Source organism: Impatiens glandulifera, chromosome 1 (assembly GCF_907164915.1).
Source record: "Impatiens glandulifera chromosome 1, dImpGla2.1, whole genome shotgun sequence".
In the NCBI taxonomy this organism is placed as follows: Eukaryota; Viridiplantae; Streptophyta; class Magnoliopsida; order Ericales; family Balsaminaceae; genus Impatiens; species Impatiens glandulifera.
Window position 1 is genome coordinate 52,888,385 of NC_061862.1, and position 72,089 is coordinate 52,960,473.

The 72,089-nt window shown below is 32.6% G+C and overlaps 3 protein-coding genes and 1 pseudogene across 3 annotated transcripts; 1 reads left to right on the forward strand and 3 right to left on the reverse strand.

Moving 5' to 3' along the window:
* Positions 1 to 11,353: 11,353 nt before the first annotated feature.
* Positions 11,354 to 13,502, reverse strand: LOC124934628 (trihelix transcription factor ASIL1-like). The gene is made up of 2 exons (XM_047475154.1): positions 12,403 to 13,502; positions 11,354 to 11,605 (listed from the first exon to the last, which is right to left on the reverse strand). The coding sequence occupies exons 1-2, from the start codon at positions 13,256 to 13,258 to the stop codon at positions 11,592 to 11,594; spliced, it is 870 nt and encodes a 289-aa protein (XP_047331110.1). The 5' UTR covers positions 13,259 to 13,502; the 3' UTR covers positions 11,354 to 11,591.
* Positions 13,503 to 46,748: 33,246 nt separating this feature from the next.
* On the reverse strand, positions 46,749 to 47,563 carry LOC124921970. The gene has a single exon (XM_047462678.1). It carries the CDS (start codon positions 47,472 to 47,474, stop codon positions 46,983 to 46,985), a length of 492 nt encoding a protein of 163 aa, XP_047318634.1. The 5' UTR covers positions 47,475 to 47,563; the 3' UTR covers positions 46,749 to 46,982.
* Positions 47,564 to 53,744: 6,181 nt separating this feature from the next.
* LOC124934691 (probable serine/threonine-protein kinase SIS8) lies at positions 53,745 to 66,348 on the reverse strand. The gene is made up of 18 exons (XM_047475213.1): positions 66,208 to 66,348; positions 65,603 to 65,768; positions 65,409 to 65,530; positions 64,763 to 64,966; positions 63,871 to 64,059; positions 63,521 to 63,780; positions 63,254 to 63,376; positions 62,999 to 63,088; positions 62,792 to 62,887; positions 61,911 to 61,991; positions 61,430 to 61,547; positions 56,805 to 57,105; positions 56,016 to 56,139; positions 55,847 to 55,866; positions 55,258 to 55,414; positions 54,621 to 54,909; positions 54,110 to 54,182; positions 53,745 to 54,017 (listed from the first exon to the last, which is right to left on the reverse strand). Exons 2-18 carry the CDS (start codon positions 65,631 to 65,633, stop codon positions 53,932 to 53,934), a joined length of 2,364 nt encoding a protein of 787 aa, XP_047331169.1. The 5' UTR covers positions 65,634 to 65,768; positions 66,208 to 66,348; the 3' UTR covers positions 53,745 to 53,931.
* A 4,473-nt stretch (positions 66,349 to 70,821) lies between these two features.
* The window catches only part of LOC124927983, a 1,861-nt pseudogene continuing 593 nt past the window's right edge, over positions 70,822 to 72,089 (forward strand).

Consider the following 72,089-nt stretch of genomic DNA (forward strand, 5'->3'; position numbering starts at 1 on the left):
GAGGAGTAGAGAATGAGAATAATTGCAGAGCAATTGATAGGAAGAAGAGATTGAATTAGAAGAAGAGATTAGAAGAGATGCAGAATGAGAATAGGAAGAGTTAATCAGGATTACCTGAAGAGTAAATTCATCAGTCGTGATTTCTATTCCAGTTCAGCAAGTATTTAAGACAGAATCATTCACCCCTTTACATGACTCTCTAACTTCCTTTGCCAGCTGGCAAGGCCAGCTGTTACTACTCTTCTGTTATAACTAATGCAGTTACTCAACTGCTACAAGAACTTTCATATGCTGTGTAACAGCTTATTCCAGACTAAAACCCTGCTGTGTGAATACAGCTTATTAACAACGAAATTACCGAAATTACCGAACCTGCCGACTTATTAAGGGTTAGAAAACCTAACCCTAAAATCCTCTCGTAACATTAGCCTCCACATCAACACTTGTTCGCCCACGAACAAGTTGATTGAAAGAAGCTGTGTCTCCCACCGTCAACACAAATTGAGGATACTTTGTCATCAACCATGACTCTTCCTCCTAGCTAGCATCATCATCTGAAGCGTTAGACCACCTGATCAGGAATTGTCCCATACTGACTCCATCCTTCCAAACAATTCTCTCATCTAGAATTCCCACTGGTTCCACAAGGCTGTCCTCTTGTAAGATAGGAATATGAGGATTGGCTACTGCATTTCCCCTCGTAACATTAGCCTCCCCTTCAATATTTGTTCGACCACGAACAACACAATTAAAAGAAGAAGCCAACTTATTTCCAACAAACCAAAGTTTTGGAAATTCATGTTCCAACCAAGATTCATTCTCCCAAGTATCTGGTGGCTCTTCAAACCACACAAATTGTTTCAAAATATCTCCCAATTGTAAGGCATAAGAACAATTGCAAAACTCTGCATCTGGTGGTTCTTCAAACCATAATAAGTATTTGCATCTCATCCATATTTTATGCCATAAAAATTTCTGAAAGCAAGATCCAACATCTTGAGATTTCTCGAACCACAAAATCTGGACGCAATTTGGACTTGGCGCTAAGTATGCTTGAGAAATGGGATCAAACGACAACATCCTATCTTCAAGGCCCAAAACATCTTCAAATATTTCTTTAAATTTTACTTCTCCCAAGTCAACCCGATAATGATCTTCTTTTCCAACGTAGGTTGTCTTCGCATTCTCTTTGTCATCGTACACTTGTGAGACTTGCAAATAAATAATCGAAGAACTTGAATTATCGTAGATTTCTTCATCGAGACTGAGATTGTCGTGTTTGATATCATTAGTATTTGAAGTCTCCATTTCTTTTCCATAACAAAAGTCTTCAACAGGAGGTGCGTCTTCCACTTTAGAACAATCATCATTAAAAGAGGTTTCGTCTTTGTTTATAGCCGAATATGTCAATGGGGAAGGCATCGATTGTGAATGTGTCAATGTGAAATGTGTCGATTGTCCAACATCTTCTACAGGTTGCTTGTCATCTTCCAGTAACTCATCGGATTCGACTATCAATTTTTGACGATCATTTTCCCCCTTTTGCCTTGTCATTTCTTCATCGGCCTTTTGTTTCTGTCTTTTAATTTCATCAGCGATCCTCCATGATTTTAACAAGTCGGTTATTTGTTGACACTGTTCCGCGATTACCTTCCACGGTTCTGGTTACACTTTCTTTTGTATATGTCGTGGATCGTCCCTGACACATGACCCAAACTCACGTCGCAATAGTTGTTTTAGCTCTCTCCACGTCAATCCTCTCCTGAGAGTTTTCATGACCACGTGTTCCCTAAGCAATCGTAGTGCCTTTTCCCTCATGTGACTTGTCGCAAGATGAACCTCGTCTTCTTCAAGTGTGTCGTTAACCCGAAAAAATCTTTCTGCCTCATAAATCCAGTCTTCAACATCTTCGACATTTTCTCCAAAGAATTTTGGAAAATTCATTTTGACAACTCACTGCACTTTATTCATTCATACGCCTGACTATGTTTATGATTTTCATTCAACTATCCGTCGATACGTGTTTCCACCATATTGCCAAGAATGTCGCTCTGATACCAATGTTATTATGAAAATTATACGTATACAATATGTAATTTAGGGTTGAAAATACCTTAGTAACTGCCGATAAGATGAGAGATTAGAGGAGTAGAGAATGAGAATAATTGCAGAGCAATTGATAGGAAGAAGAGATTGAATTAGAAGAAGAGATTAGAAGAGATGCAGAATGAGAATAGGAAGAGTTAATCAGGATTACTTGAAGAGTAAATTCATCAGTCGTGATTTCTATTCCAGTTCAGCAAGTATTTAAGACAGAATCATTCACCCCTTTACATGACTCTCTAACTTCCTTTGCCAACTGGCAAGGCCAGCTGTTACTACTCTTCTGTTATAACTAATTCAGTTACTCAACTGCTACAAGAACTTTCATATGCTGTGTAACAGCTTATTCCAGACTAAAACCCTGCTGTGTGAATACAGCTTATTAACAACGAAATTACCGAACCTGCCGACTTATTAAGGGTTAGAAAACCTAACCCTAAAATCCTCTCGTAACATCTTGTCCCCAACCCTTTACTAATAAATGCAATAGGATGTCCCTGTTGTATTAAAACTACCCCTATCCATGTTTTACTTGCATCTATATCATCGAAAAATTCTTCCTCGAAATTTGGTAACTTGAGTACTAGTGGACTCATCATTACTCCTTTAACCTCATTAAAGGCCTTTGCCACTGTCTCATTCGATTCAAACTTGCATTTTTTTAATAGAATTGTCAATGGGACCACAATGGATCCATAATTTTTATGAACCTTCTATAATTACTTGTGAGTCCCAAAAACTCATCAATTATTTCAGATTACTCGGTTGTGACCACGATTCAATTGCTGTGATTTTAGACATGTCCACAACCACCCCTTCTTGTGAAATCACGTGGCCCAAGTAGTCAATCTTCCGACAAGAAAAAGTACATTTTGAATACTTCAAAACTAACCATTGTTGTCTTAATAATTTAAAAACTAACTTTAAATGCTCCACATGTTAGTTCAAATTCCTATTGTAGATTAAAATATCATCATAGAAGACTAAGAAAAACTACCTTAGGCGAGTTTTTAAAATTTCATTCATTATCGTTTGAAATATCGAAGGGGCGAGTTTTATATGGTTCTCCATATCCGTCTCAGGTAAAGAAGCCATAAATGAAAATAGTTATGTATCACTGTCTTCTTGACTTTTGATACTCAACATAGCCACATTTTCTCCTTTTCAAATTGTAGTTCCTAAGGTTTTTCCCTCCAGCATTTTCACTTCCTTGATAGTATGACCTTGTAATTTTACCATTCTTCCTAATTGTTGGAATGACATTACCAATCCATTAAAGTCCCAGTTTAAGTTACCCAAAGTAGATAGCCGTTTGATTCCCAAAATGATATCATATTTTGGTATGGACATCAATATTGCATTAACAACAAAATCTACACCATGGGAAGACTACTTTAGACCCCGACATTCACTACTACTTATTAATTGATATTCGTTCGCAACTGTCACAATTAACGGTCGTGTAGAAGATTTAACAAACTGAGTCCCAAGAATTGCCCTGGGATTCACAAAATTATGTGTGCTGCCTGAATCCACCAACACATATATCTTGTTCTTATCCACACTACATTTGATATTCATTGTCTCAAATGTGGCAGTTCCTTCTAGGCTCACTGCCAGTACTTCTACTGCTATTTCTTCTGCCACCATTCCATCGATATCATCTATTTGACTTTCATCTTCCATCAATTCAATACTCATAACCACAGGCCCTAACTTACATCTAAGGCTCATATTCCCACTTTTCTTCACAATAGAAACATTGAAATTTCTTTCTTCTCTCATCTAGAATATTTTGGTTGATATTAAACTGATTAGTAATACTGGTTTTGAAATGTTCCATTATTAGAAACACTAGTAGAAGTACTCGCACCTAATTGATTAAAGCCTCATGAGTAGTTGCTTCTGCTGCCAAATGCAGGTTGCTTAGGACTAGGAAATAGTGGACTCCCTTTATATGTTTCTAGGTAGCATTTCATACCAACAAATCTCACACTACCTCTTACAATTTAATATTTATCATCTTTTGCAGTTTAACCATTTCCATAGCCTCCGATAATATCCGATTTTTAAATTCTGATTGGATTTGTCATCTTCTCTTTTAACCCGTGTAAATAGCCTTTAATTGAGTATTTCTCCGTAATATGTGGTAACATGTAAATTAAATCCAAGTATTTCTCACCGAATTTCTTAACCGATGTTGACTGCTTATGATCTTTCCATTCATTTAACGGATCATCAAATTCACTCGGGCCAAACTCTTTTAGTAAGAATGCCTTTATAACTTCTGCTAGGTCATAACTCTTCCTAGTAGCCTGTGTTGTAGATGTAAACTGAACCAACATCGAGCTTACCTCTTTAAGTATGCACAAGCATATTTTAGTTTTGATTCTTCCAACTTGTGATCCACCTGAAAGAACATCTCCACTATATATATTCAGTCGTCTACCTCTTCACCACTAAATTTTGGGAAATTAATTTTTTGAAAGTCTCGTCGGTAGTTGATATATATAATCACGTTGTTCCATTTTTCATGATTTTTACCCTGATATTTTCTTTCCTCACCACGTCTAATTCACAGGAAAGAACATATCCACTTCATATATCTAGTCCTCTATCTTTTCAACATTAAATTTCGGAAAATTCATTTTTTGAAAGTCTTGTCAGTGGTTGATACAAATAATCACGATGTTCCCTTTCTTCAGGATATTCACCCCGATATCTTCTTTCCTCACCACGTCAGGTTGGTGTTCACCTCTTTAGTCTCCACCATTTTCACCTCTCAGTTCCTGATTATTGCTATTGAATGCTGGAGTTAGTCGTCTAAGTGCATCATTCATGGAAGTCATCATCGCCTCTATCCGATCGAAACGATCTTCTTGCATCGTAAGCCTTCATCCTACGCCTGACTATGTCTACGAATCTCATTCAATTGCGTTTGATACATATAATCACATTGATCCCTTTTTTTAGGATGTTCACCCCGATATCTTCTTTCCTCACCACGTTTGTGATCATGTTGGCATTCACCTCCTTAGTTTCCTCTAATTTTGCCTCTCAATTCTTGATTATTGCAACCGGATGATGGAGTTAGTCGTTTAAATGCATCGTTCATTGAAGTCATTCCCTCCATCTAATCAAAGCTCTCCTCCAATTTTACCTTTCAATTCTTGATTATTGCAACCAGATGATGGAGTTAGTCGTCTAAATGCATCTTTCATTGAAGTCATCATCGCCTCCTTCCATTCGCGTTTCCACCATAATGCCAAGAAAGTTTTCATGATTCCAATGTAACAGCTCCTAGGAGAATCGCACCTTAAAAGCTAACTAATAAGTTGGGAGTTGCTGGTTATTTTAAAGTAGAAAAGAGATGAAAGGAAAAATTGATTATTTTATTACACTGAAATCATTTAAATACTACTAAATGACTAGATAGTGGAACTAAAAAGTAGGGAAATACATGGACATGATCTACTTGAAACTCTCTTAGAAATCACCCACTAAACCACTAACTAAAACTAAATTACTAAAAATAAGGGAAAATAATAGAATTTAAGAAAAATTCAACACTCCTCCTTGCTTGAGTTGTTGTAGATGCCAAGTTTCTCCCTTAGGAACTCGAACTTGTTCCTCAGTAAGGCCTTGGTGAATATGTCATCTAACTGAAGTTCAGTCTTGCAGTACTTCAACTTAACAAACCCCTCTTTTTGCACTTCCTTAAGAAAGAACAATTTTATGTTGAAATGTTTGGTCTTCTCATGAAAAACATGATTATTTGAGATAGAAATTGCAGTTTGGTTGTCAACAAACACCTCTGTACAATCTTCTTGTCTCAAGTTCAGATCAATTAGCACTTTCCTCAGCCATAAAACTTGATTTGCAGCAGCAGTAGCAACAATGAACTCTACTTCTACTGTGGATTGTGCAATTATCTCTTGCTTCTTACAACACCATGAGAATACTCCTAAACTAAAACTAAAAGAATAACCCGAAGTACTTCTCATATCATCAATAGATCCAGCCCAATCACTATATAAATAACTCTACAAAGAATACTTCAGATCTGTATTGAACTTAATGCCAAAGTCTGGTGTTCCTCTAACATATCTAAGAACCCTCTTAGCTGCTCTAAAATGAGTTTCAGTTGCAGAGTTAGTAAATCTTCACAAAAGACTTACAACATGCAATATATCAGGTCTGGTTGCTGTCAAGTAAATGAGATAGCCAACCAACCTTCTATAGAGAGCCTCATCAACTTTATCAATTTTATCATTCTTGTTCAATTTCTCCTTATGACACATAGGAGTAGACATACTTTTGCAATCCTCCATTTTGAACTTCTTTAAAATCTCATTGGCATACTTTTTCTGGTAATGAAGATCTCATCAATTATCTACATAATTTCCATCCCAAGGAAATATGTCACCTCTCCTAAATCTGTCATCTCAAAGAACTTTGCATATCCCTTTTAAACTCTTCAAAAAGCTTAACATTACTTCCTGTTAGTAATAGGTCTTCAACATATAAATAGATGACAACAAAATTGATTTCATCACCTTTAACATAAAAAGTTTCTTCACTTAGGCTTTTTTCTGAAGCCCAACTCCATCAAATACTTATCAATTCTACTGTATCAGGCCCTTGGAGCCTATTTCAGTCCATACAAGGCTTTCTTGAGCAAGTAGACTTCATCTTCATGCCCTTTCACAACAAACCCTTCAGGTTGCTCAGCATAAATCTCCTCTTCAAGAACTCCATTCAAAAATACAGATTTAATATTTAGCTGATACACTTTCCAGCCCTTTTGAGCAGCCAAAGCAAGTAGCAATCTAATGGTATCTAATCTAGCTACAGGAATAAATGTTTCAGAAAAATTAACACAAAAAATCTGAGCATACCCTTTAACAACAAGCCTTGCTTTGTGTTTGTTAATGGAGCTATTTGCATTCAGTTTGGTTCTGAACACCCACTTCACTCCTATCACCTTTCTGTCCCTTGACCTCTTTACAAGCTTCAAAGTATGATTCTTCTCGATCATAATGATATCTTCTTTCATTGCAGCTCTCCATTTTGGATTCCTTTCAGCTTCCCAATAATCTGTAGGCTCAAGGACTGCAACATTGCAACTCTAGTAGATATCAGAGAGCAATCGTGTGCCCTTCACTGGTTCATCATCCACCTACTCTTCTTCATTCAGTTGAGGATATGGAGTTGGATCTACTTCTGCCCAATTCCAATTGTCATTCTCCATGAAGTGCACATCTCGACTTATCATAATCTTTCTGGTTTGAGGCTGAAAATTTTGATAAGCCTTTGAAACTGTGTTGTACCTCACAAAGATTCCAGTTTCAGCTTTTTTATCTAGCTTATCTCTTTTGATCTGTGGTATATAAGAATAACACAAACACCCAAATACTTTAAGGTTTTTCACAGAAGGCTTTTAACCATACCATGCCTCAAATTGTTCCCTTCCTTCCATAGCCTTAGTTGGTAGCCTATTGAGTAGAAAGACTGTAGTGTTTGCAGCCACTGCCTAGTACTCCTTTGGCAAGTCTTTCTCATGAAGTATACACCTTTCCATCTCCATGATAATGCGATTCTTCCTCTAACTCACTCCATTCTGATGAGGAGTGTATGGGTCTGTCAGTTGGTATTGAATCTCAGCTTCTTCACAGAACTAATTGAATTGTTCTTAGGTGTACTCCTTGTCATTATCAAACCTTAAGGCCTAAATTTTGCAGCCACTTTGAGCTTTTATCCACTATTTGAATCTCAAAAACACACCAGTAACTTCAAACTTGAACTTGAGAAAATAGATTCAACACATCCTTGTATAGTCATCAATGAAAACTATGCAATACTTACTCCCATTCAGTGAAAGTTCTATGAGGCCCAACAAGGTCTGTGTGGATCAATTTTAGCCTCTCAGTTGCTCTCTAGGTTGCTGGCTTGAAATAAAGTCTTGATTGTTTCCCTAATTGACAAGCCTTACATTTTGGCAAGTTAGCTTCTAATTGAGGCAACCCTTTTATAAACTCTTTCTTCTGAAAATTCAGTATTGCATTATGATGGAAATGACCGAGCCTTTTATGCTAAATCTCAGCTTGAGATATTGTATCTGAATAGGCTGATTGCTCCTCCTTTAGTGGATCTAGTTCAAAACTTTTTCCTTTCATGCTGACTTTGAACACATTCACCCTATCTGCATCTTTCATTAGACACTCCTTGCCCTCAAAGATTACCTTTAAATCTCTTTCGAGTAGCTGACCAACACTTAATAAATTTTGATTAATGTTGGGGGAACAAATAACGCATCTTTAATCAACTTAGTATTTGAGGAACTACCTACTGCCACAATCCCTTTTTCCTTGACTGCAATGTACTCTCCATTGCCAATTTTTACTTTGTAGTTGAATGATGTGTCTAGTTCTTTGAAGAGGCCTCGATCAAATGTCATGTGGTTGGTGCAGCCACTGTCCACAAGCCAATTATTACTTGAGCTATTTACTGCAAAACAAGTTGCCACAAAGAGCTGCTCCTCCTGGTCTACAACTTGAGCCACATTTTTTTGTTGAAGGTTCACTTGAGTCACATCCTTCTGCTGTAGATTACTTTTGAAAATTTTCTGGTGATGGCCCTCATATGACACTTCTCACACTGCACAATTGGCCTCCTCCAGTATCTAAAAGGTGCATAACCTTTTCTTCTCACAGTACTTACAAGGAGGAAAGTCTGGTTTAGAACTTTTACTTGTGCTTGGAGAATTTGAACCTGCACTTTCCTTCTTGCTTTTTCAGTTCTTTTTCCATTTTTCACTTTGGCTTGATTACACTTTTATCGGCAATGCTCCTTCTACAAACCCTTCATTCCTCATCAATCTTCTCTGTTCTTGTGCCTGAAAGGTACTCAAGATTTCTGTAAGACTGACTTTTGACAGGTCTTTAGTGTTCTCTAATGGTAGCCTAAAACCTTTCAGGAACAGTTACCAACACCTTTTGAACCAATCTGGAATTAGGAAATCTAGTTCCAAACAATCTTACTTTGTTGACAATTGTGAGTAATCTGTTAGAGTACTCTTTGATGGACTCTAAATCCTTCATCTTCACCATCTCGAATTCCCTAATTAAATTAAGGACTTGCATCCTTTAATCTTTTCATTTCCTTCATACTCTTCTTTGAGAAAATTCCAGACCTTAAATGCTGACTTTATGGTCATTATCTTGATGAAAATCTCAGATGACACAGCAGCAAACAGAGTAGCCCTTTCCTTTGACTTCCTTGTCTTCTTATCCTTGTGATTCTTCATCTGTGCCAGTGTTGGGTTAGCTTTTAATTCTGGCACTACATACTCCTCTTCAACAGCTTCCCAAAGATCATTTGCCTCCAGATGAGTCTCCATTCGAGCAGCCCAGACATGGTAATTGTTACCATTGAACACAGGTGGTGCTAATGATGTAAAGGGTATATTTGAATCCATAGATAAAAGGTAGATGTCGTGGTAGGTATCTCTCACTCACAGGTCCCTCAAGAACATGTTCTGATACCAATTTGTTGGTTATTTTAAAGTAGAAAAGAGATGGAATGAAAACTTGATTATTTTTATTAAATTGAAATCATTTAAATACTACTAAATGAATAGATAGTGGAATTAAAAAGTAGAGAAATACATGGACATGATCTAGAAACTCTCCTAGAAACCACCCAATAAACCACTAACTAAAACTGAATTACTAAAAATAAGGGGAAATAAAATAATTCAAGCAAATTTCAACAGAGCCCAAGAGCTATTAAACCACACATAGGAACCCCATAATTCCAATGTGGGATTCAAGTCTCATTCCTTAACATTTAGAATCGTTACAATCCTCCACGTTTAGTTATCTAACGTCCACGCGAGCAAGGTCCTGACAATTTCCTAGATCCCGCGCTAACCTTCCCGTGCTTAGCCGCCCGATGTTCACAGGCTGAGTTCCCGGCAACTACCAAGGTTCCAGGAAAATCTCCCCCAACCCGGCACAATCGGTTCAACGTAGTGGCCCGCTTAGATACCAATGATATAATGAAAATTATACTTCTACAATGTGTAGTCCATATTAAGGCAGTATCTTAATAACTACAGAATCTGTAGAGAATTTATGTGAGTAGAGAATGAGAACGATTACAGGACCTATAATCGATAGAGAGATTAGAATAAGTTAGGAGAGATTTAGAGTATGAGTAGAAAGAAAATATGAATTAACCTGAAGAGTTTTCAAATGATCAGTAGTCTTTTTCATTCTTGTTCAACTGGTATTTAAGGGCTCCTGCCTTAATTGTCTTTCTCAGAATTAGTTCACCCTTCTATAATAAAATCTAACTACTTTAGCTAGCTGTTTTTGCCCATTCTGTTATAATTGATGCAGTTTAATCAACTGCTACAAAGAACTGTCACCCGCTGTTACACAACTTATTTAAAATCTTAAACCTGATGTTGCACAATTTATTAAAAAGAAATTACAGAACATGTCGACTTCGTTAACAATTCGTCGACTTATTAAGGGTTAGAAGACATAACCCCTAAAATGCTCTCATAACATAAGATTTATCGTCGATATCCTTTCTCGCGTGTAACCAAAAACTGAGCTTTGATCGAAATCTCTTTCATTCGCCTTTGAGAAGTAAAAATAATTGTTTTTTCCTAATTTCTTAAAGAAAAATTAGATAAAGACTCTAAAAAATCAAAGTTAGTCTAGCAATATTAATTTAATCATATTTTCGGTTTCTCAACTCACTTCAAACGAGATGACATAAAAAAAACATTTTCACTTTTTTAATTTTTAACATTATATGGTTAAAAAAATGTTTAAATCTCAACTTTTAGTTATAGTAGGATTATAAAAAAATTTAACCATTTTGTTACACTTGAAGTCCTTCAGAATTTCTTCCATCAACAAGAACTCAAATAAAAATAAAGTAATTGATTAAGTAAACTAATGGTGCCTCTTTGATTTGACTAATAATAATGTACCATTTGTAAATGGTACTTTCTTTTATCGTAAATTTGTAATGGTGGCTAGAACCGATCTAAAATCTGTCACAAATAGATTTTTTATGGTAAATTTCTGATCATTGAAGTGCTCTTCTATGTTGTTTTAATTTCTAACATAAAATTACAAAAGATAGGAGTATTCTTAATATGATTGAAGCTATTAAAAGGGTATGAAAAGCACCACATTAGCAGATTCAAGGAATGTAAGAACCAAGCCATGGATGAATGGTTGCAAATTTCTCTTTCTCAATAAAGGATTCAAACCAGTAACCATAAAGGCTACACCAAAAACAGTTAAATGCTATATAATAGACCATAAATCCATTTAAATACAAAAATTCTAGCAGAAAAAAATAGTTTAAAACAGCTTCATCATCCACTATCCTCCAAAAAAGACCTCAGATCCGGTGGAAATCCAATCCACCTAACCATGATCTTCAAATCCTCCTTCCTGACATTGCTAGCTATAGATATCTGTGTGTGATGAACAATAAAGTAATCTCATTAACAGCTCAATACAGCAATTTAACAAAATAAAAAGATAAGAGATGAAAGGGCTCAAAATGTTTCTTCAGATGGTTCAATTATGAACATCTCATCTGTACATTAAACGAAAGAAAAACATGAATAAGGAATGGCACCGGAAAAATACATTCATGAATCCTTTCTCTGCCTGCCTGAGATTTTCACAAAGAATAGCAAGTTTTGAAGGATGAACGAAATACATTCAAGAATGTTGAACACAAGAATTCTTAGGGAGAGAATAAGGTGAAGAAATAGAATGACCTAATCTAAGCTTCTTAGATGATAATGCAACGAAATCCCGAGATGGGAATCCATTTGGAAACACTTAGTGTAAACAAAACATAGTGAGAAACAAATTCAAGAACTTATTGTTAGTTCATAATCTAAATCCGGATTCAGATCTAGAAACACAGTGTTTCCAAATCGGCTCACATGTTGAACACAAACCCTAGTAATAATGTCTCATAAGAAAGAACAGTCATCACATGAAACTAGCTTCCTAGTGTGTTTTGAAAGGATCTTGACATCAACAAACAGTTATAGAAAGAATAAATCTCTATTCTTGACAAGCTTATTACAGTCTCTTCTTTCTCCACCTATTAACAATCAATTATTTCCCATTGGTTTTAGAAAATTATGCAAATATTTGGAGGCATCCAATTGTTGAACCATAATAATAAACAAAATTCATGTAACCCATGTTATATATATGAAATGAGAAGCATATAAGAAGAAAAAGGCATCACCATTTGAGTTTGATCGTTTGACTTGCTTCATTTTCACAACTTCAACCTGAGTATCCATGAACAGTTGCATCCTTTGAACTTCCAAGTCCTTAGTAAATTGCATTCTCTGTTTCTCTAGTTCAATCATCTGCCTCTGCTTCTCTCTCTCAACCCTTTCATAGATCTCCCCAAAGCTCACTATAGCTCTCGCTAGACTCCTCATCCCTTCAGCCTCCCCATCCCTATCTCCTTCTCCACTCTGCTCACTCGAGCCAAAATCTTGTGATGAAGCCTCATCCTCTGATTCTTCTTCCTCCACCCCATCCACAGCAGCGGCGGCCGCAGCCATAGCAGAGTAGTTTTTACGGAAATACGAATCATCAAGCGGCCTCTTCTGAGGAAGCACCGCGACTTGGTTAATCGGTGTGACCGGTTTCCGATAGGTTAAAGGAATACCCATTGGAGGCGATTTCACCGGTTTAGAACCATGACCCGTCTTATTAGAAACAGCGGATCCGATCAGCGTATCCATTCGAGAATAGAAAGACCAAGAGCTTGTTACGGCACCATTCGATGCAGAAACCCTAGCTTTCTCAACCTTATACTTTTTCTTAAGAGTATCAATCCGATTCTTACACTGAACATCGGTCCTGTAAGATTTCTTGGTGTGACCATGAAGAGAGTTAACGATATCGGAAACCTCCTGCCAATCATTCTGCCTGAGATTACCACGGTTGAGTTCCATGAATCGGCGGCCCCATGCGTCGACGAGGGTCGAAGTAGCTTCCTCGCTCCAGCAATCTTCTCTGAAGGGCACGGTCCGCTGAGACGGAGACGGCTTGAGAAGAAGAGGGGAATCGGTGAATTCTTCGGCCATGTAAAAGGAGACAATAGGGTTTGTGGTGAACAAGGGAATCGGAGATGGGTATTGAAAGGAAAGGAAGATAAGAGAGGAAATAGAAAGAGCGGCGAAGATGCGCCGGTTGTCGACAGACGCGTGAGGAGGGCATGATGCGTGTAAGTACGGTCAGACAGATGAGAGATGGCCGCCGGGACGAGGCGCGTGTATCAAAAACGATCAAGCGAGTGGGGGACGTTGGATTGATGGCTCACGTCTATTTTGGTAGGACCCGACATATTTGCCAATATCCTTAAGTGGCTATTGGCCGATTATTGGATTATTATTATTATTTTGCCTTATTAAATCAAATTAATTGTTTAGAAGAAAAGAAAAATAGATTAATTGAGTTATTTAGAATTTTAATTATTAATTTTATAATAAAATTGGAAAAAATATATATATAATATTTTAGTTAATAAATAATTAATTTTTAAAATAAAGGTCATGGTTATGGGTAATTATATTATTTTTAAAATTAAAATAAAATAATTAATTTAATCAACTATTAAAAAAATATTAGATAATTTGAAAGTTAATTAAATAGTTCTTGTTTTGTTCTTTAAGATATATTTATAATTTATTATATTATTTAAGATTAGGGATGAAAAAATTATCGATATTATAGATATAATGAAAATACTATATCACAATATATTGAAAATATCAATTTAGGTATATCGAAAAAAGCTAAGGTATGGTAAAGATATCCAAAATTATTGATAAGGTAAAATTATGAGATTTTTAAAATTTTGGTATATAAGGAAATAATATTTATAAATTAATATATATAATGCTCATAAGGAAATAAATAGATATGATATTAATTTAATTATAGAAATATTATTTTTAAAAATTAAATCAAAATATAAGTGTGCTGTAATATTATTTAATTTATACAATTTATAAGTATTCTATTTTATAAGATATAAAACTAATTTTATTTCAGTGTTTTTTATTTTTTCAAAATAGATTTAATGGAGTCAAATATGTTATCAAGTTAATCTAAAATACCAAACACTCTATAGATTGAACATTAGTCTAACTTGAAAATTATACTTATGTTTATTTTTTTTTTTGTTAACTCCAATTTTTTTAACTAAATTTAATTCTTAATATTTTAAAGTTTATAAGAATATTAAATTTTTAAAAGAATATTTTATGATAAATATCTTTAGTTTTTAGTTTTGTATAAGCGTTTATATAATAATTAATTTTTTTAAAGTTAATATAATTTTTAGGTATAAAAGGTATAATATCGAAATTAAGGTATACTAAAATCAATGTATACCAAAATTAAGGTAATGTAATGTATGAATTTTTCTATATTGAAACTTTAGATAAGGTATAATGTATGTATACAAAATTAAGGTATAAGTTATTTGAAATATAAATATAATTATAAATTTAAATATTATTTATAAAAAATGAATTATTTAGTTTAAATTATATTTAATTTTTTTAACAAATAAATATATTTTAAATAATTTAATTATTAAAAAAAATATAAAGAGTAATGATATAGGGAGCGACTGATGGAGCGACTCCCCGCGTGGCTGCCACGTTGGATAAAATTTCTAAAAATTGAATCGCGCCATTAAGCCTCTTCGTATTCTCATTACCCACAAAACGATCGTGCACCTATCATCCAAAGATTCAAACCCTAGACATCACGCACCTATTGTCCATAGATTCAAACCTAGTCCCTTCTCGTTGCCTGCGATTTCCGTTTTCAATCTCTGTTCAACGTTCTACGTTCTATTCTACATCAAGTTATGTTCTTCAATCTCAAAATGGTAAGAAATGTCCATTCTTCTAAACTACTTGAGTACATTTATGTGTTTAACTTGTGTGAGCTTTAAAGTTTAAGATTCAGATAAACAAATTGTGGTCTTTGGGGCATCGAAAAATAACGAAGTGAAGAATAGTAAAAACGAAGCAAGAAAGAGTCAGAACGAAGCATGGAAGATTCAGAACGAAGCAAGGAATAGTCAAAACAAAGAGAACGAAGCTAAGAATAGGAAATTCTCTAACAACGTTGAAAGATAACAAACGATTAAAACATTTTGATAGTGACATGAAATGTTAAACACTGGCGGTTAGAAATGTTAGATTGCAAATGTTAGAAATGTTAAAACGTGTTACAATTCAGTTTATAAGATTTTACATTTTAATTTAAAACACGTTACAGTTCAGTTTAAATGGCATTACAGTTCAGTTTATAAGACATTACAGTTAATGTTAAATGACATTACATTTCAGTTTATCAGACATTACATTTTAGTTGAAATTACATTACAGTTTAGTTTTAAAAATATTACAGTTCAGTTTAAAACACATTACAATTCAGTTTTAAAAATATTACGGTTCAATTTATAACACATTAAAGTTCAATTAAAAAAAATATTACAGTTTAGTTTATATAACATTACAGTTCAAACAGCACGATAGGCACATGAGACACGACACAATCGACACGGGCGACACGATTTTCTTTTGCACCGTAAGTTATCAAATCAACGTCGGAATCACCATTGATTAAAGGAAGCGCAATCGGTGTTGGCTTTGACTATTGGATCTTTCTAAGAATAGCTATGAAGATATGAAACTCTGGAAAATAGATATTTGCCAAAGAAGAAAAAGTCTTGAAAATCTTAAGTGTTCTATATTCAACCTTTACAAACAATCCTTATATAGGAGTAATTAACCTAGAACCCTAAATTGCTTATACATACAGGTCCAAGCCCATTAATAATTAAATATACCCTAATGGTATAAAACACAATATAATAATATAATATATTATATTGTATAATATAATAATATATCGATATAATATATTATTATATTATATACACTAACAACAATAAAGGCCTACAACTTTCAATTTTCTGACAATCAATGCTTAAACTCACAATCTCCCCCATAAGCTTGATTTGGTTCGAGATTCTTCACGCTCTCGCATCTCTCGCATCTCTGCAAATTTGACTCTTGCTAGTGCCTTAGTGAGGATGTTTGCACGCTGCTCTCTAGTGCTTGCGAACTCTACAACGATCTGTCGATTCTCGACGCGTTCACGGATAAAATGGAACTGAGTGTCGATGTGTTTGCTACGTCCATGAAATACCGGGTTCTTCATTAATGCTATTGTGGACTTGTTGTCAACATAGAGGGTTATCGGCCTCGACTCGCATCCGAGCACCTCGCTCAACAAGTTTCTTAGCCAAAGTCCTTGGCACGACGCTGCAGTAGCTGCCATAAACTCCGCCTCACATGAAGATAAAACAATAGTTCGTTGCTTCTGAGATTGCCATGTGATCAGATTCCCGTTGAGATAAAACACCATTCCTCTAGTACTTTTTGTCGTCTGTGTTACCAGCTAGGTCGCTGTTAGTAAAACCAACGAGTTCTTCAACTTCTCGTCCTCTTCTTAACTGAATCCCATAATTCGTTGTTTCCTTCACGTAACGAAGAATGTGTTTTACTGCATGTTGGTGTAGAGTGGTAGACTTCTCCATGTATCGACTCGCTATGTCAACTACATAAGAGATATCGGGTCGAGTGTGCGTCAAGTACCTGAGACACTCAATGATACACCTATACTCCTTCGGATCCACTAAGCTTCCTTCTACATCCTTTCCGAGCTACAACTTTGCTTCCATAGGATACTTGCTCGAGTTACAATCCTCCATTACAAACTGTTTCAACACCTTCTTCGCATAAGATTCATGCTTTACCTTAATGCTATCATTCTTTTGGTCCACCTCGATAGCAAAAATTAACCTGACTGTGTAATGTTTCGCCACCGGTGCAAAGTTCTCCTCAAAATCATTGCATTGCTTCTACACATAGCCTTTTTCTACCAATCTCACTTTGTGCTTGAGAATGTTGCTTTCGCTGTCTCTTTTCAACTTGAAAAGCCACTTTAACTCGATGGTCTTGTGACCGGGTGGTAAGTTGGTGAGCTCCCATATCTTATTCTTCTTGATAGACTCGAGCTCTTTGTTCATGGCTTCATTCCACGACTCTTCGACTACCGCCTCGTGATATGTTGTTGGCTCATCAGTGGTGAGGAACAACAATTCATCAAGATCCATCTCTACTAGTGGTGCCTCCGCGTAGACATCTCGTAGGATTCCGAACTCCCTTGAATTTTGTACGACCTTGTTGTTGTCGTTGCACCACTCCCACTTTTTCTCCTCCTCGAACACGACATCTCTGCTCATATAGTTTTTTCCGTAAGCTGGATTAAGAAACTTGTGCGCCTTGCTTCCGTCTTCGAACTTCACATTTCCGGTAATTTTCTCGTCGAGCTCATTGAGCTTCTCTCGATGGCCCTTCATATGGTTGCTTGCTCCATTGTCAAGGTACCACACATCGGTGTGATTACACTCATCGCCACTTGCAAGGAGTTTCTCCATGACTTTCTCTTCACTGAACAACACCACCTTTGGTTCCTCCTTGGACGGTTCTTGCATGAACTCTTAAAGGTTTGTCTTCTCGTCTTCCTCAGCAAACATTAATACTGGCTCCTCGTCATAGAAGCTAGCGAGGTTTGCATCATTTTCTTCGGGCAAAGCTTTCGTCACTACCTCAACAAACATTAATGCTGGCTCCTCATCATAGAATCTAAAGAGGTTTGCCTCACCGTCAGACCTATCGTTAGGGCACTTAGACACGTAGTGCCCATACTTTTGACAAGCGTAATACTTTACCGTGCTCTTGTCTTTGCGGGGCTTGGTATCTTCTTGTCGAGGTGAGCTTTCTGTACAACCTCTCCCTTGACCTTGCCCTTTGCCACGACCTCGGTTATCTCCACCGTTGCTGCTGCGACTCGACGATCTAGAAGAAATATTGGTTTCTCCGTTTTTCTTCATTCGTGACATCCATTCATCATGCGTGAGCAATATGTGCTCCTCATCTTGGTCTTCATAGCCGCGGAGTCTCTCCTCGTGGACTTTGAGACGACCAACGATCTCTTCGACGGTCATATTCTTAAGGTCACCAAATTGCTCGATCGCTGTAACGATCTGCATGTATGTTTGTGGTAAGGCTCTAAAGAACTTCTTGACGACGGAGATCTCCTCTACCTTTTCTCCCAACGAGCGGATACCAGTCACAATGGATGTCAATTTCAAGGCGAAATCATCCACCGATTCCCCATTCTTCATACGAATCGCCTCAAATTGTGTTTTCAAGGTTTGCACTTTTGCCTCCTTGACTCTTTCCACTCCAACATGCATTGTCTTTAGTTTCTCCCACGCTAGCTTGGCGGAATCCTTCTCAGCCACCATGAGAAGGACGTCCTCAGGGAGTGCTTGATAAATGGCGGCGAGAGCCATTCTATCCATCCGTTCGTCGACATCTTCGAGGATCACGGCTTCCCACACTCCTTGTGCTTATAAGTTTACCCGCATCTTCAATGCCCACACCGAGTAGTTACTCTTCGTGAGTAACGGATAGGAGAGCGTCACGTTCCCTTCTCTTCCAATCTTCATTGTCGCCGCATCTCTGGTTGATCTTGTTGACGACATATTCTTCAATCTAGCTCTAATACCAAATGTTGGCTTTGACTATTGGATCTTTCTAAGAACAGCTATGAAGATATGAAACTCTGGAAAATAGATATTTGCTAAAGAAAAAAAGTCTTGAAAATCTTAAGTGTTGTATATTCAACCTTTACAAACAATCCTTATATAGGAGTAATTAACCTAGAACCCTAAATTGCTTATACATACAGGCCCAAGCCCATTAATAATTAAATATACCCTAATGGTATAAAAGACAATATAATAATATAATATATTATATTGTATAATATAATAATATATCAATATAATATATTATTATATTATATACACTAACAACAATAAAGGCCTACAACTTTCAATTTTCTGACAATCAATGCTTAAACTCACAATCAGCACAGACAACACAACACGATTAACACAGACATCACGATAGGCACAAGCGACACAACACGATCGACACTAGCAACACGATATAGTCTTGTGCCGTAAGTCAGCCATTAAGTGTTTCTAATCTAGGGTTTCTTGTACATTTATAAGCGTCACTGGAAATTGCCCTTAATTGTAATTTATCTGTGATAATCTCTTAGGGTTTCTGTAATTACTTGTTCTATTACTCTATTTCTACCATCATGGGGAAGTGGAAGAATAAAAGTAATAAATCTAAAAAGTAAGGGAGTTTGTTTTAGAAGAAATTAAGAATGTTGTAGTAAAAGAGATTAAGAGAATAGTTGATGAAGTTATTCAAGAAAAGAAGGAGGAAAGCAATGTTAAATCAACAGATTATGCAGAAATTTCTTTAGAAAAGAATGCAAGAAAACAGAACAACAAAGATGGAGTATGAAAGGTTTTTTATAATGAAAGAGCCAACCTGTTTAGTCTTAAAAACCAAATTACCAAACTCCTAATGAATGCTAGAAAGGGAGAAATCACAATCAGTAAAGAGAAATCTCAACAAATAACAGTCCAACTAAATATTTATTATCTCTAGGACTAGAATTTGCTAAAGAAAGCAGAATATGAGGAGATGATTAAATGGTCAGTTGATGCAATGAATGAGCTAATGAAGGCTCCAAAATCCAAGACCTACACTATCAGGCGTAATTCAATATGGAAAGTCAACGAGGTATGGAAGAATAAAGCAAAAAAGAAATCTGAAGACCATGTCTACAAAGGAAAAGTTTAATTGGGAGATATCCAAACAAAGGTAGAGGTACTCAACTCTCCTTTTGAATTCAAATTGCCTTCTAGAGTATAGGAGAAATGTATTGAAGACTGAAAATTTGTGTTGGCTGAAAACTTCATTGGGAAAAACAGAGTATCATTCCCAACTATCAAAGAAGCTCTAATTAAATAGTGGAGAGAAAAAGGGCTTGAAAAAGTTACTACAAACATACATGACCTTTACTTCATGTAGTTCAAAAAGGGATCAAATCTAAAAGAAATCTTAAAGAAAGGGCGTAATTACATAGGATCAAATTGCATGAAGCTGGAAAAGTGATTAGAAGAGATGAATCTATAAAACAGACCAAAGGAAACAACCCAGATTTGGTTTAAACTTTGGAACATTCCAGCCCACATGTACAATGCTGAAGCAATTAGTCATTTTGCAGGTACAATTGGGAGACCATTATATATGGACCCAATAACTGAAGGAGGAAAACACTTGTTATTTTCTAGAATTAGTATTGAAGTACATCCTAGGAGTTTCATGCCAATGAAAATGACAGTTGTTGATAAAAAACGAAAACACAATGTCATGGAGATCTCTTATGAATGGAAACCAAAGAGATGTGCTTTCTGTAATACTTTCCTAAACAATAAATGTGATAAAGCTAAAGAAGAAGAGCAGAAAAAAAGAAACATAAAAGAAAAGAAAAAGAAGAAAACAGAGGAGGCTAAACTCAAATATCAAATAATTGTAGAAGAAAACAAGAAGGATTCTTGGAAAAATAAAAACAGTGAAGGAAAGAAAGTAAAAGGAATCGAGGTGAAGAGGAAAAGAAATTTTTTTTTTAATAAGTAGGATCGTGATAGAAATGGAAGATGAACCTCAAGTTGTTGGTGAGGAAACTCAAGAGGAAGACACCCAGAATTTCAAAGCTGAAACAGAGAATTCAAAATCCAATAAAGAAGATTACAAAACCAATGTGGAGTCTGAAGTTGAAGCCAAAGATAAGGAAGACAAAAACACAGAAATTCAAGTTGAAGATAACAAAGGTAAAAGCCCTGAAATTCTCAGAAACAATTATTTCTATCAAATTAGAATGGCTCGTACAAAGAGAGAATTTAAAATGAGAAACAACAATATTAATCATCCTCTTCAATACAATCACCTTTCATCATCAGAAAAAGTGGAAGAGGAAGAGGAATGGGAAGAAGGTCTCTCAATGAAAACTGGTGACATGCAAAAATGTCAGGCTGGGATGGTTAGGTTTGAATGTAGTCTTTTATGTTTGTAATCTCTGTTTTTTTTAGAATGTATGAATTCTACTAATCAATTTTTTAGGGACTTTTGATTGTCATCTTTAATCATAGTTAGGGTTTGTCTAGCTTGATTTCTAACCCTCCCATTTTTTTGGATTTTAATGAAATGGTTCTAACCGTTTTTCCAAAAAAAATATTACAGTTCAATTTATAAGACATTACATTTTAGTTTAAAACACATTACAATTCAGTTTTAAAAATATTAAAGTTCAGTTTAAAATACATTATATTTTTGTTTAAAACACATTACAGTTCAGTTTAAAACACATTACCTTATATTTTATTAAATATTTGTTTGCAGTTTAAAGGTATATAAGAGGAAGAAACTGAAGAAAAATTTGCCTGACAAAATTGAAATGTAACAATGATTGTCTTCTCAAAACTTAATTGTAATGTTCTCAAAACTGAATTGTCATATTCTTTCTTTTACAGTGTGAAGGTATCTAAGATAAAGCTTTCATTACCCCTGTTTCTTCCATTCGTGCAAGAAACCACCTATTCTCCAAATGACATTTACAAAGTCGTTCGATAATTCTTGGATGTTCAAAAAGAGGTTATCAAGGCCATTAGTTTTGACTCCCTCATGTCCTTGGGTATCTCAAAATTCCCTTTCGAACTATGACGTTACCTCTTAAGCAAGTTCTATGTTAGAAGGAGTGTTATAATACCGAGTAACGGAGAGATGCTAAAAATCAATGAAGAAGACATTTAATGCGTACTAAACCTCTTTAGAGGTGATGTTGAAATAATAGAGTCTAAATGACTAAAATATGACGAAGCAGAGTGCCTCCAAATGTTGAGGATTTGGAGGAGAAGATGGATGAGGAATGATAATGGAGGAGCTCCTACAACTCAATTGATGACAAAGAGAATAATAGAAAACACATATTGAGGCTCAAGAAACTCCTTTAATAGAGCCCGAAGAATATCTAACAATGCATGAGCCTTCTTTTGTGGAAATGTCCGACCATCTTGCAAAACTAGTTCCAGCGAAGAAAAGAACTCCACATCCAAGGAAAAAACATTCTACACTACCGGCGAGGTTGAGATCTCCATATATTATAGAAAGGCCAGATGATAAAACTAATATCAATATGGTTGTCACTCAAGAGAAGGATTTGAATGAGACTCTGTACTCAAGCAACCACACAAGCCTAACACATAGGATGTTGCAGGAAATGCAACAAGACAATTTATTAGATGACAATATCATTAATGCTTGGGCAATGAAATTGAACATGAATGCACAAAATCCCTTTTCCAACATACGTCAGGATCTTCTTCTTAACCTTACACAATGTAAGTTATACTCTCTCTTGCAACATAATGCCATATCTTTGTTGTACCTATGGTTTCTAACACATTCTTCATGATTCACAGTCTATCTTCCAATGTGAATACTCTATATATAATGATACACTAAGTAATGATGTAAAGTCATTCGGCATTATGCTTCAACATCTTGATCAAGTAGACCTATTAAGTGTTCTTATAAATACTGTATTTCATGTGCCTAAAACTAAATTGTCATTTATTTCTGTGCATATTTTTTTGTCTCTCTATGTAAATAATCATGTTTACTCAGCCATTTACAACATAAACAAACAAAAAATTGAAATTATTGACAATAGAAAACTCCCGGAGGATATTACGTCTAATGACAAATATGACCAGGTTTTGGAGATACTAAAGAAATTTATTACTTTTGTCACTTCATAAAGTCTCCCATAACTAATTTTCTCTCCACCTACTAACTAAAGGTGTTATCGATGCCATTGAAAGATAATACAAACTACATCGATTGTGGAGTGTATCTCATACGACATATGTAGACCTATATGGGCGAAGACAATAATTGGGAGTTTGGCATCACCTTAAAAAATCGAAGAAAATGCACTAAAAAGCCAACAATCTCAAAAGTCATATTTCTTAATGTAACTCTTTATTAATTAAACTTGAATGACAACACATTAAATACACATCTGTAATGTGAAGTTTATGAACTTAAACTATTATGTTTATTAACCTGAAATGTTATGTTTATTAACCTGAAATGTTATGTTTTATAAACTGAAATGTAATGTCTTATAAATTGAACTGTAATGTTATATATAAACTTAACTATAATGTGTTTTAAACTGAAATATAAAGTTTTTTAAAAATGAACTATAATGTTATTTAAACTGAAATGTAATGTCTTTATAAACTAAATTTTAACGTTTTTTTAAAACTGAACTATAATGTGTTTTAAAATGAAATATAAAGTCTTATAAACTAATATATAAAGTCTTATAAACTGATATGTAATTTCTTAAAAACTGAACTGTAATATCTTATAAACTAAACTATAATATCTTATAAACTGAACTATAATGTGTTTTAAATTGAAATATAACTTTTTTAAAACTAAAATATAATGTTATTTAAACTGAAATGTAATGTTGATAAAATGAACTTTAACCTTTTTTAAAATTGAACTTTAATATGTTTTAAAATGAAATGTTAAGTCTTATAAACTGAAATTAATGTAAAGTCTTATAGACTAAAATGTAAAGTCTTATAAATTGAACTGTAATGTTATATAAACTGAACTATAATATCTTATAAACTGAACTATATTATGTTACGGTCTAAAATCAAGGCCTCGGTCCTAGAATAAATTTCAGCAACCTTTCTCAGCACCCGGTCTCGGTCCTAGTGTGCACATGGGCCATATTTCTGTTTTGTTGTATTATTATTTTGTTTTGATTTCCTTTTCTAATTTACAAACCGAATTCTGTTATTTTCTAGTATTTGTTATAACCGAATATTTTGGGGCAAGACATCACCTATATAAGGTTGGTCTTTCTTCCCCAAGGACCCATGAATGGAATAATGAAGATATGAACTTCGACCCCGTTCGTCTATTATTATTTACTATGGACTGTTTGGTATAGACCAACAATATTTTCTCTTCGCACCCTTGGTTCTTCTATCCCTCCCCCCAAATTCTCTATCAAAACCTTCTGCTGCCCTTTGATTATAGAACTTCCACTGATCTTAGAGATCAAGAACTTGATTCTTTAACCCAAAACACACCTTACGAAACAAGTCGTAACATTCTTGATATCAAAGAAAGACGATCCTCAAATGAAAGAAACTCGGTAGCAAACAAGACATGGATGCTCTTAAGACCCTACTCGAAGGGCTGTCCCAACAATATACCTCCATGCAAGCTGCCCTGCAACAAAACATGACCAAATCGGCTGCTATGCATGCGGCCCTTAAACAGCAGATGGCCGAATTGAGCAATAATATGGACAGAAGGTATGCTGCTGGAAAAAGCTTGACAGCCATTGAAAGAGGTGCGTTAAATAATAGCCAAGATCCCTGCACCCAACCCAATGTTAATGTTTCTTGTTACCTTCCTGCAACCCGGCTCACAAATGCTAATATTCCTGAATTTGATGGGACTGATTTGGAGGGCTGGCTCTTATTTGACGAGCAAGTCTTTAGGGTGAACAAGACAAATGATGCCACAAAGCTAGACATTGTCCTCACTCACTTCTCACGAGAGGCAAGAACGTGGCATGAATCATATTTATATAATCGCAACCAAAATGTAGCATTGACGTGGGATGCATTCAAGAGGGATCTCTTGTTGTGATTCGTTCGCAGACCCTTGTACAGCGTCAAGCCGCTACTGCTGCCCAAACCATGCATTGTTAACACGGTCTGGCCGAGCACAAACTGGGCGACCGATCCCAAGGAAGACCGGCGCTATACTTGCAATGAAAATTGGGAGCCCAATCATAGGTGCAAATCCAGTTTGTTCATGGCCCCGGCTAATCAGCAAGAAGTCCAGGAACTCGTTCAAGAACCCGTCCAAGAATTAGGATTTTATGACCCATCTTTGCTGCTTAAGACAAGGGACGAACGTGTCATTATTTTGCACACTTTCACGGTCCAGTAGGGTACCCCTCGGTCGCGGGTCAACATAATACAAGGAAACCAGCTAGAAAAGGCCTTGGAAAATTATAATGTTGCTGCCACGGTACAAATAAAGAGTAAAAATGAATGCCAAGGTGTTTCTCTTGTTTTGGAAGACGCTCCTGAAAATTTCCAGCACATAATCAAAGGGCTCAACTAGAAACCCAACAACCGACCACCAGCAAGGAAGGTAGTTAGAAAACATGGCTATGTTGTTGCACATGTGTTGCTGGTCTGGATAAAGGACGGGGCTTGGTTATTTGAAGACATTCTAGAGTATGCCCGGAAAAAAATGGCCCTTTTGTTGCACCTGACGTGTTGGGCCGAAGGAAGGACTGATGTGGAGCGGGAAGACCAAAGGCTTCTAAGAAATGCGGTCCTAGACTCCGACACTTGTTGGACTTGCTAAAATCCGACTGAATTCTTTGAAATGTTAAGCATGCGCATTAGAGGCTCGGCAGACTCGGTAGACCACGGTCTTTTTCGTCGAGGGCGACGAAATTTGAAGGGGGAGATAATGTTACGGTCTAAAATCAAGGCCTCGGTCCTAGAATAAATTCCAGCAACCTTTCTCGGCACCCGGTCTCGGTCCTAGTGTGCACATGGGCCAGATTTCTGTTTTGTTGTATTATTAATTTGTTTTTGTTTTCCTTTTCTATTTTACAAACCGAATTCTGTTATTTTCTAGTATTTGTTGTAAACGAATATTCTGGGGCAAGACATCACCTATATAAGGCTGGTCTTTCTTCCCCAAGGACCCATGAATGGAATAATGAAGATATGAACTTCGACCCCGTTCGTCTATTATTATTTACTATGGACTGTTTGGTATAGACCAACAGTATTTTCTTTTCGCACCCTTGGTTCTTCTATCCTTCCCCCCAAATTCTCTATCAAAACCTTCCGTTGCCCTTTGATTATAGAATTTTCACCGGTCTTAGAGATCAAAAACTTGATTCTTGAACCCAAAACACACCTTTTGAAACAAGTCGTAACAAAATAATAATATCTTATAAACTGAACTATATTATTATATAAACTGAACTACAATGTATTTTAAACTGAACTATAACCTTATAAACGGAAATATAGTATTTAAAACATTTTACAAATATCCAAATATATTACAACATGCAATATGTTCATATAATTACTATCTTTATTGAATGGTGTCCCCACAAATATTATGTTTGTGAATTAATTGAGAAGACAAAAGTGATGTGAAGGAAAGTTGAGTCGAGACCGGATCATTTCATTATTATTGTGTTGATATTGAATCATGCACTATTGCGATTGCTGTCAACGAATTTTCCTAATAAAAAATGAAATTTTCCAGAAATTTAGTATTTATAAAACTTTACAAATATCCAAATAACATCACAACGCATAAACTAAGCTTATTTCGACCCTTGCAGCCGATTTGTTCATAACTTTCTCAATGACAAATTGTTTATCTTTTGTTGGTGGTCGACATCGAGCCTTACTCTCATGGGAGAGTAGATTAATTTTTCTGTTGGTACATAAGTTGTTGGTGGAGAAGTTGTTGGTGTAGGATTTGTCATTGTAGAAGTTGATGTTGTCGAATGTGCAATAAATTTTTCCACTTCAGCCAAAATAAAAGTATTATGATCAGATTGTGTTGTAAATTGTTGGAGCTCTTGCATCATTAAATTTAGATAGTTATAATAATTTCTTTTCACTGTCACACACTTAGAATCATAAATGTTACTAATTATTTGATAACATCTTTTCAAATATTTGCGTTAGTGGTCCAATATATAATTCATGGGCACCTTATTCACTTTAATTCTTCTTAAAACTATCAAAATATGCCTACAAAAAAGCCCTCAAAACTCAAACATTTGATATTGACAGTTTACAGAATCCTCCACTAGGGTGAATTGTACCTTGATTGAAATATCTCTCAAATGTTCTCCATCAATTTCCAAAATAGTCTCCACTACTCCGAATATAGTAGTTGTCCCATTGTCTTTAACTATGGAGTTCGAAAAACATCAACCCATTCACTTCATTCTGGAATTTATTTCAGCCCATCAATGCATCAAAAAAAGCATTCATACTTTCACTTTCTGCGATGTTGACATATCTGCCCAAAAGTGACATTTAACATACACATGAATCCATTAAACCGTTCTACATGTAAGGAGTTCAGTCAATAATTATCTTCCAACTGAAACTCCTCTATCATTTTCATCTAATTCTCTTCACACTAATCAAGTGTGATTGAGTTATAGACAATATTCTTCAATGTCCTTTTATACTTTTATACTGAGTGTGAGCACCTAATTTTGCAAGGAGTTTCTTCAGATATGCCAAAGACAATAATGATGATTGGTAATTCAGAAACATGTTTTCAATAACAATGACCATTGATCGATATTGGTTAGTAATTATTGCATTTGGAGCACGTTCGTGCATACATGTCAACTAGGCTTTAAAAAGCCAAATATATGACCCTAAATCCTCACTAGATAGTAAGCCACATCCTAGAAAAATAGATTGTACATGATGATTAACCCCGATAAAAGGAGCAAAATGCATATCATAGTGGTTTGTCAAATATGTTGTGTCAAAGGTGATGATATTTGAGAAGTACACATAAGTAGTCATGCATCTTCCATCATCCCAAAATACATTTCTTATTTGGGATTCATCGTCTTGATCATAAACAGAAACATTTAAACATCTACTTTGAATGCGATAAAAATAATGACAAAGCGCTTCGACATCACCATTTTCTAACCTCAACATCCTAGCTTCTGAAATATAGTTTCTACAACTTCTCTCATCAAAAGTCAAATATCATATCTACAAATGATTGAAAAGTTTTTTCCAAAGTTATTCTAGCTTCTTCGTTTAATTGTAAACTTCTTTTTAAAATTGGATCTAGATACTTGTGAGATCTAAGATGTCTCAATTTTCCCAGGCTCAAAATATAGTTATGCTCATGCCAGACACTATTAATCTCAACTGCACCTTCATTTTTAACAACAACGTTTATCTTAGCCTTACAATTCGTCTTGGTGGAATGTCTAACTTGTAAAATATTTTTCCCTTTGAAGTAAATACACCACTTTTGGCGCATACAATGGAGAACCACTTTTGCTTATTATCTTGACCATTTCTTGCTCCTAACTTACAAATTACAAAACACTTTGTTTGGCATAAGACTTATAATACTCATGAAGCTCATTTATGGAATTAAAAGGCATTCCAATAGTGGGGATATGAAGATTGGGATGGGATGATGATAGTTGATCCATGAAGTTAAAGAATAAGAGACAAAATGTGTTAACAAACATTATAGTTTAGTTTAAATAAAAATACAGTTTAGTTTATAAGACATTAGAGAGACATTATAGTTCAGTTTATCATACATTACATTGTAGTTGAAAACACATTACACTTTAGTTTTAAAAAATGATATTGTTCACATTATAGTTTAGTTATAAAAGACGTTAAAATTCAGTTTAAAACACATTATAGTTCAGTTTTAAAAAACGTTAAAGTTTTCAGTTTAAATAACATTATAATAGTTTAAAACACATTACAATTCAATTTAAATAACATTATAGTTCAATTTATAAGACATTACAATTTAGTTTATAAGACATTATAGTTCAGTTTAAATGACATTATATTTTAGTTTATCAGATATTATATTTTAGTTGAAAACACATTACGGTTCAGTTTTAAAAAACGTTATAGTTAAGTTTTAAAAATATTACAGTTCAGTTTAAAACACATTACATTTTAGTTTTAAAAAACGTTACAGTTCAATTTTACAGTTGGTAATGGTAAGAAAATCAATTTTTGGAATGATTCGTGGCATCCCAACGTAAAAATTGTCAAACTCTTATCGAGATCTTTTCGAGATCTCTAGTAAAAATGAGGCTAAAGTGGCCGACTATTTTCATCTCACATCTAACTAAATTATTTAGAGAATTTATTTAAATAGACGACTTTCCACCGAAGAGGAGGAGATACGAAATCTCCTCATAAATGTTCTTATCAATATTTTGATTGACCTAGAGACCTACGACAAGTTTTTTTTGTCCGACTCTCCCGATTTTAAAATTAACTACATTTATCATGCGTCTCTCCAAAAAACTCCATCCCAATTTCCTTGGAAAGAGGTGTAGAAATAAAAAAAATTCTATTAAAAATCTCATTTTTTGGTTGGTAAGCTATCAATGGAGGAGTCTAGACATCTAACAAACTGGAAAAAAAAAGATTTCATCTCACTAGCAGATGCAACATTTGTTTGAAGAGTGAAAAATTCATTGATCACATTATTCTTCATTGAGATTGCCTAACTTGCCACATACTTCCTCGAATCGCCTTGGTGAGTATGTCAGCCACCTAATTGTGGGATGTAACGTAGAGGGGTGCAATAGAGCCTTGAGAAGAGGTTGAAGAGGGTGTTGTCGATGGGATGAAATGACAGTGAAAAGGCTTTGAATTGCCTAAGTTTCACTTGATATTGATGACATCGAGTGATGTTTGAATCGCCAGAGTGTCGTTGAATGGCAGTGAAAAGGCTTTGAATTGCCAAAGTTTCATTGGAATTTGATGACAGCGAGTGACGTTCGAATCGCCGGAGTGTCGCTGAATGGCAGTGAAAAGACTTTGAATTACCGAAGTTTCACTAGAATTTGATGACAGCGAGTTGGCTTGAAACGCCGAAATATCGCTGGATGGCAGTGAAAAGGCTTTGAATTGCCGAAGTTTCACTAGAATTTGATGATGAATAAAATATTCTCTCGAAAAAAAATAAAAATAATAATAATAATAATTAATAGAGCATTATTAAAAAAATATAATAATAATAATAATGATTAAAGTCCTCCATTAATGACTAAGGTAACCATTGATGGAGGCAGCGAATACTAAATTTGTAGCTCAAGAACAAAATTTTAGTTTTGATATCATGTAGGATTTTGATAGAGGGAAAATAATATTTTATTGATTGTATTTTCTTTAGTATTACATAAGAAGTCTAGTGCTTAAATAGTGAAAATTACATATCAATAAAATAAAAATAAAATCTATAAATAAAATAAAAATCAAATCAATTATAATTGATTTGACAATCAACAGTAAATCTTCAATCAAGTAGCAAATCAATTATTCTCATTGATTTTCTACTGATAGCATTCCATTCTTGAAATTGTTTCCTTCTAAGATAATTCTACATGGACGATTGAAAACTAATTCCCCTCATCATCTGGTGGACAATCTAGAAAGAAAGAAATAGAAGAGTTTTTGAAAAAAAATTATGGATACGAGCGTCTCAAAAAATATATGTTACACGCGTTCGTCTCATTCCATAAAAGAGAGGCTTGTAAGGGATGATAATTTTTCGATCTTATTGGCATTTAAAATTAATATGTTGTTTTCTTATTTATTATTTTGTTATTTCCTTACTTTTTGTAACGTTTGAATATATTTTGCGTTCTTTTTAATAAAAGTTGACATTTTCAAAAAAAAACGTTATAGTTCAGTTTATATAGCATTACAGTTAAAATGACTTTAGTCATTGATGTTGAAATCATTTCAATTTCTTTGTGTAGAAATTATGAGATGAATGAGGGGCGTTAATAGTTTCTTATTAAGAAATCCGATTGGTTAAAATGATTTTATTCATGGATGTTGGAATCATTCTAATTTCTTGTATATAAATTATGAAATGAATTGGGGCATTTAACAATTTCTTATGTAGAAATTTAATTTGCTAAAATGACTTTGTCATTGATATTTTGAAGTATTTAAATTTCTTTTATAGAAGTTTTGTGATTAATCATTAGATGACATATAATAAATGTCATTTGTGTCAAAACTCATTATATTCATGTGTTCAAATGTAAGTCAAAATTATCTTTGCAAAATTATCTTAGTGAAAACGATCCACCCAAATTTGTTTTGAGAATTATTGCTTCACGTGGATTATCGTTCAAAGCACAATAATGTAATTGTTGTGATTAAGACATGAAGTACATTTGTAGTTATATATTGTGTTTCTAAGTGATTGCTTATATATATAACATTCATATTATCTAATAATATGATAACTTGTGTTAATTCATAATAAGTATGATTAACTAGTTATTTGTATACATATGTGGATAATGACTATTATATATCTATTTTATTTTAATAGACAATTCTGAAATTTTTTATAAAATTATGTGTCTTTTAGTCTTAAAAAACTTCTATGGAAAATTAAAAGTTATATCATTAATTAAGAAAATGACGAATTGATGACATTAAGAATTATTTATTTAACCCAACCAAGATAGCTTTGTGGTAAGAGTCGGCTTAATATACCAAAATGCCATGTATTCGATTTCATCTGAAAGCGCTTTAAATTTAAGTGGGGATCCATGACTGTGGGGTATCATGTTAGTTCTCCTTTAATTCTAAAAAATATTGTTTATAATAATTAGTTATTTTGTATTTAATTAAAGATAAATTGTCAATATAATAATTAAATATTGATGTATTTTATAAAGGTATTTTCTTAATGATATATGAAGTAATTATAATATATATATATATATATGACATATCATTTGTTTGATCATGTTTCTAAGTTATTCGATTATATATTTGATATATATTGTTCAATTTCATAATGAAAACTTTTTATTTGATGCTTTTGAAATCTAATAATTACAAGAAAAATGTTGTGTTTGATTTGAAAAATAATGTGGCAAATGTGCAGATATTTCGGTATGAAAATGTGCAATCGAAAATAAATGTTTAAGCGGCTTCGGCCAAAGATGCTTGAAACAATATGATTTCTTTTGTAGAAATCATGTAAAATGATGCATATTTATTTGATTAAATATTATAATTTCTTTTATAGAAATAATGTGATGAAATAAATATTTTAATTGATTAAATATTATAATTTCTTATGTAGAGATTATGTGCAGATTAATTTTTATATGAATAAACATTTTAATCTTTTATATAGAAATTATGTTTCATTCAATTAAATATTTATAATATAGATATCTTTATTCATGATAAGTATAACAAATTAATTTTTTTTTTTTAAATTTTGTGACAATTTCTTGATTAGAGAACCATTAATTTAAATCATATAAATGTGTGTGATTTAAAAAGGTACCAACATGAATGTGAGGCAAATATTTTTATTGATAATAACAAAAAGTATTATTATGTATATTATGATAAATACAATGATAATATATTATTTGAGAAATATGCTATTTAATAAAGATAAAGTTGATCAACTTAATATAACAATAAAATATATTGTTTATATTTTCTTAGTTGATGCTCAATTTAATATTACAAATTTAAGGGTTTGAAAACAAAAGACACGTCTTTTCTTTAACATTATTTTCATACAAATTAACCTAAAGAACAAATATCTTTAAAATAGATTTTTGAAATAAATAAGAAAAATTTTCTTGTAAAGTCTTTGTATGACTTATAACAAATTTTATAATTATGATATGAAAATTTGATCATGCTTTGATTAAAAGTGAATATGACAATTATATATATCATGAAGAAAATAAAAATTATTTTATTTCATGTCTTTTGTACGATATTTTTATCGGTGAAAATTACGATAAAAATAAATAAATTCATTAAAGATGTGAATTATACACTACATGAAATATCATGTTGTCATCAAATGATATATTGATATTATTAAATGAAAGACTTTACGCCTACAAGTGAATTTGTTTACACTTGAAATCAAAAGACGCGTCTTTTCTTTAACATTATTTTCATACAAATTAACCTAAAGAACAAATATCTTTAAAATAGATTTTTGAAATAAATAAGAAAAATTGTCTTGTAAAGTCTTTGTATGACTTATAACAAATTTTATAATTATGATATAAAAATTTGATCATGCTTTCATTAAAAGTGGATGTGACAATTATATATATCATAAAGAAAATAAAAATTATTTTATTACATGTCTTTTGTACGATATTTTTATCGGTGAAAATTACGATAAAAATAAATAAATCCATTAAAGATGTGAATTACACTACATGAAATATCATGTTGTCATCAAATGATATATTGATATTATTAAATGAAAGACTTTACGCCTACAAGTGAATTTGTTTACACTTGAAAGTGCAATCTACGTATGAAAATCTTTTAAGAAAATTATGATTGATAAATTAAACGTTATAATCTATAATTTTGACTTATGTCGAAAAATAAAATATTTTTATGAAAAAAATATGTATTTGTTTACACGAATGCAGAATAGTTCAAAAACATTTTGGCTATTAGTTAGTCAAGTAATTAATATTTTCATAAAAAAATGTTTAAACGGTGAGCATGTACGAATGACTATGCTTTTTATTAGAAGAAGCTACGAGATTATCTAAGAATTTACCAATAGAAATTTCTAATTATTGTGATAGTAATTCGAAATTAGACAAACTTAGAGTCAATGACAAGTCTAGACATACATGTCTTAGAAATAATGTCATTAGACTATACTCTCTAATAGAGTTATCAAATTTGACTATGCAAGTTAAAGATAACATTGTAGATCCACTAACCAAATTATTGAATAGAGAATTAGTTTGAAGTCTTTATAAGACATTAGCTTACTATAAGTTTGTATGAAGGAAAACTCAACCTATGTAGACTAAATATTTCAAGAACTATGTTCAATAGGACAACCTAATTGTACTAACTTGGAAGAATATTATTGTTGAGGATTAATCCTATAATGAAATATTATATATTTTGACGATGTATCCCCTCTTCTAGCCTTGCGGCAATAAGAGATGGATATTAACCCTAAGATCCTAGGTTCGAGACACTTCGAAGAAATTGTACGGCTCAATTATAGACCCTCTCACAGAATAATGCGAGTGTTCCATGGACAAAACAGACACAACCATGAGAGTTTGACATGTATTATGGATAATTTTATGTGAAAGTGTATAATCGTTTACACAAATGACAAAATAGTTCAAGAGCATCGAGTCTATTAATCGGCTAGTAAAGTTATATATACTTTCATAAGGGAAGGTTCAAAGAGTTACGTACACATACCTATCCTATGTAGAATTAACTGTTGAACATTTCACCGGGTTAATCTTTCAATTTTCATAAATGTGGAGAATTGTTAGAATTAAATTAATAAAATGAAATTCACACCAAATTCAAATATTAATTAAGGTAAAATGTAATCCAAATAAAAGTGAATTATTAATTATTTAATTAACATTAATTCATTGAATGAGACTATTAATAAATATTGAATGCATTCCATATTGTTAATTGTCATTGTAACAGTTATGAGTTTATTGCTTCTATCAACTGTTATGATAAGTATTGTTAGTAGCAGTTAAAACTATGTGAAGATGAAAAATGTAGTCGTTGGATGATGGATTAGTGGTCGTTGGATTAAAGAATTGATGGATGATGAGTTTAATTTCCCGCTATATATATCCATTTACTTTAATTTCTATCAACATGTCATCTTATCATTTCTCACTCTAGAATTCAAGAGTTATTTCATTATCTTTGTGAGTGTTATTTGTGAGTATTTTTCGAGTTCTTCACTTGACATTTTTTTCACTGAAACTTGGTGATAGTCTATGTACGTTAGTCAAGTTCTTTGCGTAGTGATTCTAGTGTAGAATCACTACTAGATTCGTTGTACCCTGGGAGACAGGCATCTACGATAAATTTTAGCACAAACGGGAGACGATGTAACTATTTTAAAGGAAATGTGTATAACACATGTCTCGTATCAACATTGTATTCTGGTGATTTTATTTGATTTATTTGTAACATTTTCTCTTATATATTTTCTGTTAATTTAAAGACAAGAATACTAACACGGGTTTGGCCAAATATTTATAAATGAAGATATTAAATTGATTGGTCTAAAAATCTTTGAAGTTGCAAGCTCAGTCCAATTTTCTTCTTTTTATTTTTGAAAAATAACAAGCCAATTCCAATTATAATTTTGAATTGGAATTCAAGATAAACAAACCTAACCTATTAGGTTGTATTATATCAAGACATTAAATATATGGAGACATATGTTTACATAAGTAAATTGATTTAATTATATGCATTGAATTGAAAATGGGGGTGATAATATCAATCCAGCTAATTGGAAAGGCCTAACACATGACATGACTATTGAAACCACCTTTAATCAATAGGGATGGTTAATCAAATCTTCAAGAGAACAAACTTCTTTAAAAGACATGTCCACTAGCTACTTAATGCAAAAAGCTATAAGAGAAGCTGCCTGCATTTTCAGCAATATTTTTTTATTCCATGTTTTAAAGCATATATACAGTGGAGACAGTTATTTGGCCAATTATCTGAAAGAAAAAAAAACAGTTCCTATATAGATCTGTCTCTGTCCTTATGAGGCTAGGAGACGACAAACACATGATTTAGTTCAACCGCCTTAGAACATGGTAAGTAACATCAAACTTCCAATGGATTCATAGAAATAACATATATACCAGAATTAGTAAACCTTGAATTTTTATGTTGGGAAGAGCTCAACCCCTCAATCAAACGAACTATTTTAGACAAGGGGTGGTAAGAGTATTATTACTTACAAGAGAAATCGATTACAAAATGCACTGGTGAAAAAAGGGTCAAAACCGAGAGTTAAAACTCTCGGTTTTGACCCTATAACTTTCGGTGAAGACACCTTACCGAAGGTTTTAGTAACCCTCGCCATCCCTCGGTATTGACACTCTCGGGACTTCCATAAAGAGAAAAACCGAGAGTTATATGAAAACTTTCGTATTTTTCTCTTTTTGAAAAAACCGAGGGTTTTACAAGAACTTTCGGTTTTTCTCTTTTTGGAAAAACCGAGGGTTTTATACAGACCTTTCGGTTTTTCTCTTTTGTGGAAAACCGAGGGTTGTATATAGACCTTTCGGTTTTCTTCTTTTTACAAATAACTTTCGGTTTTTCTCTATGTGGAAAAACCGAGGGTTTTGCAAAGAACTTTCGGTTTTACCCGAAGAGGAAAACCGAGAGTTATATACAAAACTTTCGGTTTTCCTCTTCGATTAAAACCGAAAGTTTTGTAAATAACTCTCGGTTTTCCTCTTCGGGTAAAACCGAGAGTTTTCCACTAACTCTCGGTTTTCTCCTTTTCAAGAAAACCGAAAGTTATATTAAAACTCTCGGATTTTACCCGAAGAGGAAAACCGAAAGTTTTGTAAATAACTCTCGGTTTTCCTCTTTAGGATAAAAACCGAGGGTTTGTCATATAACTCTCGGTTTTCTCTTTGGCTAAAAACCGAGAGTTTTCTAATATCTCTCGTTTTTTCCAAAAAGAGAAAAACCGAGAGATTTCAATATTACTTTCGGTTTTTTCCCCTAAATTTTTAAAAATGTGCGGATTATTTTGCTCGCAACCAAAACCTAACCAAAACCTGTTCAGCCAAACCAATATATTAATGATAAAAGAAATGCAGCATACATTAAACGATCACATTAATTGATCGTGAACATTACAAAATTCGAAACCAAACAAATATTCCGAACAATCTGTTATAAGTTCAACTACTATAATGAAAACATGTTCATAATCGAAACAACCTTAGCTTGTGGGGGGGGGAGGTGGTTGTTGCCTCATATATAATTCGATTCTCTCCATTCTCGCGTTCATCTCTGACTTCTCCCTCTCCATTTTTTCGGTAATCTCTAACTTCTCCCTCTCCATTCTTTCCACAATTTCTTGCTTTTCCAATTGCATTTCATCCATTTTCCGCCTTCTTTCTTCATCTCTCTTCTCCAGTTCCTCCAGCTTGAGCTTCATTATTTGATTCTCTTCTAACAATCGCTCATTGTTTCGCTGTGAACTGTTTCCACTACGACGATCCTCACGAAAGTGTGTGGGTCGGACGCCTGATCCCATTCCGAAGACGACCCCGTGTTTTTGTTGTCCGAACACCCTCTCCGTCAATTCAAAATCAGATATTCCCGGTTCGTTACTAACAACCTCCTCCATCTCAGCCTGCACAATTAAAATAAAATATCATTTCTATAATAAAAAAACTAGGCATATTCAATTCACTTACAATTTTCTCTTGCACGTGTTCGTCCGGGACGGGTGTTGGGTTTTCTTGTGTCGGTTTTGGTGTACGGGTCCTCTTGAATACTTCAATTACAGACGGTGGCCGTCCCATTTCAATCGCCTGTTGAAATAAATGATTTATATAATTAATAACAATCTTTATATTAAGTTATTACAAATAATGTACTTACCAACTCGTCTTCAATTTGTGCAAACGGTCTACTTCCCGTTCGATGTGGGAATTTCAGATTCTTCCGATTCTTCATATTTGTATTACTGTGTCTCTGTATTTGAAATAACAAATGAAGTTAGATTAATTAATATCAACTCTTATTTGAATTATGAAACCGTACCTTAAACGTTTCTGTGAAGAAATGGTTGCGACACACAAACTCCCAATCATCTCGATCGTAGTCCGGTGGAGGATTAGCCAGTACCGCCGCCTCGTCTCCTTTGTGGACGCGGATATAATTCTTGTTCAAATCCGACCGCCATCTATCCCATATCTGATTGGCGTGTCCCAACCCCCTCGTTCGAAAAGAGTCAATGTCACCATTAGTCGCTTCGAACGGATCCTGAAAAAAATAACATCCAAATGTGAAAAATAATTATTTAATGACGTAATGTATAATCAAGTAATAATTATTAACCTTGATAGCAGTCCACAGTGAATCCAATTGGTCTGCACTTAAAGCCTTCCACTTGAGAAGACGGTGTGAGACGGCTGCGGGGCTCCGGATAATCGACCCCACATGTCTAGACCACAGTGTCCTTCCCACGTCTGTACCGCCTGGCCTCCCATCCTTCTCTCTAAACGTTAGAGGGATCCTCGTCCCCGCTAGCCTCTTAGACAGCGCAATATTCTTGTTCTTCCCCCGTCTCTTGCGGGCAGAAGATTCTTCGAAATTATCAAAATCTTAATTAAATATGTCAATCAATTGAAACACTAACTAATTTGTAAACGAAATACCTGTCGATGATGGGTCGGGAGTGGTCCCGTGCTCCTCCTCGTCATCCTGCTCCTCGATAGGCTCCTCAAGACCCTCGTCTTCAGCCTCATCGCTAGGCACGTTATCAGCGAATGTGCTCTCTATATACTCTGCGATGTCATCAATATCGTCTTCAGTCTCGTATGTTCGGGGAGGTGCAGTAGCTATCGGGACCACAGGAATCGGTGGTTGGTCTCTCGAAGACGATCCTCGTTGCTTTAACGACTCGGATTGGGCAAGTAGGTTTTGGTAACTCTTATCCAATTTCTTGGGTGTCTTCCTCATACTCTTCCAAGTTGTTTTAGGACCTTCAGACATTCTTAATTCACACCATTAATAAAAATGAGTGAATACTTGAAATAAAGTAGTAATAAAAATGAATTTAAAGTTAAAAACATAATTAAATCTACCTAATTAATTAATCTATCAATCGGTAATATGTAGTCTTTAAGCAGACGCAGCAACATATCGAACGAAGAATTCGTCCATTGACATACATTTTTTATGTGAAGTAGTTTTAGTAGTGCCGATGATTTCGTTATTCGAGCACCTTCATACAATGGCCGTTTGCAATCATCAAGCAATTTATAAAATCTATGCGCATCTTCGACTGGTTCATCGTTATCCGGGCCGTCAATAACGTTGGGGAACATATCGTTTATAAATTCGTGCATATAACGTTCTTCGTTGACCTCTTCATCAACTGTATTATTCATCTCCGGTCTCGCATCGTTGAATTCCGGCACGGCATCCTCCGACTGATCATCGTCATCATCATCATCATCGAAGTCATCGGCATCTTCATCGACATCTTCATTAACCACTTGAGTAGTACGTCTCTTTTCTCCATGAAAATACCAATACTCATAATGAATATTTATTCCATAAACGATGAGGTGAGTCTTGACTTCGTCTATTTCCATAAACGGCGTGTTCAAGCATTTCACGCAGGGACATTTCACGGTTTGTCGGGATGTATTCCTAACAGCATACTCGAGGAATTTGTCAACACCTTCCTCGTAATCTGGATGATCTTGACGTAAGGTCATCCAGCTTTTATCGGGTACTTCCATATTTCTAATAAAATGGAAAACAACCCGCATTATTAATTACTTACATTTGTCTAAATTAATTAGGCTTACATAATGTTAACATAATTTCTAACTAATCTATCATTATCCAACCAAAATTCAACATACATATCATCTAGAATTATATCATTCATACACCTTTTGAAGCAATCAATTCTAATCCAACATAATTTTATTCATACATAATTCATTGCTTTTAACAATTCTAACCTACAATCAATTCTAATCCAACATAATTTTATTCATACAAAATTCATTGCATTTAACAATTCTAACCTACAATCAATTCTAATTCAATCCCAATCTAATCCAGCATAATCTAACAAACTTAATACCTAATCTAACATAAATCAAATCAAACAAAAATCTAACATGAAAAGCTAACATAATCAAACTAATCTAACATAAACCTAATCGAAAAATCAAACTTAAATCTAACATGAAGAACTAACCTTGCACCAAAAGAGCAACGAAGAAGAGCAGCGGATGTAGATTGACGGGCGGGCAGGGGGCGGCTGAAATTCGTAATCCAAACCTAAAAACAATAAATTACACCCAAATCACAATCAAACCAATCACAATCAAAACAAAATCAAACCAAAACCTAAATGAAACAACATCTAACACAAATCAAACCAACCACAATCAAACCTAAATCAAAATTAAACCCAAATCATACCAACCACAGTCAAACCTAAATCAAAATTAAACCCAAATCATACCAACCACAGTCAAACCTAAATCAAAATTAAACCCAAATCATACCAACCACAATCAAACCTAAATCAAAATTAAACCCAAATCATACCAACCACAATCAAACCTAAATCAAAATTAAACCCAAATCATACCAACCACAATCAAACCTAAATCAAAATTAAACCCAAATCATACCAACCACAATCAAAAATAAACCCAAATCATACTAACAATAACCTAATCTTAAACTTATAACCTAATTTAACAATAATATATACATAATCTAACAATAATCTAACCTAATTGCAAAAATCTAACAATAATCTAACCTAATTTCAATAATCTAACAATAATCTAACATAATCAACCCAAATCTAACAAGAATCTAAAATGAATCTAACCTAATTGCAAAAATCAAACCCTAATCTAACCTAATTTCAATAATCTAACATAATCAACCCAAATCTAACAAGAATCTAACAATAATCTAACATAATTGCAAAATAAATAAAAAACTAACCTTGCAGGGCGGCGGCGGCGGCGGCAGAGGATTTTCTTCACGTTCCGGCGGCGGCAGAGGGCTATTCTTCAAAATAATCGGTGGTCTTCGGCAGGGCGGCGGCGCAACGTCTTCGGCAGGTCGGCGGCGCAAGGTCTTCGGCAGGAGAACGCGCGGCGGCTTGTTCGTCGGGGAGAGACTTGAGTGCGGCGGAGATGAGAGGAGAAGAGGGAAATGAAATCGGGAAAAGAAGAGAAAGAGGCGCCCGTTTTTTAATTTTATGTTATAATTTCCGAGAGTTATATATATAACTCTCGGTTTTACCCTTATTAAAACCCGAGAGTTGTATATATAACTCTCGGTTTTACTCTTATTAAAACCCGAGAGTTATATATACAACTCTCGGTTTTGACCCTTATTAAAACCCGAGAGTTTTATATACAACTCTCGGTTTTCACTTAAAACCCGAGAGTTTTATATACAACTCTCGGTTTTCACCCTTATAATTCCGAAGGTTAAATATTTAACTTTCGGTTTTATCACTTCCAAATTTGTTAAATTCTTTTGTTTCTCACCTACTAATGACCTTTAACAACATTGATTAAACACATTTGTTATCCTTACAATATTGCACAATCCATATGATCAAACATTACACATATTCTTTACATAATCATACATAAACATTCAAATACACTTCTCTATATTAATAAAACACAATCATAAACATTTCAACATAAAACACAATATAAATTTTTAAAATATAACTCACACTAGATTATATTAGTTAGGAGTCTATATTGGAAAGAAAAAATACTCTAATTTAAAAAATTGAAAATATAAAAACCGAAAGTTATATACTTAACCTTCGCAAATACACATAAAAAACGAAAGTTGTATATATAACTTTCGGTCTTCAGAAGTATAAAACCCGAAAGTTATATATACAACTTTCGGTTTAGATGGATAATTCCGAAGGTTAAATATTTAACTTTCGGTTTTATCACTTCCAAATTTGTTAAATTCTTTTGTTTCTCACCTTCTAATGACCTTAAACAACATCGATTTAACACATTTGTTATCCTTACAATATTGTACAATCCATATGATCAAACATTAAACACATTCTTAACATAATCAAACATAAACATTCAAACATATATAAATACACTTCTCTATAATAATCAAACACAATCATAAACATTTCAACATTAAACACAATATTCATTTTTTAAATATAACTCACACTTGATTATATTAGTTAGGAGTTAAGATTAGTGGCTTAAAAACAAAATAATTTAACAAATTAGGAATTGTCAAAACCGAAAGTTATAACATTAACTTTCGTTTTTTATGTGTATTTGCGAAGGATTTACATATAACTCTCGGTCCTGAACATAGTTAAAACCGAAGGTTTATTTGAAAACCTTCGGTTTTACCCTTCCCCATACTTAGAAAAAAATCTGATTTTTTTAATGCTAGGCCAAAACCGAAGGTTTATTTGAAAACCTTCGGTTTTTACCCTTCCCCATACTTAGAAAAAAATCTGATTTTTTTAATGCTAGGCCAAAACCGAAGGTTTATTTATTTGAAAACCTTCGGTTTTTACCCTTCCCCATACTTAGAAAAAAATCTGATTTTTTTAATGCTAGGCCAAAACCGAAGGTTTATTTGAAAACCTTCGGTTTTTACCCTTCCCCATACTTAGAAAAAAATCTGATTTTTTAATGCTAGGCCAAAACCGAAGGTTTATTTGAAAACCTTCGGTTTTACCCTTCCCCATACTTAGAAAAAAATCTGATTTTTTTAATTCTAGGCCAAAACCGAAGGTTTATTTGAAAACCTTCGGTTTTTACCCTTCCCCATACTTAGAAAAAAATCTGATTTTTTTAATTCTAGGCCAAAACCGAAGGTTTATTTGAAAACCTTCGGTTTTTACCCTTCCCCATACTTAGAAAAAAATCTGATTTTTTTAATGCTAGGCCAAAACCGAAGGTTTATTTGAAAACCTTCGGTTTTTACCCTTCCCCATACTTAGAAAAAAATCTAATTTTTTTAATGCTAGGCCAAAACCGAAGGTTTATTTGAAAACCTTCGGTTTTTACCCTTCCCCATACTTAGAAAAAAATCTGATTTTTTTAATGCTAGGCCAAAACCGAAGGTTTATTTGAAAACCTTCGGTTTTACCCTTCCCCATACTTAGAAAAAAATCTGATTTTTTTAATTCTAGGCCAAAACCGAAGGTTTATTTGAAAACCTTCGGTTTTTACCCTTCCCCATACTTAGAAAAAAATCTGATTTTTTTAATTCTAGGCCAAAACCGAAGGTTTATTTGAAAACCTTCGGTTTTTACCCTTCCCATACTTAGAAAAAAATCTGATTTTTTTAATGCTAGGCCAAAACCGAAGGTTTATTTGAAAACCTTCGGTTTTTACCCTTCCCCATACTTAGAAAAAAATCTGATTTTTTTAATAATAGGCCAAAACCGAAGGTTTATTTGAAAACCTTCGGTTTTTACCCTTCCCCATACTTAGAAAAAAATCTGATTTTTTTAATGCTAGGCCAAAACCGAAGGTTTATTTGAAAACCTTCGGTTTTACCCTTCCCCATACTTAGAAAAAAATCTGATTTTTTTAATTCTAGGCCAAAACCGAAGGTTTATTTGAAAACCTTCGGTTTTTACCCTTCCCCATACTTAGAAAAAAATCTGATTTTTTTAATTCTAGGCCAAAACCGAAGGTTTATTTGAAAACCTTCGGTTTTTACCCTTCCCCATACTTAGAAAAAAATCTGATTTTTTTAATGCTAGGCCAAAACCGAAGGTTTATTTGAAAACCTTCGGTTTTTACCTCAATATTTTTAAAATAATGGGTCAAAACCGAAGGTTTTCAAATAAACTTTCGGTTTTGGCGATGCGGTTTTTTTTAAAAAAAATATGAAAAGTAAATAAAAACATAATTAATTAATCAAACATATTAAACCAAACCAAACAAACATAATAACAATAATTCATAAATATTAAAATATAACTGTCATAAACCCATAATAAATCCATAATAAATCTACAAATTAATTATTAGATGGGGTGGAAGGAGCGGGTGGTTGATTCAGTCGACTCCTCAACAAGACAAGTTCCTGTTCGAGATTCTCTAATCTCTGAGACATTTCGGCCCGGTCCGCTTTGATTTCACTCAGCAAACGACCTCTTTCGGCATCCCTTAGTCGGATTTGTTCCATTTCAAGCGTCATCTTTCTAACCTCTTCCTCACGTGCCGCAATTTCTGATTGTGTTATCAGATTCTGGTAACACGGATGCAGTTTCTCCGGTGTACGCCGAAGTCTCTTCCATGTCGAATCATCACCCATATCCTAAATGCATTTCAGATCATATATGTATATATATATATATATTCATCAAACAAAATAACGTAAACTAACAAAAATGTAGATCTATAATATATATATATATACAAACTTAAGAAAAATCTAAATCTTACAATAAACAAAACAAAAAAACCAAATCAAACAAATTACCTGAAGAAAGAACCCGCGGCTTGGAGGAGGCAGGCGGCGGCGGAGGCGGAAGAGAGAGAAAGGAGAGAAGCGGAATGAAAAAGAGAAGGGTTAGGGTTTGTATTTATAGAGGTTGAGGCCGAAGGTTTTCATAAAACTTTCGGTTTTGATATTAGTCAAAACCGATGGTTTATTATAAAACCTTCGGAAAAACAAATTTCAAAAATTTGAATTTTTTTTTAATGAGCAAAACCGAAGGTTCTTTGTACAACTTTCGGAATTAAAAAACCAAGGGATTTCAAAAACGAAGGTTCTTTGTAAAACTTTCGGAATTAAAAAACCAAGGGATTTCAAAACCGAAGGTTTTCACAAAACCCTTCGCAAATAACCCACATCCAACACTTAGAATTTTTTTGGGTTTTTTGGGAAGGTAAAACCGAAAGTTCTTTGTAGAACTTTCGGTAATAATGAATAAACCCGAGGGTTTTACACCCCTCTCGGAATCTATTTTTAATAGCGAAGGATTTGTTCCTCTCGGGAGTATTTAGGAGAGGTTTACAAAACCTTCGGAAAAAACCGTCGGTAAAGACACTTTTTTTACCAGTGATGCTATTCAATATTTTATTTTATATTGAACCGCTAGAAACCAAGTGCAAACACGATGATGTTGAAGCAATAAATAAACATATAGAGGTACTCGAGGACGAGGAAGAGTGTAATGGGTTGCGTATTGCGCGTGTGAGAAATATGCATAGTGATTAGATGATAACCCCGGTGAGAAGTTTTGTCTCGATTTTTAATAGTTCTAAGATGTGTCTACGAAAATAAAAATAGAGAAGACTTTGAGTGAGCTTCATTGAATTTTTCAAAGAAATTAATATGAAGATTATCAAATCAAAACATGACAACCGAAAATGAAGATATTGACATTAAATTCTTTTATATATACAATAAATCACTTGTATATAATTAGTTTTTGAGGAAGCTAAGATCAATAAATTAAAATTCAGAAAAAAGAGAAACAAATACTTTATAGTAATAGTGTCAACAACGACGGGAGAGTGAGAGCAAGGTTGGGTCATTTTTGTGATACATTTTCCAATGAGATTCTAACTACAAGCTGACCTCAATATCTTTTGCTAGAAAGATAAGGGATGTCTTTAATTGGAAGATACCCAAAAAAAAATCATCCCTCACCCAGCCAAAATAAGTGGTCTGGGTTTACAAAGTTCTAGTTAAAAAGCAAGGAAAATAGTGAAGACTGGTGTAGCATGTTTTCACAATAACTTCTTCACTCCTAACTAACTTTAATTTTATAGAGAATTTGTCAAAACTTGACAAAGGAATGGCTTTGCATGTTGATTTGTGTTCCTTCTAACATTCGACCTCAGTTTCTCACCTTTTGACGACCTATAATGTCACAAATCCATTGACTAACAATGAATACTTAATGTTTTATTGATTTGTTTATCTTTTAATATTTCTTTTAGCTCTTTGATTTCTCTTTAGTTTTAGTTTTTGGTAATTTTAGCATAACTGGGTTTGTAATTGAATATTAAGTTTTGTCCACGATACAAGTAATCTTCACGGGGTATCGTGAATTAATAAAAAAAAAAAATAATCCTTGAAGTATCTTACTTTATTTGAGAACTTTGGTTTGAAATTTTGAATACTATGTGATTTATTTTGAAAATTTTATATATGTCTATTTTATTCGTTTAGCTACAAATAATGTCAGATCTCGTATGATTTAGTTTGAACTGTTTTTCATAATCAACGTGACTCACTTGTGTGAATTAGTTTTTATCACTTTTCAAAAAAAAAAAACAAAAAATGTTTTTATTCTTGTCCTATTACACAAATCAGCCAACAAAGCCAACTCAATTCCTTATAAGTGCCTCAAAAGAAAATCATGGTACCTATTAACTTTCATGTCGACATAAATTCCATTATTTTCATAGAAAATGTACAAACAATTTAATAAAATCTATACGCAACCAATATTAAGTGCCGCTAAGAACTAAACACACTTGATACTTCGTAGTGGAGCAGAAACTGATCAAATCGCGATTTTGTCCTCCTTATATATACTAACAATGGTCAATCCTCTACTCACTTATTAATTAACCTAATTTCTTAATACAATATATCTTGCTTTATCTAATTGGTATAGAAAAAAAAAAAATAGTGAACTTGAGATGTTATTGTTGAGTGGGGTATGAAGGCATCATAATCATATATGGATGAGCCTCTTGTTTCCCGGAAAAAGAGTGAGTTAGTGTGCATATTCCAAACTCCACTTATTAATACCATAAGTGGGACCTTACCCACTTTTTAATTCTATCTTTCCAGATAAATTATTACTATATCATTCCCCTATTAATGAATTATAAATATTAAAAAACAATATTCCTTTTAATGAAAAAAAACTCATATGCTCTTGTTAAGGATGAAATTATATTTCACTATAAATGTTTATTTTTTACAATCCAATAAAATGTTTCACTTTTCAATTTGTTTTAGAAAACAAAAACATGTAAAGATTCAAAATATGTATAATATTTGTAACATATATAAAGTGGGCTTAAGGGTGCTCAAAGAAATAGAAAATAATAACATTTTTTTGAACATGTTATTCCCCTTCATGATCATCTCTATCCTTCAATATGCACAACCCGGAATTAAAAATGCAAGAGAAGAGAATAATAGAGTTCTAATGAAACAACTTGCAAACCCTAAAGACAAATCTTGGGAAAGGATAGAATAGAAAGAAAGAAAGAAAAGAATGATCATTATCACAAAAACAATACATGATTCAAATTAAAGCTTCACGATACTTGGGTTGTTGATGTTGGTGTTGTCTCGGATATACTCTCGAGATGAGGTCTCCAAACTCCGGTCCGGCCCCTCCTCCTATCCTTTCCAGTCGACACGATTTTCTCCGACAGAATCTCGCTAAGGTAACGATCCGACATGACAAGATTGTCGTTGTTCTTAGTATTGTTGGTTTTTTCTTTCTTTCTCCTCGTTTCCGATCGCGCGACTGACTTTTTCAAGGATGGCGTCGGGGCGGGCATGAGGAAGTAAATCTTTCCGCGTTGGAGCTCGGCTTCAGGAGGAACGATGACGATCTTTGGGGCGTCGTCGGATGGGGAGGAAGGTTTTTTTAGGATGTGGTTTGGATAGGATTCCATGATCTCCGAGGCTCGGATTGATCGGTTTATTTCTTCAACACGACCGTTGGCGTGGATTATTCGAATCACATCTAGGGACCCGCATGGGAGAATGCAAGAAATGCAACACCTGAGAGTGTTCTTCATGGAGGAGGAGAATGGAGCTATGAAAATTATATGATTGAAGAAGGAAGGGGAGAAGGAATTGGGATATATTAAAATGAATGAGAAAGTCTCTTTCCCTTTTCATGGGAAGAGTGAGGAGGTTGTGGTAGGGTATCAATCAACTCAATTGGTAGGGTACCCCATTCAAATATGAACTTCTCATCACACTTATCAAAAAATAAATATATTCTGATCATGACACTCCTTTTTATTTATTTGATCACTTTTCAATATAATATGTATTAAAAAAACAATGTTTGGATGTGATTCGGATGTAATTGGACAAATCGGAACAAATCCTCTATTTGAAAAATGGAACCCAATAAAATTTTCCATTTTTTTCCAGTAAGGAATCTTAAAAATGATTTTTTTTAGCTTTTCTATTTATTTTACAAATATCCAACTTTAGATTGAATAACCTGTCATGTTTTTACCCTTAAAAATCGTGGAGTCACCCATTAATAATAATGGAGCCAATGAAACTAGGTTAATTAAATTTAACATGGTTTGTATCGTATTATTTGTTTTTTATTATTTTATTTGAGGTAGTTGGGGGTTTCAAAGTGAAGATGATAGGAATATAAGGTTTTGTTTTTGGATACATATGTCTTTTTGTTGTACATAAATGGTTTTCTAAAGGTGTAAATGAGTCTATATATTCAAATGAATAATTTATTTTTAAAAATGATGAATAAAAGATGAATGAGAGTTCGGTTGGATCAAAATTAAGAGGGTTATACATACCGTTTGTGTTAAAAAAAAAAAAAATTCATTATCTTATTTTAACTTAAAAAACGAACTCGTGATTTTTTGTGCACATTACTTTTGTTATTTGGATTAACCTAATGAGTATAAATTAATAATATTTGATTTTCCTTTTCTACCTTCGTTTTCGTGCTCTTATATTTGTTTCCCTTTTCTACCTTTGTTTCTTAAGATTTTGCTTATCATCCTCTAAGCTTTAGTCTTCATCCCCAAATACTTTGTTTCCAATTTTTAACTTTGTCTACATCTCTATTGCTATATTTCAATGGTTTTGTTTTTAACATGTCTCGTTTTCTATGGAAATTTTAATTGGTGACAAGATGAAGTCAAATGAATTGTAAAGATGACACGATAATTCTGATTAAAAAAAAAATAGATATACAAAAATTTTCTTACATCAACTCTAAATTAAACTAAGATAAAATATAATGATATTAAACGAAATAAAGATAAGACTATCCCTAATTAGTTACTATAGTCACTCCGAGAGGAAATGTTATGAAAAAAATGCTAGAAGTAGAGTAGTTATTTTTCTAATTCTATAATAAAGATAATTATCTTTACATAATTGATAATTCTCTTTAACAATCCTACTAATCATATAATTGACCACATATTTATGAAATAAGTGTAGTAATTTTGAAAATGAATTAGGCTTTTTTGTATGTAGGAAACAACTCCATTTGTAAATTTATAAAATAAATCCTTATTTTAAAATCTTTTTAATGAAAAAAATTTAACATTATCTTATAATCTGTTTAATGAAAATTAAATTATGATTTTGAATCCTAACCTTAAATTATCTTAATTAAATTATGTTAAATTCAATAATTGCAACCTATATTATTAACTTATGTACTTTACCTTTTGATCATCATATAGGGACCCTTAGGCCAGCCTTAAAAGAAAATACTATCTGGTGGATGACCTCATCATCATAATTCTTATATATGCCTTTGGTCATTGGTATATGTAAATATTTGTACGGTATGGACCAAGTATTAATTTTTTTTTGTAGAATAATTAAAATGTGTTTTAGTAGAAAAAAAGTGTTTTGAAATAAAATGTTAATAACACTTTAAAATATGGGATTGTTCAAAGTTTTTTGTTGATTTAATTATGTACTATATTTTAATGAGTCATATTATCATGTTATTAGAATTGATCTTTTTGCCCACAGACATATTATCTTTACTTGTTTATAAACATAAACATAAATAATAATTGATAATTGTTTTAATGTATTCTAAGTGAAAAAAATTTTAAATTCAGTTTTCAATTGAAAGTATATTTAACTGATGTTCAAGTCAAGTTGTGGGGTGAGATATTGTGTAGCCACTTCTAATTTTTTATTGTTTAAAACATAACTATTTTCATTAATTTACACCTACTATAAAAACAACCAACACAAAATAAGTTAGAATAATATTCTCGTTACCTTTAAAACTCGAGTCACACAAGTTAATCAGCCGGATCGACATCTCAACTGTCTTAATTTCATTTCTTTGATGTTGACACCAATCTAAATACTTCACTTTTCAATCTCATTTTTCTTACTTTCTCAATCTTTGAAAAGATTTCCAATTGCACCACAACAAATTTTGCATCAATATTCAACATAGTAACCAAGTCTCTAAGTATTGCAAAAATACCTTTGATATGCATGTGGGTCACCCATTTTTGAAACTTTTGCAACAATTGAGCCTCTACAAAGTCAATGCATGTTTGCGCCTTTGCCAACCCGTACATGGAAACCTTCACCCGTTGTGACGTGCTCAAGATGTGTGATGGTTGCATATATATAGGTGGTCCAGACCTTTTATTGCCTCAAATCAGCTGAAAACAATAGAGGCTTGAGGCTCTTGTACTTGGACTTGTAGCCTTCTCAAACAAATATACATGATCTACAAAATCACAAAGAACATAATTACCTCACTTTTTGTTATTGTGTAGAAAAGTATGAGATTGTGATTGAAACTAAATTAGCCAAATTTATAAATATATATTTTAACAAATAAATATTTTTGGCCAAACTTTTTAAAGGAAATACCATTTTTTAGTGATCAAGGTGTGCATTTTGTCCTTTCATGGCCGTAACCAATATCTTGTTCATAAATCTCAATTTTCACAATTAATGTCCTAAAAAAATGGTTATTTTTTTTATAAAGGCATTCTAAATTATTCTAAAATTAAATTAATAAACTAAATAGTATTTTTGATGGATTAAATTATTTTTCATCTCTTTTTCACACACAAAAAATTGTTTGGCGTGATTTTGAAGTTATATTTAAGTTCTCGCTTTCTCACTACAAAAATGGACTCAATATTTTTAACTTTATGATACTTATATTTAACATAATATAGGGAGCAAAACATTTAAAAGGGTAACCTAAGAATATCAACTTCACTCTTTTTATGAATTTTATTTTTTATTTTTTTTTATCTCTTGTTAATTATTTTTCTCTTCATGATGATTTTTTTTCTCTCTTCACTAATTTTAAAATATGTATTATTATTTATTTTTTATATATTTTTTTAAATAAGTAATAATAGAGAATAAATCAAATTAATTAATTTATAATTACAAAAAATATATTTAAATATATATATATATATATATATATATTTGATAAATATATATATATGAGAAATATATACTAAATTATAAAGAAATTAATTCTAAAAATTAAATAATAATGTTTAATTTATTATATTTTAGGGGTTATTACTTATTACTAAATACTATTATTTTTGTTTTTAATCTCTTTTATAACCTTTATAAAGTTTTGGGGTTACTGTGTTGACTTTGAAAAATTAATGTAAAATGGTGATTCAATGGTGATCATTAAATAAAATTTTGTGATTATATTATATTGTTTGATTATGTAAAATTTGATATTTTGATTATATATAAATTTATAAATTTGTACTTTTAGACAATAAGTAAATTATGTAGGTTTTAGTAGTATTTGAAAACTCAACTCACCAGAGTAGTTTACCCCTTAGAGTCGTATCTAAGAAACCAAATTTCGCATACAAAAATTGTCACACGTCTTATTTGTAAGGTGTGTGTGGTATACTACCAACCCTACTTTCCTCTATTATTACTCCATCTATTTATCTATAATGATATATATATATATCATAAAGGGGAAATAATAACATTTCTTAAGTGCTCAAGGACAGAAACAAGCAAGGCCATCTTACACCTTAAAAGTTATACCTGGCTTTAGTACGAGACGTGGTGTTTCATGATTAGGATCGAATGCCAATTGGGCATATATTTGTTAATTATATAGATATTTGAAGTGGGTATTTCATGACATGGGATATACATATATATATATATATATATTTCTTATTGAGATCATTTCTTTTAATGGTGAAGAATAAACCCCATTTTTGGAATACCCCATCTTCTCTAGCTAGGACAGGTGGTTATTTCAACACTTGTCAACAAGTTTGTGAAATTCAGGTTTGATGAGAAGAGTAGGTTTGGAGTCTTATTAATGTAGGGCCAATCAAAAACAAGGATGGCTATATGTGCTTGGAGTCTAGCTGATTATTTAATGTTGAGATTTTTTATAATATTTATCAAAATCACGGAGACCTGTTTGATTTGCCTTATTTCTAATAGTTTGTTTCTACAAACCAAGCGTGGCAAATAAGTTGAATCAAACGAGCGCCAATGTGGCATAGATGGTAAAATGAAGCTCTTTTTATGGGGGTTTATGTCAAGAACTTTCTTTCAATATCCCCAAACAAGATCATGTGGGTTTGTGGGTTTCATTGGAAAGTGAGGAGATTGTTGATGGATTTCTTCTATTGTTAGCCTTTTTGCTCATCTCAAGTGCTTTGACTTGGGTGAAGTTGATTGTCCTATTTACCCAAGTGGAGTTATCTAAGAGATGGCCCCTTTCATGAGGCACATGGATGATTGATCCCCCAAGTCCTTTTTTGGGTGTGGGAAATCTTAATTATTCATTCTCTGTTCTTTCTTTAATTTTGGTTGATGTGATAGACAACTTATTCTCTTTATTTATGGTGTTCCTCATCTTGGTTGATGTGCTCCAAACTTCAAACTTAATGATCATTAAATAAAAGGAAAACAATTTCTTTCATCTTGTCAAATTATCATTAATTAGTTACTTTCATAATGAAAATTTTAATGGGGTTCTTTGAAATAATGTCACCCTAAAGCAAACTAGGGACTATGACATGAAGTTTTCAGGTTTAAATGCTAATTATTTTCATTCACAAACATTATAAATTATTAATAATATAAAGTGGACTTGGGGTATGCTAGCACTTCTATTTTTACAAAGAAGACTAAATAATGTGCAAGTAATATTTATAAAAAGATTATTTTGAAAACTATGGCTTATTTCCTTAAGAAATATATCATAACACATAAAAATGTTATTCTCTTAGACAATACTTTTCTATTTACAAGAGATTACTCAATTTATTTAAAAACATTTTTCTTTGTTAAGTGAAACACTAATTGAGAAATTTATTGATTAGTTTCAAGTCTATACAAATGCATGAACAACAAGTATTTAATAACAAAATATCCAAATGCATGAACATAAAGTATTTATAAACAAAATCATCAAGCATAATTATATCTACTATTTTGTATCATTATTCCTCTATAATGTGAAGATTATATAATTTGATAACTCTCATTAAAATAAGAGGTTGCTTTATGGGAAATTAATGCATTTTCTTTTGATTTGTCCTCTAATTTTTGGATATTTTTGTGAATGGTCAAAAAGTTTCAAGATTAAATCTTGCCTAAAATAAAGGTGAGGGGGGAAAGGCCAAGGATTTGGTAGATTAGGTTGGAATTGCCATCCTAATTTGGGGCGAGTCCCATCCAAATAAATTAAACATTTTTTTTATATGTAACATGTTAGTGGGTAACATGTGGAGTGTGGAAAAGGAGGGTCCATGTCATCAAGGAAAAGGGGTATTGTCATATGAAATTTTCAACCATATATATGAGTATGTTACTTGGTATTGGATTATTTAAATTATATTAAATCAAATGAATGGATATTGTAATCCAACAATCCTTTTATATTTATAGAAATTGTTTATAAAGAAAGATTTTAAAAAATGATTGAATTGAGAGCCACACAATGTTAAATTATTTAAAGAATTTGATATAATTGCAAACCAAACTAAATAATTTCAAACATAAAATTATTCTTTGTAGCTAAATTGAGCATATTGTTATACTCAATTTAGTAACAAAGCTTGTGAATCAATATGGGTTGGCTTTTCATAAAGCTATATAAAGGGTCTTTAATCTTTGCCTACTTACAATGCTATAATTTTGAATTCAGATGCTTAAAGAACAATAATAGTATCTCTCAACAAATTCCCCATTCCACACAAGGAAAAGGCATTAGATTTTGACAAATTTATGTGATAGATATTTTCTAAGTTTTGTTTTCAAAAGTAATCACTTTAACATAGAAATTAAGAAAATAAAATTTCTTTGATCTCCCATGTCTATGTAAATTACATACATATGGAAAACTTATGTTTTTCAACTCCTTCCATGAAATCTTATTGTCTCTGGTTTGAACAAACTTTTGATTCATAAATTGATTTGTAAAGAAATAAGACACAAGGTTTCGAACACTGGGTCGGTTATAGAGTCAAATCAGCATGTAACTGTGTGCTCACATTGGATCAAACGCGAGAGAACTTCTTCACAGCTGGGTCGTTCATCTGGTTCAGCCCAGCAATCTGAAACACCATCGTCATACATACAACTAAATATTAATGTTATTTTGTTTTTCAAAAGACATTTATACTTTTTCAAAGTTTCATAATCTGACCTGATATTAGCATGCCTACAGGGCCTTGAGGAATTTCCAACCGCTGTCCTTCTCTACCAACAGCTTCAACCACCTGAGGGTTGGTTGGAAGATATCAACCATGAATCTCAACCATGTTATCCAATTCCCCCCTTTAGGCTATGTTTGGTTCAGGGGGGAATTGGAAATGGAATTGGAATTTGGGGTTCAATTCCAAATCATTTATTTGTTTGATGACCTTAATTAAAGAATTATAATTCTTTCCAAACATAGCCATATTTTGACAATTTTAAAATACATCATTTAACTATTGTCTTTTGAAATAAGTCCTTCAACTATGAGATTGTTTTTTATAGTTGAACAAAAAAAAATCATAATATCAGTCACATATGGACCATTTTGCTTACTAAACCATTTTACTCTTTGCCACATCAGCACCTATTTAACTTTAGAAAAAATATATTTATCTAAATAGGTGCTAACATGGAAATATATAAGAGGTGATATGTGGATGAAAATCAGAAAAACTCACTTGTAAAGAAGGTACACCTTCCCATGGTCGATTAAGAGTGTATAGTTCCCATATTATAACACCAAGGCTGAATATATCACATTTTTCTGTGAAGGGCTCATTGCGTATGAGTTCAGGAGCCATCCACTCTGGAGTTCCAGCAGATGAAGAATCCTTCATAGGTCTGGTTGACAGAAATCGTGACAGCCCAAAATCACATATCTTAACCGACCAGTGCTTATTCACAAGGCAATTTGCAGTCTTTAGATCACGGTGTGCTATTTTCATTCGGTGTATACACATTAGACCCCTTAATAAATATCAAAAATTAAGAAAACTATATTAGGATACTCCAGCGATCCAAACAATTTTCCAAATAGAAGGAAAGAAGCTCATTTTACTTCTTTAACTTGCATTTAAAAATGACTCAAGTTACTTTCCATTGTCATTCTTTAGTCAACTCTGATAATGTCTTGATATGCATTTTAGAAAGAACAAATATTTTAAGCCAAGAATTTAGATTAAGGAGCTGCAAAATATGAATTTTAATGAACTTGCGGAGTTAGTTTTTAAAATATGGAAAGCAAAATTAGTTTTTAATGCAAGTTCAGGAAAGAAGCGAAATGAAATTTTATCCCAAATAGATTAACAAAATCACCTGCAAATGTCTGACAACATTTTTAATCTCCTTCGCCAGCTTATTCTCTTTCTCTCTAGACTTGCATGGATCAAATGATACAATGATCCCATTTCACTATATTCTGTTATCATTGACAGGTGAGGAGGCTTTGTGCAGGCACCAAGAAATAAAATAACTGCAAGGATAGTGCAGCAAATCGCAACAAAGTGTAAGATGCTAAGAACATGAATGTGATGCTTCATACATTAAATGCAGGCAATCATACTCAATTTGGATTTACTTAGATATTATGGGCTGTTTTATCATACATTTTTTCATGTTGATCATGATCTACAAAAATTCTACGTTTGTTATGTTGGTCAATAATTAAAATGATTTTAGAAATAATCTCATCACGGTCCATCAAAATATCTATATACCAAACGAAGTAAAAAATTATACTATGATTTGTATCATGATCTATAAGATAATTGTATATAAAAAATCACACTATAATCTGGATGATAATCCAAAAATAGTGAGATCATAATGTAGAAAAATCTTAGAGACAAAATACTAGTTTCCAAATAGGTTCAATAAGTATGTACGAATCAGTATAGAAAATTACCATTTGGGTGGCGAAGACGACTGGATAAGATACAAGGAAGAAAACCAGAAAGTCAGTTTACATGTAACAAGAAAGGAGATTAAAAGAAGCAGTATAGAAAATTAGCTGAGTTCAAATGACAGATAATTTTTCTTTTTTCAAGAAAAAGTTGATTGGTCATTATTAGTACCTTAGAATAGATATCTCATTGCAGAAGTCTTCAATGTTTTCAGTGGTTGTTTCTTGTTCCAGAAAAACCTTTATAGCAACATCTATTCCATTCCAAAGTCCGCGGAAAACTTCTCCAAAAAAACCTATAAGACTCGAACAACAATTCAGATAAATTACAAGATAGTGTCAACTTTATAGTTTTCATTTTCTAATTCTATCAATTCAAATTAAGGTCAAAAGTGTAGGGATTAAGGTAAATGTTATCATATTGGATCACAGAGCATTGTTTTATGTGGAAATGGATGCTCAGTTAAGCAACATTTGTCAGAGTCTGTAAGGCAGGCTTCAAATTCAATGTTCTCTTGTTTATAAGTAAATCTTGTTCTAGAAACTAATTCAATAACTTCACTTCCAGAGTGATTAGTGAATAAAATGGTCATTGAGATCAGTAACTTCTCCCTTAAGCCAGCAAAAAGGCAAACGGACATCCTTTTAGATCAATGTACAAATGCAGGTAAAGCTAACATGTCAATAGTTAATATTTATTGAACTTAGGCCTTGAATAGATAAGCATGCCTCCCTATAGTTCAGAGTGACAAGCCTTGGCCATAAGTAAAAGTACACTTACAATTATATAAACTCTCAGTACTTGATTAAAAATTGCTGCTAAATTAAATTCACAGAAATCTTGGGACGTTGTTTGTAGTATTAGACATCGCCTCTCAGTGACAACTTTATTCATACAAACTTTAACATTTGAAAAAGAAAATCATAGAAATGTATAGTGCAAAAGATTCATGATACTTACCAATCCCTACGCGAGCTCCAACAGTCAGTTCAGAGAAATCAATGTTCCATTCTTCAAAAGGCAACAGAGGCTTGTTTAGGGTCTTGGATGATTCAAGTACCTTATTCCATATATTGACCATATCATTGTTTCCCCCAAGTTCTACTGCTTCAGATGTTGTAGAAGATTGACTACTGAATTTATGAGGGGACGTAGGCAATGAGAACGCTTTTTGTGAACCAATGTGCTTTCTCTCTAGAAAATATTGTGGAGACATTGTAGCTGACTTTTCATTATGTTCATCCGAATTGAAATTTGAGGCCTGGAAAAGTGTTAAAATGGAAATGAAAACTATACAACAGATACTAACAATAGATTCCAGGACTTGAGGTCTCCCAGTGTTCAGTTATCCTTAATTTATTGGAAAAGCCCAGCATTGTGGTTTGGTGTAATTATATATCTTTCCAAAATACCTCATATAGCGGAGTAAGTTTCAGATGTTCTAATCATGTTAAGAAAATTCTCATCATTTCCATCTAAAGTGATAGATGGCATATAGGGTTCTAACAATTTTAGTCTCACAACCTATGTCTCTTCACAGAGATCCTCAACTACCACATTTCTGAAACTCCAGATTAACTAGAAAAGAAAAAATGATGAATTAATATAATGCTAATTTTTTAACATTTATATTTTGTTTCCTAACAAGCATGCATATATTTTGATATCCACACCTTACAAGTCAGGTGATCCCTAAATAATCACACACCATATAATGTCACGTTGTACAAAATAAATTCATCTGTTCTCAAACGACAAAAGTCCAGCTACATAAATTCTCCAAGAACAATAAATGTCGCAATTTTTGACAACTTTATTCAGGATAATTTTAATATTTCAAAAAGAAAATTATCCAAGTACTTCTCAACTTGTGAAAATGACAAATTATGCTAATGTATGCTCCAAATAATGATATCTATATGCAATTTTACAATCCAATGTATCATAAATAAAGATGATAAAATGTTCTTGTAAATTATGGTCAATACTAGTACAATAAAATCATATCATGTATGGAAGCCTTCTAAAAACCAACAAGCCAAAAAAATGCATAAGATATATAAAGTTGATTAAGACTCAAAAATGACTGACCATGGATAAGAGATCAGGTTATTACAGACTTTCATTCATCAGCAGTGGACTAAAATATGCTTTATCAAATAAAGCACACAAAAACTATAAGAAGATAATGAGATTTCAACCAAAGAAATTATCTAAGGCAAACCTTTATCACTCTTTATATTTTTTAAAGAAAATAAAAAGAAATATCTTTGAGTTACTCAGTCATGTGTTATTTATATTCTATAAGGCCTATGGACCATTTAATGAATGTATTCTATAAGGCCCGCTAAGATATAAGAGAATATATATATTAGGATAAAGATTAGGGTTAGGATATAAATGATGAAATAGAAGTGTATGTATGTATTCCCATTCCCTTTCTTCTAGGTCTCATGCCCATTTCTCTAAGTTCCATCTCCTTTTTGTTATCTCTATTTTATAAGCATTATAGTGGTATCAGAGCAAGAAAAAAGACATATATAGTAGGTTTGTTTGTTTGCATTATAGTGGTATACGGAATTGGTTTCCAATCGTCCGCAATATTGTTGTTAGAACCCTAGTCAATTCATTTGACCCAAAAGTCGGCAACATTTGATGGAGTATCCCATTGGGAATGAAGAAGGTTCTGCATAAGAGCTCACATGCTCTTAGGCAAGGTCGCAATGAAGAAGAATATGGTCAATGAATTCTTCACTCATGAATTCTTCACTCATCAAACAAATGTTGCAACTGCTAGCAAGATGAAATCCCTTCTTTTTCAGTTTTTTAGATGTTAAGACTCCTCCATGGATAGCTTCCCAGCCAAAGAACGAGACTTTTGTTAAAACTTTTTCTTTACACACCTCTTTCCAAGGAAACTGGGATGGAGTCCTTTAGAGGAATGCATGGTATATGTAGTTAGTCTTTATATCGGGAGAGACGGTTAGAGAAAATTTATCGTCGGTCTCCGGAGAATTGAAACATGGGTAAGAGCATCCACGAGGCGAGCCCGTCTTCCCTCCTCTATAATGGAAAATCGTCTATTTAAGGAGATTCTCTAAATAATATGATTAGAGATGAGCCGAAAGTAGTCCACCACTTTAGCCTCCTTCTTAAGTAGAGATCCCGGAAGAAGTTTGACAGTTCTCCAGTTAGGTGTCACCGATCATTACAGAAATCGATTTTCTTACCATTGCCCACCGTGAATATAAGAAGGGTGAAGTTTCTCCCATGTTTTAGTGATACGACCCTAGATGCGTCTACCCCTAAACTTTCTCCCAGAGAAGCATCCATTCGTGGTCTTGTACTTCATACTTGGCAATGATTGTTTTCTTCCATAGGCTTGCGTTGTGTTGAGAAACCTCCTCCCCCATTTACACAGGAGAAAAATCTTGAAAAGAGAAAAATTCTTGGTTTCGAGCATGCCGTCAACATGTCAAGCTTCGTCGTGAATGACTAGAAGAGTTGGAGCTTCCCCAAAGAAAATTCCTAATGATTGAGTTCATTCTGTTGGCCACCAAGGTAGGGATGGGGAAGATGGAATAGTGAATGGCAGGATTGTGGCGAAGGAGTCTTGATTAGAACCAACCTTTCGCCTTTAGAGAAAAGTTTGCTCTTCCAAAGAGTTGGCCTAATCCCCATTTTATTGATGATAGAATTTCACATCTCCTTGCAACTGAATTTGGCGTCGAGAGGGAAGCCGATGTATTTTGATGGGAGAAACCCAATTCTAAACTCTAGAATACCGACTAGTGACTAAGTGTTAGGAACATTGTCTATGAAAAGAGCTCAGACTGATCAGGCTTTTTTTGTTGTGGGCTTAGAGCATCCTTATCCATGACCCATTTTTTGGTCATGATCATAGTCATGATCATGAAAAGAGCTTTATGACCAAGATTTTGGTCATTGTCCTTATCCATGACCAACAAAATCTTGATCATTAATTAAAAAATATTATTTTTATTTTTAAATTAAAAAAATAATAAATAATTTTTAAATATAATAATAATATTTAATTTCTAATTTTTATATATAATAATGTTTTTTAATTTAGTATCCATAATAATTTAGTATTAATTATGGATAATTGTAAACAAAGGAGGATAATTAGTAAAAATGGAGAAAATGGTGATTTTTTTTTGTGCTCCGAAATATAGCAAGAGTGGTCTCTATTTATAGATCTCGAAAAATTATGAATTTTGATATATATATATATATTTTTTTTAAATTATAAATAATATTAAAATTGGATTTTAAAGATAAAAGATAAAGAAAATCTGGACAACCAATCAGATGCTGACAAATGGCAGCATTTGATTGGATAACCTTGGTTGTGATTTTTGTCATAACTTGACAGAAACCAAGACCCAATGACATGATCTTGGTTTTGGTCATGGAATAACCAAATATTTGGTCATGATAAATTGCCATGATCAATCATAACCAACATCATGACCCATTTTTGGGTCATGGATAAGGATGGTCTTAGTAAGTCAAAGAGTATCATCTGCAAAAAGTAAATAAGATATGTAGTTGGGTCTTCTCTTCGTTCAATGTTCATGAAAGACTTGACGGAAACAATGAACGTGGAGCTTTCTTTCGACGAGGGTTATGAAAGAAGGCAAGTTGCCAAACCACCTGAATTTTCCGTGAACAACGAGGGTTATGAAAGAATACCAGTTGCAAAACCCCCCGACTTTTCAGTGAATTTTCGACATGGATTTTGGGGACGAAGGCAAGCATCTGAAACCTTCAACAAAACCACCTGATTTTTCCTTGAAGTTCGTTATGGCATTAAATTTTGGGGACAAAGGCAAGACTCCAAGACATTCGACAAAACCTCAGGACTAACGAGAGGATTGTCATATTCTCTCAGGGACGGGAGATGTTAAGAGGGGGTGTAGTATCATGGGTTATGAGGAGAGAGGAGTACTACAAGGGGATGATGAGGAGGCGACAATCTAAAATGATAACCTTAAGAAGTCTCAAAGAATGTAACTCGAGCCCTAGCTCGAGTCCTTTCAAAAAAAAGTTACAATGTTCATGTTCTATCAACGACGACACAACTAGTGTCGATGTCAACCGCGGATACGACCGGATATCATGTGGACGCGAAAAGTTGAGGGTGAAACATTGTCAGATGTTATTTATATTGTATAAACAATTTAATGGTTGTATTCTATAAGAGAGTATATAGATGAGGATATAGATTGGGTTAGAGTATAAATGATGAAAATAGAAGTCTATGTATTCCCATCCCTTTTCCTATAGGTCTCACACCCCCATTCTTCTAAGTTTAACCCCATTTCTCTAAGTTTTCATCCTTTTCTTCTTATCTCAATTTTATAAGCATTACATACTCCTAAATTAAAAATAAAATTAAAAATAAATTAAAAAAGCAGTAAATACTTCTTAGTCCTTTATGTGGTGAATATTCTGGTAAGGAACATAGATCCACAATCATGAAGATAATTTTGTGAAAGAACTTTTAGTGCAACAAAAATACTTGGATTTGTTCAAGAGATGATGCAAATAAGAAAACCTACATGTTCATGAGAATCTAACTCGCTATCTTCTTTGCTTGTAGACAAACTACCACCTGAGTCAACATGCTCCTTTGCAAGACGGTTTAACTTTAGAGCTTCATTCATTGCACGAACAGCTCTAGATTCAGCGAAAAACACAACCATGAAATTAGGAAAATTAGGATGATAAGAAAATTACAATATCTTAATATTAGGTATGCCTAAAAGATGAAGTAAAAACAAAACATTAGGAAATTCTCCACAAACAATATGATTAATCCATCAGACTAAAAGATTATGCAAGACTAATTTTCATATTGGTGTGCAAGATGGCCTTGATATACTGGGACCTTTATTTCACAGTTATATTTTAGCTAGGCGCCAAGGAAATCTACCTATTGCATAAGCATTAATACTATGTGGCTACTTCTGAAGGAGTACATGGAATGCGTTTTTCACCCAAGATATAGTAAGTTTAATAAGTATTAAATGAACTATCGACCTCACAATATCATCGCCAATCTTTGGAATCTCGCTGATACTTCTTCGTCTTCTACGAGTTTCAGGAGATGCACCTGCTGACCTGCAATATTGAAATGTATGTATATAATGAGAAAAGGTAACATAACATGATTGACATTAGCTCCTGTTATGAAATGATGGAACAACATAACAGCAGAATGTCTGAATCTACCAAGGAGTGTTTCCTTTAGAAAATGAGACGGAAAATAGTCTTTTTGCTTAACCCTAAAGCAACTAAGTAATGTAGCTCCAGTTTCAAACTAGTGTCAAGTGAACCAGATTATTTCTTGATCAACATTATTTATACAATTTTGTAAGGAAGAAGATTTTATTCATATGATAAACTAGTACAAAGGGGTTACAATTTTGTAAGGAAGAAGATTTTATTCATATGATAAACTAGTACAAAGGGGTTACAACTTACAATCAATAGACAATATTAGAAGAAACAAATTAAATAATAAAACAACTTCCTAAATAAGCATAAATGCTCTTTTGTTGAGAAGAGAAACAATTCTCAAACCACTTTCTTCCAATGTCAAAGAAGTGCTTTGGAAGGAGTTTTTTATAAAAAAAAATGTAAAAAAATTTATTGAAAAAGGAAACGCAAGGAGCATTTGAACATTACAAAGAAGGGGTGGAGGAGAGGGAGAAAAAAAAACAGAAAACAAAAAGAAGGGTTATGAGGGAAAGACAAAGGAGTGCTTTGGGATGAGCTGTTACAAGAACAAAAAAGTTGGTGCAAATAGCATATAGTGCAGTACCAGGGTTATTGCTGGGAAGAAGACAAAATTATATGTTTATTTTCAAAAAAGTAAGTCAAGACTTAAGTAGCTTGAAAAGGAAAATTATGTTGCTTACCTTGATATAGAGACGTCCTTTGTGAATCCCCTAAAATAGTCTCTTTGACAGCCTAAATTTGATCTTCCACGTGCACGTAATAATGGATGCTCTGGACTGGAAAAAATCCATAACCGACAAAAAAAAAGATAAAACACATTGGACTTATAGTTGTTCGGAAATCAAGTAATTGCATTTACAACTAAGCAACATATAAAACAAATCAACCTTAGACTAACGGTATGTTGTTCTGCAGCAACTTTCTTCCTGTTGTTCCACCAAAGTGCATTTCCTACATTGGGTTCACTTTTCGATGAACTGTGCAAGAAAGTCATAAGTATTATGAAACAAATATAGAAACAAACCAAATCAGGTAACAGGTAAATCTGAAAAGAAATCAATGAAAGCTTATAACTTAGATGAATTCCAGGAATAAAAGAAAATTCATCATATACAATTCATTTAGGAAACAACAGATATTACTTTAGCTTTCCTTCTTTCATTCTCTGTCGAAGCATAATATTACGCAAGGATGGACCTGGTACATAGCCAGATGCTTCAAGCTTACAATGATGTGGCGACAAGAAGGCGTCACTGTTCTCAACTCTGCAAATGAAAGAGGTCCAAAATCTATGAACAGTTAGAAAAAATAAATTTCTTCCGGCAAAGAAATAAACAAGTCAATACATTGAGGAACAACAAAAGCACATAAACCTAAATCTTCAGGCTGCTATGCAGAAACTACATTACCTTTCAACACCTACTTGATCTGTAAAGCTACATAGAGGACTATTTGGTTCTAGGGGCGAATCACACGAGTCATTGTCTGCACAGTCACCCTCGCCTGCAGCAGAAATATGAGACATCAAGATTGCTTTGGTTGAGTTGGGTAGCAACTGGCCTGGAGAACGCACAAGATCAACTAGTTGTTCTACAGAATTCAGGATTACTGTTACAGACATGTGCTTGTGGGAATCTGATCGCTCCATAATGCCATCGCTGGGTAAACCCTGTAAACAGAGAACTTTGAGCTTAGCACAAGAGATCAATCAGAATAAAGGCGAGCAAACAGTCTTCCTGGCGAACAAGTGCCGCATTACCACGACAAGGCTACTGGGAAGGCCAACAGAATCAGCTAGAACCTTGAACAAGATGGCTCGGGCATGGCATGTTCCCTGCCTTATTTGACCCAGCATCTGAACCTGATTAGTTGAAGCACAGGAAAAATCCTCCAGTCCAGCTCTTGCAGGACTTGAATAGAGGTTTGATTGTTTGTAGATATCAGAAACCTAACCCCGTGGAAAATAATCATATTAGTGGGTGGAAGGATCTTAGCAGAAAAATAAAAAGCTAAGTTTATTTAAGGACATATATAGACTAAATTCCACATCTCAATATCGTGAAATGAAAATAGAACCAAAAGTACACATGATATGAAGTTGCAAAATCTTTTAAGAAGTAACATTGCATGAATTATAAAGGCGCAGTGGTATTAAACTGCATACGCCTATTTTTATCATTCTGCTAAACAGTAATGGCAAAAACAAAAAATGGCTGCTGGATGATTAATCATATTTTTATCAGCAGTGCCTAGAAACAAAGTGATTCCAGCTAACTCGAGATGACTGTTTTTATCATACTTCTTCCTGCTTGAATTATATCTAGGCTGTCTATATTTCTAAGGACGTATATCATGTACTTGAGGATAGTGTTCTATATTTGTAGAAAGGCAACCATTTTCTCGTGGTTAAAATTAAAACACCTCCTTATCTATATAACAATTTATTGGTGTATACCCAAAAAAGATTTAATGGGTGAGAATTTTAATATGATGCAAATCGTTGAGCAAATAAAGCATGAACTTTTAACACTTAAGAGCCATCTTGCAAGAAAGATAAAAAAACATCTTTCGTGCAACATTCCTCCTGCAATCCAATATAAAAAAAACAACCAAAAATATAATGATATCAAAATATAAAAAGGCAAACACACCAATCCAGCAATCTTTTTCGTCAATATAGATGGATTTGAATCCAGTCCCTTTACTAAAGTTACAGCTAGCTGTTTCAACATAGAAAGCTTCTTGTCCTTTTCTGCATCCACTAGAATGATATCTGCTATAATATCTTCCGAGTCAAGGGAAAAAATTCCATCCAGTGAAGGAATGCTAGTATCAAGCTGCCGAAGTCTTCCTTCCTGCAACCACATCTAGAAAATATGAAGGGGCTATATGCATATTTATGAAGAAAAATAAGCAATTTATGAGGAAACATCACTAGAGTGACAACTAACTCTGATACATGTGATTGCATGCTATAGAACCTTAAACTATTGGGAGATATATGTTCTTGCTCCCTCATGCAAGAAATACACTAAAAATTGAAGAATTCATAAACAATTATCCTGAGAAGACATATTCCAGCAAATGAGGCTTGTTGCAGTTGTTAAGTAACTTTAATAATGTACAAAGTTGGATACAAAGTACAGGAGAGGCAAAGAAGTATGGCAGAACCTTACATCAATCCTGATCAAATATTTATCATTTTATACATGCCAATCAAGTCACTAATTAAATCAGTAATGTCTAGAATTATGCAACATTGATTATGCATTTGAACAAAAGCTATAGAACACTCACAGGAAGAACTGAATAGAAACCGTCAGGAATTGGTCCAGAAAGCTTTCCAGTAGCCCACAAAGTCTGAGATGCTTTCTGTGATATTGAATATTCATCGTCTTCTCCACAAATTGTTGTTTTCTCTGCAGACAACATAGAAACAGATTGTGAATCCTCTAACAGATAAGATTGCAACCATGCAGCAATAGGTAGACCTTGTTCAATTCCACCAGAAATCTTCTCCATCTCTGCAGACCTTAAAACCCTAATTTCTGTTCATCAACACCTTACCCGATGGCCAACATTCACATCACTGACATTTCTTCCAAAAGCATGTGCCAAAAAGGTTCAGTACATTCATCAATCCCCAAGTCTCAATTCCTACAAGTTTCCACAAATTTATGTCAAAATTAAGAAAAAGAATGAGCATAAACAAACGCTTTAGGTTTTTCTTCCTAAGAATATAAAATCTTATAATCCCCAGCAAACAAGTTTAAACATTTTAGCATCAATTACTCTCCCGTGTTTATATGAACTCGATTTACAGCTCCTACAATGATAAGAGCTGGTTCTAGAAACACTGGTTCTCTTTTTTTGCTAACATATTGACAGTGCTTGAAGAAAACACAAAATCAGCATCAGCAAATGTAAATGCAACCAATGAATCCTCAATGCAGATAAAAAAAAGAGAAGAAAATAAACTATGCTACTAAATCGGATACGATTTGGAGAAATTTACATGTTCCGATTATTGACGACAGATACTAGCGAATAAGAACAGCAAAGAAAAGCAATTTAAGAGCGAGATTGAAGAACAAACCTAATCCAGGCATCTTATTATCAGAGTGATGGCTCTACTGATCAGAACGTGAGAGCATAAATCGTATATTCATCAGGTTTAGAGGAGAGAGAAGAGAGAGATTGCTGAGAAGTTAAAATCATACGCTTCTTAATTTCAGTTACTCTAATGGACCCACCAACTACAATGCTGTCTCTTTTTTTTTTTTTTTTTTCTATTTAGCCAGATTGATAAAATTAAATAGCTCGTTTGATCACGTTTCTTTTCTTCTTCTTTTTTTTTTTTTTTTTTTTAGATTTTGAAAAAAATAAATAATAAACATTAAAACAGAAAATTACAAACAATTCTATAATTATTTTCTCTTTTTAAAATAGAACGACACTAACAAGTACAATCATAATTTTTTCATCCTTAATTAAGAATAATAGATTATATTTTCTTATTATTTAAGGTAATTTAGTGAGGTACTAAATTATTTTTACTATATCTTTTTTATTAATAAAAAAAATCAAATTAAATAATTTCAAATGTTTAGTATAGAATAATAATTTTTTTCAAATAATTCATAAAAAAATATAAAAAATTTCGTAAAAAAAATTATTTCATTTTCACTAACAAGCACAATCATACTTTTTTTCATCAATGAAGTAAGAATAATAGATTATATTTTCTTATTATTTAAGGTAATTTAGTAAGGTACCAAACTATTTTTACTATATATTTTTTATTAATAAAAAAATCAAATTAAATAATTTCAAAGATTTAGTATAAAACAATAATTTTTTCAAATAATTCATAAAACATACAAAAGTTTTCATAAAAAAAATTATTTCATTTTCACTTACAAGCACAGTCATAATTTTTTCATTGTTAAGTAAGAATAATAAATTATATTTTATTATTATTTAAAGTAATTTAGTGAGGTACCAAACTATTTTTATTATATGTTTTTTATTAATAAAAAATCAAATTAAATAATTTCAAACATTTAGTATAGAACAATATATTTTTTTCAAATAATTCATAATAAAACAAAAGTTTTCGTTAAAAAAATTATTTCATTTTATCAATCAATTTATCGTATAAAATATTATATATTAATATTTTTCATTAAATATTAATACCTTTAAATATTTTCATCTAATAATTTAATTTTTAGTAACCCTAAAACTGAGCAGATTAATTAAATTATATGTTAATAGTTGTTTTTATGTTGGTTTATATTTTATTTGAATTGAACCAAGTTTATTTTTAATAATAACCGTGGATACTTCTTATAAGAGTTTGTTTGACTTGGGTTATATAAAATTATGAATTTACAATTATATTTCATACAAAATAAATTATTTAATATAAATTTATATCAAACATAAATATAAAAATTTTAATATTTGAATGAATGAATTAAATGTTTTAATTGTGTAAAATGTATATAGTGTATAAATAATGAACATAACTCAAAATCAAACCAACTCTAGGCTTGTTTGATGTATGCTTTTCTTTAGGATTTTTTTTTTAATTTTATTTCAAAACACAATCATCCTTTCATCAGTCATTTTAACTATTTAATCAATCCTTTTATATATTTAAATACTAAAATTACCCTTTATTTAATTATATAAATTTATTTATATTTAAAAAATAAAATATATTTTTTACTTTTAACCATAAAACACTGATTTTTAAAAATTTAATCAAACGATTTTTATGAAAAAATAGGAAAAACTATACTTACCTTAGAAGAGTCTAAGAGCTGGCTGGTTTGATGCAGCATTTTTTTTTTTTTTTTTTTATCTTAAAATCAACCATTTTTCTTTGTGGAAAAAATTATCGATATTATAGGTATATTGAAAATACTGCAATATATCGAAAATATTAATTTTTAAGATATACCGAAAAAAATGTAAGTAGGATAACGATACCGAAATTATTAGTACTGTAAAGGTATGAGATTTTTAAAATTTTGTTATATCAAGATATACCGTAATATTATTATAAATTAAAATAATATATATATATATATAAATAAGAAATAATTAAATAAATTTGATATTAATTTAATTATAGAAATATATTTTATTTAATAATATCAAAATATAATTATACTAAAATATTATTAAATATATGCAATTTCTACCTTAACAATCAGATTTCTTTTTTTTAATTTAATATAATTTTTAGGTTTTAAAGATATAATACCAATACCGTGCCAAAATTATGGTATACCGAAATATTATAAGATAAAGTTATGAAATTTTTGTATACCGAAATTAAGGTATACTGAAATCAAGGTAAGGTTATATGAATTTTTTGTGTACCAAAATTTTCGATAAGGTATACCATATATACTCACCATATTCATCATTTCAACAATCTAATCACTTTTTTTATTTATTTAAATATTAAAATTACAATTAATTTAATTATATAAATTAATTTATCTCCATGGTATGGTGGAAAGAGAAAATAAATAGTATTTTTAATTTTTAACTATGAAAATTTAATTTTTGTATAAAATTTAATTAATCATGACATTTGAAGAAAAAATCAAGAAAATTTCAAATAACTTAATATCAAACAAGCCCTTAGAATATAAATATATTAAAAAAATTGAAGTTATGTATTTTTTTTAGTAATTTTTTTTTAAAAAAAAAAATCTTATAATAAAACTATATAAGTTTGTGATTTATTAGTTTTGTTATCAAACAAACATTTAGATTATTAATCAATCTTGTATTTCATAAAATTATTAATTAAATGTTTTCTATATTTTATTTTTTTTAATAATAATATTTTTTATTAATTAAAATATTTATTTTAAAAAAATCCAGATAAAACTAGACAGAGAAATTAAATAGGTACATGCATTCTTTAATAGTTATAAAACGTCGTAATTCTACATAATACCACTGACAAAAATTGAATGATTTTATTTTCAGAGCCTATTTCATATTTCAGCAAACATCGGGAAAACAAATTGATTGTTCATTTAAGTCTTGTTTTGATGTATTTTCTAAATAGTTAATTTTCTAGAAAAAAAATATGGATTGAAAACAATTTATTTAAAATATTATTTATATTCAATATTTTAAAATATTATAAAAATAAAATATTTATTTGATAATTTTTTTTTATTAAATTAAAATAATCTATCACACCAAACAATCCTAGTTGACTATAATAGATGTATCCCAGAAAGAGAGATTAAAATGATGCACACATTAAATAGACAATAGGATGGATCTCTTATTAAATATATTTTGCTTTTTAATTTGTATAAAATATTTACTCCCTATTTTTCATGCAGACAGGGATCACTAAATGAAGAGATATCTTTGACTTTTTATAGGATTGGAAATTATGAGAACAAAACATAAATGAGTGTATTAAGTGATAGGTAACAAGATTCACTAACTTCAAACACTAATTCTAAAATCACATTTTACAAAAGGTTTATACATATTCACTTTATGATTAAGTATTTAAATTGAAAAATATATGCATTAAGAAGAAACCATGTTATCATATTATATTTATTAATTATAAAAATAATTATTATACTTATTTTATTTATCATTACATTATTATAAACAAAACGTTTCATTGATAAAATTATAAACTCGATTTCTATAAAATTGAACAATTGGCTTGATACAACAGGACTCGGCTTGTGGTCATTTGTGCCTAATGTTTAAGTGTCCTTATATTTTAGTTTTAGATAGAAAGATAGGGAAATTTGATGAAATAGCCCTCATAAGTGGCTTAATTCAAAAAAAGGCCCGCGTCTGCTAATGTTTGCAAAATGGGCCTTTTTGCCCTGCGAAATGTCCATTTTACCCCTGTAATTGCACTTACTCGAATTACACTTACGCGTAATACACTTACGCGAATTACACTTACGCGTATTACACTTACGCGAATTACACTTACGCGAATTACACTTACGCGTATTACACTTACGCGTATTACACTTACGCGAATTACACTTACGCGTAATATGTAATATGCGTACATTGAAAGACGCATATTACATATACGCGCATTATGTAATATGCGTCTTTCATACTATATAAAGCGCCTAATTTTGACCCTCATTTTAAATCTTCAATTTTTAGGGTTCCGACTCTCTCTCAAACCCTATCTCCTTCGATCCCGCTGCTCCGCTAAGGTAAGACATTCTCGTCTCAATGCCTTCTTATGTATTCTAAGATTTTAAATATTATCCAAGTGCTATTATGTTGGATGAGGATTTAGGGTTTTAAGTAAATTTTACAAGTTTATCTATGTAAATGACAATCAACAACACATGGGTTTATACTTAATTGATCTATGGAAGTAGAAGTTAAACATTTCGACGGATATGGAGAATCCGACGGAGCTTAACACTCTCAACATCGGTAGAGGATTCGCTAGCGTAGGCAGATTGATGGATGGAGTAGGCAGAAAGTCAGATTGGACGATGAACCATGAATTCAATGCTCATTTATATTAAAAACATGCTATTTCATTTTGTCTTCCATCTTCCATTGATGATGAACCTATTCCTATTTTGATATTCTAGAAGGTGCATCCATATATTTTCTGCCAAATTTTCCTTTTGCTGCAATTAAGTAAATAACTTAACATATGGATTAATTACTATGGTACACATTTTCCATTTCCTGGTTTTTTGAAATAAACATAATTTTCAATTTGTTTGAACATTATTTTCCATTATTGCAGGAGATTCTTGATGGAATTGAGTTTGCTAGGGGTGACTCCAAATCAACCTGGGGTTCTATGCGTGCAGCAATGGGGCACCCATAACCTTTTGACTTGAAATATGTTGCTATTGGGAATGAAGACTTTGTTACTATTCAATGATATTTTTTTATTGAAAAAGATCCATATTTTATGAATAGTAATAAAATATGTTAGTATTCAATGATCTGCGAATGTGAAACCATCAAATGGCAAAATTCTGAAATGAAATGCATAATCTATTTTAAATTGCAAAAACCTATGTTGTTTTAGGGAATTACCTCCAGTTCTATTCTGCCATAAAACACGCCTATCCAGACATCCAGATAATCACAATCTGTGACGGTTCTTCTCAACCATTGGATCATCCAGATGATTTTTATGATTTTCATGTAAGATAAGTAATTTTGTATAGATTAGAATTTGAACTGAATATTCTTACAATCTTCCTTCCTGTTAATAGATTGATTTTCTCAACAAATTTATAACAATGCAGATGATGTCTTCTCTAAGACTTATAAGTTTGATCAAACATCACGAAATGGCCCAAAGGTATGCGCTAAATCTTGTCTTATATTTACTTAATTCCATAAATATATATTAACAAAAAGATAATTGTTGCAAGAAACATTTAGATGGTTCTGATGCCGACTCTATTATTTCAGGCTTTCGTTAGTGAATACGCTATGACAGGAAAAGATGTTGGTCAAGGAAGCCTTCTAACAGCATTAGCTGAAGCTGGATTCCTTATTGGTGTAGAAAAGAACAGTTTTTTTTTTATATAATTCTAAAAAAAGATCATTAAAAGCTTGCCTATAGATGATAATACTATAGATGATAATACTTGGTTATATGTAAATATAGTTTTTTTCCACTAATATACAAAAAATGAACAAGGAGGCAATTATATATCTTCTTTGCTTTTTCGGATTTTTAACTTTTGTTTGCTCGCCTTTGATACTTGAATGCAATGATGTTGTGTCAATGGTCAGTTATGCACCTCTGTTTGTTAACTCCAATGATAAAAGGTGCATATGTTTTATTTGACTCTTGTCTACTATAATACTATTACACCAATGATGGTGTTTATATCAAAGTGATACTCTATTTTTTTATATGATCTCAATGAAGAGTCAACATATTTTGCGAAGGTGGTACATAAT

Excerpts from the sequence above, each read along its gene's own strand:
- LOC124934628 (XM_047475154.1), bottom strand. The coding sequence starts at position 13,258 with ATGGCCGAAGAATTCACCGATTCCCCTCTTCTTCTCAAGCCGTCTCCG.
- LOC124921970 (XM_047462678.1), bottom strand. The coding sequence starts at position 47,474 with ATGAAGAACACTCTCAGGTGTTGCATTTCTTGCATTCTCCCATGCGGG.
- LOC124934691 (XM_047475213.1), bottom strand. The coding sequence starts at position 65,633 with ATGGAGAAGATTTCTGGTGGAATTGAACAAG. Across the intron at positions 61,992-62,791 it reads AAGGACGTCTCTATATCAAG|GTCAGCAGGTGCATCTCCTG; the intron begins GTAAGCAACATA and ends TCAATATTGCAG. Across the intron at positions 56,140-56,804 it reads TGGAGCTCGCGTAGGGATTG|GTTTTTTTGGAGAAGTTTTC; the intron begins GTAAGTATCATG and ends CGAGTCTTATAG.